The sequence below is a fragment of the Trifolium pratense genome, linkage group LG4, assembly GCF_020283565.1.
Source record: "Trifolium pratense cultivar HEN17-A07 linkage group LG4, ARS_RC_1.1, whole genome shotgun sequence".
Classification (NCBI taxonomy): domain Eukaryota; kingdom Viridiplantae; phylum Streptophyta; class Magnoliopsida; order Fabales; family Fabaceae; genus Trifolium; species Trifolium pratense.
The window spans coordinates 45,600,473-45,672,561 of NC_060062.1; the positions used below are offsets into that span (position 1 = coordinate 45,600,473).

Consider the following 72,089-nt stretch of genomic DNA (forward strand, 5'->3'; position numbering starts at 1 on the left):
GAAATAATAAGGCATTAAAATTCACACATGAGTACATGCATGGAGAGATTGAAGTTTGAATTTCAGTCATGACGATTGACCTGCAATTTCGATATTTCTACCCGATTGAGTTAATATATATATATATATATATATATATATATATATATATATATATATATATATTTTCTCAATCTCAACAACAAAAATACCAATATTTTTTCAAAACATTAGAAATTTACTTTGTTGACTTTTTGTCCTTAAGCCACAGACTGCAAACTCTCCTAGTTATACGCCATGTATGCATGGTTGAAAACAGTGATATGGTTTTGAAGGACGGTTTGTAATTGCAGAAGAAGCACAGTCCAATCCATCTTCTACACCGCTTTTCTCGCAAAAGCAATTAGTCCCCTTGTTCAACACATGGCACTAGTACTATTCTTACTAATTAATACATACAAGCAAACCCATCACCATAAGATAGGATTTCATCATATTCATATCTAATCTAATTAATCTAATTCACTTTCTAATTATTGAATCCATTGCCATGATAGTAGGAATTTTTCTTTGTTGTGAAGAGTTCGAATTACATATGACCTAAAATGATTATTAGTGTTATATTGTTACTATAATACTATTCTCATATTCATATTTTATTATTCACTTTAATTGTTTTAATAAAAAAATTATTAAACCATCAAGACACCAATAATCAAACTTCATATTGTTGATGTCGATAAGATTTTCATGGATGGGGAATCATCAAATAATAGTAACACAAGTATATATCATAAATAAATAAACTTTCTTTTATTAATCATTAATATATAAGGATATCATTTTCATGGTACAACAATAACTGTTTAAATCAAACTTATACAGACCAGACTAACTAAAAATATGCTCACACTTCACATCCATGTGGACAGAGTGCTTTCTCTCTCTTTCTACAATTTTATGAGGTAAAAAAAATATAGTAATTAAAATAAACATTTTTTGAACTACTCCACCATAAAATAATTGGGGAGACCAAAAAAAAAGAAAAAAAAAGTGTAATATTGTGCATGGCCAGCTTCTTCAACTTTCACACACATCATGATGAACCGAACCAAACCAAACCAAGTTACCGTTCCTCTTGATGATCACGATGATCACGAGACGATAACCGAAAAACCCACTTAGTGAGTACTGATTTTGTCTTTTGAAGTGTGCTCCGACTAGTTACACTATTAACATTGCCGGTGGACTCAACAACGAAAGCTTTTAGCCTTTTCATTGCTTGTTTGAGAGTCTCTTCCGACATGTTAGCGAAACATACACGAAACCAACCCGGTTCATTACAATGACAAGATGAACCGGGTGAAATGTTCAAACCAACTTGGTACACTATCTTCTTCCATAGATCCATTTCAGCTTCAAATGTGTTGGAAGGGAGAAGATGCCTCATATCAACCCAACAAAATAATGCAGCATTGCTTTCTAAGCAGTTAATACCGGCTTTTTGTAACCCGGAAACGAGCTTTCCATGTCGTTTTTTAAGTCTCTTTAAGTTTTCAGCTAAGTAGTTTTTGGTGAATTTTTTATCACCAAGCATGGAGGAAAGAAGATATTGTGTTTGTGATGAGATCAAGCCGAAGCTAGACATCTTTGTTGCAGCCGCGACAACTTCATCATTTTCGGAGTAAAGTGCACCAACACGGAAACCTGGCAAACCCAAGTCTTTGGAAAGACTATAGACAACATGAACTCTCTCGCAAATATTATCAGTTTGTTTGAAATCCTGAAGGTCATTTCTTTCCTTTAGGATTTCCATAACGCTGATAAAATTTGGAGAGGAAAAAACAGTCCCGGAGTAAATTTCGTCACTTATCAAATGCATGTCTTTGTTTTCTTCAATAAAGTCAACGAGAAGATTTAATTCACTCCTTGACATTGTGGTGCCTAATGGGTTTGACGGGTTTGTAACCATTACTCCTTTGACTTTAAGGTTGCGTTCTTGTGCATCTTTGTATGCTTGTTGCAATGCTTGTTCAGTTATTTGAAAGTTGTTGGAGCTATTGCATTGTATTGGAACAATCTCAACACCAGTTCTCCATTTAAGATCTCTATCAAATCTGAAAAATTCCAAACAGAAAGAAAATATCATCAGCTATGAACTTTTATATTGCGGTAAAAAGTTAAAATTTAAAACTTTGACAAAAATTATACGTACCCTGGATAGTAAGGTGTAGGAAGGAGAAATGCTTCTCCTTTCTCAGCGAGACAAAACATAAGAGTCTCGTTTGCGGAAGTAGACCCCGCGGTGAGAACTATGTGGTTGGGATCAAAGGAAACTCTGTTTCCTCTGATTTCAGCCATGAAATCTACCAATGCTTGTTTGAATGAAGGGAGACCATGGTAGTCTTGGAAGAGAGCAAGTTCTCTGAAGATGGATTTCCCACCTTGTTTGAATCCAGATGCGTCTGGATTCTTAGCCAACCATGATTCCAAGAGATCAAAAGAGAGCTGCAAAACACAAATTTCATAAGCTATAAGTACAAAATGTAAAGTTTTAAGGTTGTTGCTTTTATTAAAGAGAGTTTAAGAGTGAATTAATTACTTGATTCTCAGCTAGACCCATTTGAATAATTCCTTTGGGATTATGAACATCATCATATGGATTTTTCTCATATTCTTCCCATCCTAAGAAGTATGAAGAATCTTGGCCATGACTATTACAAGTTGCTTTTGTAGACAAGAGCTTCATTTTTGTGTATTTTTTTGAGGTTGTTGTGACGGAATATAGGAACAAGTGTGTAAGGAGAATTAGAAGAAAGAATGTTTGAGAGAGAAAGATGGTTATAGTTTTTTAGATGAAATGTTTTGAAGATGAATTGGTGTGAAGAAGTAGTGAGGTGGGTGTGATATATTTATAGAGGAAAAGTAAATGCTAATGTGAGAGGGCCACGTGGTTTTGCAGAAACTATTTTGACTAAAGTATGTAACATTTTTCTTCTAGAGATGAAGAGTGAGAGAGAGAAAAAAAGAAAGAGAAAGATACATAACCAACCATATAATAGAATCAATATTTTGAATTAAAAAAATGTGATAATAGTGATAATGTTGCTTATGAAAAAAAGTTATATGTCCACCGTCCCAACCATATCACGAGAAGTCCACGCTCCCTAGTATTACTCAATAATGAGAGTATACTTATTTATTTAATTTTACCATATAGTTTTTTAAATTTGAGGACAAATTTGTGGAAAGTGTCTCCCACAGGGTTTAATCTCGCGTGGGAATTCAGGTGGATTCTTGGGCAACAAGGAAACAAAGCATATTCTTCAATTTCATCCCGTGTTATTGAATTTGACCGCAAGGAGTTTTTGGTGTATGTTTCTTTGGATTTACTACCTACTAGTATCAAATTAACATGGATTTTAGATTAAATAAATTCTATGTTTTTAATTACGTTTCAGCAAGGTTGTTATCGGAAACCGGACCTGTATCCGATCTGGTCAGGGCTAGGCAAAAAACTCACCAAAAAAGAGCTGAGAAAGGCCTAGGTCTGCCGTCTGAGTTCTCTTCTTTAAATCGGCATTTTTTTATACGTAAAAGTCAAAGATAGAATCTCTAATCATTTCTTTAAAAGGTTCAAATCACTTATCATCTGAATTAATTTATTGTAAGAGCAACAATTTTGTACAACATAAGGATTTAGTCTAATGGTAAAAGGTTAGCCTTAGATTCAAGAAGTCCTTGATTCGAACCTGCTAGCTCTAAGGTTTTAAGAATTTTAAGGTCTTCTCTGTCTTTATACTATCTTCTTATTCTAAATTTTCATTATAAAAAACAAAAAAAAAAGACAATTTTGTACACAGTTTATCTCTAGTTATATATATTATTTATATAATTAAAACATTTGAAGTTATATCCACATTGAATATTGTTCTGGATATATCAAAATAGTTTCATATCGCTTGGTAATCGAGGCTAAGGAGTGTTTATATACAATACCGACACCTTTCAAACTATCGAGACACCTTTTTTACAAAGGACAAAACTGTGACGGATTAACCCCAAAACGGACAATCTCTCAAAGATGTGGACTTGATGTCGAATCGGGACACATACATTAATTCTGATAGAAGCACATAATGTAGTGAAAAAACAGGAAGAAACATAAGGGATATAACTTAGGAGGAAGGTCATATGGCATGCGTACTAAGTGTAGAGGGCGCCGAGAACGCCATACCGACAGCAAATCTCATTAGAATGTGACCCACAAGCTCCATAAGGATTAAGGACTTACTAATATATTTTGGACCTTTATAGCTTAAGACCATATGGCATATATGGTCCATATGCTCCCTTGTTTTATTAACCTCTTCTAATTTGTGTCTGCCACTTTCTCCAATCAACTTTTAACCTCCCCAAACATGTCCCATATAATGTTTCTCTATTTTATTTTCTTTCTTGAAAACTAAATTTGTTTGTTTGGAGTCAAAACTTTAGGATCCCTTTATTGGGTATCATGACAAATTGACAATATTATCGATATAATTTTTGTTACATATGTATATGCTTTTTGATCGTATAATCTTGAAGCTAGAGATTGCATGACGTGAGCATATCGATTAATATGGAATATCATCGAATTGATTGGACAACTACTTAGCAATTCCCTTGATTTAATATTGTTATTGTGATAATGGTTACGATGTTTTGAACCATATAACAAGCTTGAAAATAAAATTATGAAAGTGAGATATTGCCATGTGTTAATGTCCGGCTTATGTGTCTTTCTATCAATTCTTTATTTTATTTTACTTTTTTAATAAAAATTCCTATCTTTTTCCTTGCCCTTTATTACGTATTACGTAGTCATGAAAACATGTTTTGACTGAAATATACTCTGTCACCTTCACCAAAAAAAGAAGATGAGATAATTTGGATTTGCTGCCGTCAATTGTTTGGTGATTGTTTTGTTGGATAGAGCATAATTTCAAATAAAACTTATTTAGGTATACATATATAAATGAATAAAGATATTATTTAACATTGTTTAATCAATTTTTATTTTTAATTTATAATTTGTATTTGTATTTGTATTTGGGATTTGTTAAAATAAACAAATATTTCGAATGATTTCAATTTAAAATAAAATAAAAAATAAGAATATTGAACTTGAAATAAGAATAGTGAATGCATGAATTGTCAACGAGAAAATCTAAATTCATAATTAATGATGATTAAAAGTCATATTGCTCACTTGAAGGGCTATGCTCGAAAAATTGATAGTTGTAATGCTCTTCACGCAGATATCTAGAAAATGTACGTTGGTATTGATTTTTTTTTTTTTTTGGTAGAGTACGTTGGTATTGATTTAACTTGGAAATATCGAATTACTCAATTTATGATGACCGGGAGTGATTAATAAAAGTGTTGATGGAAATGGTAACATGAAGCCCAACATCAACAAAACTACTCCTATTTAGGTTAAGCGCATTCTAGACTTCATGAACTTGAATTGCAAATTCAAATAAAAGTTCTTGATTGAAAGACATTTAGTTAGAATGTATGAATAATTAGCTCTCATTTTTTATTTAATTTTTGTTATAAAAAAAAACAAAATAGATGTACGATATGTCAATCGTTAGTTAGTTCAGTTGTGATTGACGCTGAACGTGGAAGGGAGGACCACAGTTCGATCTCCCGTAATTACAATCGGAGGCATAAAACACTTGATGCCAGAACTGTTTCCCGAACCAGATTAAACTGGTGGTGAAAGCCAAAACATATATACATGATATGTATATTCTTATAATAAACACACTCTTTTAATTATGAATATATGTCTCATAAAAAAAAAAAAAAGACTTAGTATACAAATCATGTACCGTAGAAATTGGGACTTGAATCCTTTGATGTACCTACATCATGCGGTTACACGCATTAAACGAATACGATCACAAATTTTTAATAGGACGATTTTTATATAAGCATTCAGATTTTATATTTTTTAATTTCAACTATTCATTTTAATCGGACAATTAGAAACAGTTACTATGTCCATAGTGTAAATTCCAAACCCTAGAAATTGCCATTAATTCTAAATGTGGTTTAGTTTAGACGCAAGGTTTTTGTTGGCTCAATGGACATATATAGTTTCATACTAAAAGAGAATATTAACAGTATCTTTTAAAATATTGATGCTTTTTGTCATTAACCAAAAATCTTATAGATACTATTGTGTAATTATCTCTCTGGAATCAGAGGTGATAAAGTTGTCTATTCTAGGGACATATTTCACTTTCATTCTAACCAACAATATTTGAGTATTTAAAATATATAATCAAAAAATAAGAAAGATGCATATAGTTTAATAAAAAATGTATCGCAATTATTTTTTAATGAAATAGAAATATCTCCAATTAATTGTTTTTGTTTTTTGACGCAACCAATTAAATTTTTTTAAAATATTGTTAATTAGTGAAATCCTGTAATAATAAAAGAAATAGTAATAGAGCAATTGCTGCAAATTCTTGTTTTTTACGGCATGAGAGAATCTAAATCCAACAGATGGAGTAACTAGTTAGAACATTTGGATAAGATTGCTCGGGATCTTTTTCGACTTAAAGTGAGATTCTGCTTTTAAACTCAAGAAAAAAATATACCATTTATTTGTAATCCAGCACCATTTAAAAGATTAAATCTAGCTACAATTGTGCACAGAATATATCGACTTAAAACTAAAACAAGATTCTAAGTCATTAGGTTTGGTCTAGTAATTAGGGGTTTGAGTAGTACGTTATAAGTCCTGGGTTCGATCTCAGCTCATCGTAAATAAATAAAAAAAAAACTAAAACAAGATTCTTGCAAACTGTCACCCGCCCTTAGTTTTTAGCTACCTGATTTGTTTAGTATATTCTACTTTGATAGGGTCACACATAACATATAAGCCAAAAAATATAAAATAATCTCATTTTAGTAGTAACATCCCTATTATGACTGTTAAACATAGAGACAATGATAAAAACCTTTGATCAGTTTTAAGGTATAGTTGACTGTGACTATGACTTTGATTCATGAGCTAATTATTCCACCACGCTCACTGATTTGCATTACCTTTTTGCTTTTGTTTTGTCTTGTTTTCTTGTTTTGATGGTTTTTCTTTCCCTCTTAATTTGTTGCCAAGAACTATGAACGACAGCTAAGGACGTATTTAGCTACCTGCCGTTTGGAGGTTGAGGTGGGTCGTCTGTGGTGTACGTGGGAGAAAACAACCGTGAAAGTAGTCCTATATGTTGTCTTCCAGCCAAAAGCATATATAATATAGATCTATGATATAAGATTTACGTCGGCGAGACCTACTTACCCTTTCATAATTTAAGGGTTTTTACCGATCAACCAATGAGAACAAACAATATAAGTAGATTTGCATGTGGTACCGACAACTAATTTGTAACAAACTTTTAAATTGCATATGTGAATTTGCATATGACTTATTCCTATGAGTTGATGGGTAAATATCCTCAAAATATGAATGGGTAAATTAGAAAAAACGATTCATTCATGTCGCATGTGTTAAGAAAGCAGTTAATTCATCTTGAAGTTTGTTTTGTTTGATCCTAGGTAGTTAGTTGGTTAGTCTAACTACCAAAAGTTGTTAGGAATTAGTTAGGCCAAGGTAGTTACTTGTAGCTTAAGTAACAAGTATAAATACACCTTAGTGTATCAATTGTAATATAACTTTTGGCCCATTAAGGATGAATAAAATTTCTATTTTTCTCTAAGCTTTCATAATCAGTTTTCACCAAAATCATCAAGAAACTTGTTCATCTTGTATATAGCAGTTTCTGCAAAACTGCTAGTTTGCCCACAGTCAAGCCTGCGTGCCTGCTGAGCTTGCCTGCAACCATCCTCTGAAGCGCAACAGAGTCAGAGGCAACACAACCTCTGAACCTTGCATCCTCTGAACCAGCCAAACTCTTGCTTCTGCTGCGCCAACAATTGGCATCAAGAGCCTGGTTCAATCACAGGTAACAAGAGTGAATTGTGAAGGAATCAAGTGGAGAAACACAAAGTGAGCTGTGTAGATTGATTTCTTGAAAATTCAAGATGAACACCCAAGGTTTTGGTACAAACATTCTGATTCTTGATGGAAAGAATTGGGATAGATGGAGTGCAGTGATGAAGTCCTTATTTGGAGCACAAGAGTGTCTTGAGGTAGTGGTGAATGGATACGATGAGTTGGGAGCAAATCCAACCAATGATCAGAGAAATACCTACAAAGAAAACAAGAAAAAAGACTGCAAGGCTTTGTTCTATATCCAGCAGAATTGTGATGCACAGCATTTTGAAAAGATTTCAAAATCAACTAAGTCCAAAGAAGCTTGGGATATACTCGAGGGTTACCACGATGGTGGAACCAAGGTCAAGAAGGTGAAATTGCAGGCCTTTAGGAGGCAATACGAGTCTATGGTGATGGAAGAGGATCAAAAAGTAAGTGATTTCTTCTCAAAACTTCTTGCACTTGTTCATCAAATGCAAAATTGTGGAGAGACTGTCACTGATGAAATGGTAGTAGAGAAAGTGCTTAGATCCTTAACTCCAAACTTTGATAATGTGGTAATAGCTATAGAGTATGTGAAAGATACAGCTACTATGAAAATTGAAGAATTACAAAGTGCTTTGGAAGCACATGAGATTAAAGTTCTCAGTAGAGGTTCAGAAAAGAAAGAACAACAAGCCTTGCAAGCTCAAACCAACAAGAAAGAAGATAATGGCAAGAACTACAAAAAGAAAGGCAAAGATAAACCAAAGTGGCTTAAAGATCAGAGTTCAAAAACTGATGACAAAGCTGAATCCTCTAAAGGAGGAGGTTTTGCCAAAGGTAAAAACAAAAAGAAGAACTTTGATAAAAGCAAGGTGAAATGCTACAATTGTGAGAAGCTTGGCCATTTTGCAGATGAGTGTTGGTACAAGAAAGATCAACAAGAGGCTAATGTTGCAGAAGAAAGTGATGTAAAGTCAGTCTTGATGATGGCTACTATAGGGGATGAGTGTGAGAAGAATGAAGAATGGTTTCTTGATTCAGGTGTTCAAATCATATGACACCACATAGAGAATGGTTAACCAATTTTGATGCAAGCAAAAAGTCTAGTATAAAACTAGCAGATGGGAGAAAACTTGCTGCTGAAGGTATTGGTAACATAGTGATCAAAAGTAAGAAGGGAGGTAAAGTGATCATCTCTGAAGTGTTATTTGTCCCTAGTATGAATTGCAATTTGCTCAGTTTAGGTCAATTGGTGCAAAGATGGTTCTCTGTAAGTATGGAGGATAATGCACTGAAGCTGTTTGACAAAATGAAGAACTTGATCTTGATGTGCAGCTTGTCAAACAACAGAACCTACAAGTGTAGAATCTCAAGTGTAGATATGATGTGCATGTCTACCACAGTGATTGATGAGGTTGAAGCACTTTGGCACAAAAGGTATGGACACTTGAACTATAGAAGCCTCAGTGATTTAAATTCTAAGGAATTGGTGTATGGCCTGCCTAAGTTTAAGACTAAGAAGTCCATATGTGAGATATGTGTGAAGAGTAAGCACAGTAGAAAACCTTTTGTAGCTGAAATGCCTAAGAGAGCTAGTGGTGTATTGCAAGTTATTCATAGTGACATCTGTGGTCCATTTGAAGCTGCATCATTAGGGGGAAGCAAGTATTTCATCACATTTGTTGATGAATACAGCAGAATGATCTGGTTATACACTTTGAAGCTGAAGAGTGAAGCTTTAGAAGTGTTCAAGAAGTTTAAAATCTTAATTGAAAAAGAAAGTGAGAAATCAATTAAGATTCTGAGAACAGATGGTGGTGGAGAGTATACCTCAAGAGAGTTTGAGAACTTCTGTACTAATCAAGGCATTACACATGAAGTTACTGCTCCATACACACCACAGCACAATGGACTAGCTGAAAGAAGAAACAGAACATTGTTAGATATGGCAAGAAGCATGATTAAACAGAAGAATTTGCCACACATGTTCTGGGGTGAAGCAGTACTTACTGCAGCCTACATTCTGAACAAATGTCCAACTAAGAAACTGAAAGTTGTGCCAGAGGAAGCTTGGTGTGGGAGGAAGCCAAGTGTGAAACACCTCAAGGTTTTTGGCTCATTATGCTATAAACATGTACCAGATGCTAGAAGAACCAAACTTGAGGATAAAAGTGAAATAATGATACTCATAGGATATCATCCAACTGGTGCCTACAAGCTATACAATCCAGTTACTCAGAAGGTTCACATTAGCAGAGATGTAATTGTGAATGAAGAAGAGAAATGGAAATGGGAGAAGGAACCAGTGTACAATAGTGAAGTGCAGTCAACTTTCATCTATCCAAGTTCAAGTGATGAATCTGATGGAGGTGATGAAGGTGAACCTGCTGCTGAAACTATTCAGAATCAAGGTACTGATAGTGATGGTAATATTAATTTATCAAGTGATGATGATGATAGAATTCATATGATTGCAAGGACACAAAGAACCAAACGTGTACCAGCTAGATTGAATGATTGTGAAGTTACTCAAGATAATGCAGTGAATGATGAGGGTGATCTCATTCACTTTGCATTACTAGCTGATTCTGAACCATTGAACTACAGAGATGCTTTGAAAAGTAATGTGTGGAAGAGGGCAATGGAAGAAGAGCTGAAGTCAATTGAGAAAAATCAGACTTGGAAGCTAGTTGACTTGCCAGACAAGAAAAAGAAAATTGATGTGAAATGGGTGTTCAAAGTGAAATTGAACCCTGATGGCACAATTTCAAAGCATAAAGCAAGGTTAGTTGCTAGAGGATTCTTACAGAAACATGGAATTGACTACAATGAAGTGTTTGCACCAGTTGCTAGAATAGAGACTGTGAGGTTGGTTGTAGCATTGGCCTGTAAGAACAAATGGAGCCTGTACCATCTGGATGTGAAATCAGCATTTCTGAATGGTCCACTTGATGAGGAAGTGTATGTGTCACAGCCTCCAGGTTTTGAAATAAAAGGAAAAGAATCAATGGTGTATAAGCTGTATAAGGCACTATATGGCTTGAAACAGGCTCCTAGAGCATGGAACAAAAGGATTGATGACTTTCTGATTCAGATAGGGTTTAAAAAGTGTGCTGCTGAGTTTGGTGTATATGTACATTGCCCTAAAGATGAAGATATAGTCATAATCTGCTTGTATGTTGATGACTTGCTCATAACTGGAAGTAGAATTGCAGAAATTGCAAAAGTGAAAGATAAGCTCAAAAGTGAATTTGAAATGTCTGATCTTGGTGAACTTTCATTCTTTCTAGGAATGGAATTTATGAGAAGAGGAGATGGTATAGTAATGCACCAGCAGAAGTATATTGGTGAATTGCTTGAAAAATTTGAAATGGAAAGCTGCAATCCATTATCAAATCCATCAGAAACAAATACAAAAATTGATGAGTGCTCAGATGAAGAGAAGGTTGATCCAACTGTGTTCAGACAAATAGTTGGCTCATTGAGGTATGTGTGCAACAGTAGGCCTGATATATGCTATGCTGTGAGTGTTATCAGCAGATTTATGCATGATCCAAGGAAGTCACACATGATAGCTGCTAAGAGAATCCTCAGATATCTCAAAGGTACTTTGGAAATTGGCTTGCTATTCCCTATTGGTACAAACAGTGCAGGGAGTACTTTGATAGGGTATTCTGATAGTGATTGGTGTGGAGACATAACTGATAGGAGGAGCACATCAGGGTATGTTTTCAAGTTCAACAATGCTGCAATCTCTTGGTGTACAAAGAAACAAGCTGTGACTGCTCTCTCATCTTGTGAAGCTGAGTATATAGCAGGCACCTTTGCAGCATGTCAAGCAATTTGGTTGAATTCAGTGATGATAGAAATCAAGTGTGAACCAGTGAAGCCTCTAATCCTAAGGATTGATAACAAGTCTGCTATAAGTCTTGCTAAAAATCCAATTTCACATGGCAGGAGCAAGCACATTGCTACCAGATTTCATTTCATTAGGGAACAAGTGACAAATGGAATGATTGAAGTGCAGTATTGTCCAACTGAAGTACAGCTTGCAGATGGTTTTACAAAGGCTGTGAAGCTTGACAGGTTTGAGTTTTTGAGGAGGAGCTTAGGACTGGTTGTTTGCAATTCAAGCATGAATTAAGGAGGAGTGTTAAGAAAGCAGTTAATTCATCTTGAAGTTTGTTTTGTTTGATCCTAGGTAGTTAGTTGGTTAGTCTAACTACCAAAAGTTGTTAGGAATTAGTTAGGCCAAGGTAGTTACTTGTAGCTTAAGTAACAAGTATAAATACACCTTAGTGTATCAATTGTAATATAACTTTTGGCCCATTAAGGATGAATAAAATTTCTATTTTTCTCTAAGCTTTCATAATCAGTTTTCACCAAAATCATCAAGAAACTTGTTCATCTTGTATATAGCAGTTTCTGCAAAACTGCTAGTTTGCCCACAGTCAAGCCTGCGTGCCTGCTGAGCTTGCCTGCAACCATCCTCTGAAGCGCAACAGAGTCAGAGGCAACACAACCTCTGAACCTTGCATCCTCTGAACCAGCCAAACTCTTGCTTCTGCTGCGCCAACAGCATGTCTCAACTAATTTTTTTTTTTTTATAACATGTCATTGAGAATACTAAATATTATGAGTTTAATAATTTAACTATTTAATTTTTATGGAAAACAAAGATAAAAAAAAAGGACGGTGATTTAACGAAGTTTTTTTTTTTTCTCCACAAATCCTAGCTCAACTGGACAGTGATTTAACAAAGTTTTTCTTTTAATTGGGATTGTGGGTGCCAAAAAAAACTAAAAGAAAAAATTGAAAAAAAAAACTGAAAAAAAAAATTGATGGGTGATGTGGCAAGCAAAAAAATTAATAAATACATGTGGCAGTGCCACGTCGCTGCCATGTCATTCTCCATTAAACTCATGTGGACGTCAGCGACTAAAATCATTGACGGATGAAACTTCTGGGACTAAAAATTGTGAAAACAAACTTCAGGGATTAAAACAAAAATTCTGTGAAACTATAAGGACCAAAAATATATTTACCTCTTTAAAAAAATACATTTTTATTTATAAAGTATTAAGGAGTTAATATTAATGCCGGAGTAAAATGTAAAACAAATCATCAATGTCAAATTAAAAAATATGTTTTGAACTAAGCTAGAGAAGAGCGACTCAATTAAAATGTATACTCCTCTAGAATTGTAAACGTTAAATATGTTTTTAATTAGTCCCTATATTTTTTCTTATAGTTAAGAATAATTCCTACTTTTTTTTCTTTTGTGGTGAAAAAGTATCCTATATTTTTTTTCATTATCAAAATTAGTCCATACCGTTAGTTTCATTAACGGAATGCTGACATGGCATGATGTGATCCCATTATTTTAATGAGCTGACAAATAACAATGCGACACGTGTTGGCCAAATATAATCCTTTGGATATTATATATTATTTTATTAATCATATGATTTTTATATATTACATATATTCGTCCTTGATTTTAATGATTTGAGATTTAATTTCAAAAGTATTATATGTTAAAGGGTTATGTTAAGGGCACATATTAAAAATTTTAAAAATAGTAATTTTATATTGTAAAAGTCAATATTTAAACTTAATTTAGAAAAACTTGCATAATTTTTAAGATAAAATGTTAATATTTATTTTTTTAATATGTATATTTATGATTTGTCAAAAAAATATCTATATTTATGACACAATTTATCATTTTCCTTATCTTAAAGAAACCTGGATTTATCTAAAATGTTACTAGTTTTTTTTTTTTTTGATAGAAAAATGTTACTAGTTTTTTTTTTTTTTGACAAACATAAACTTATATCATTTCAATATTCAAAATAGAAGAAATACAAACAGGTAATGTCTCAAGAGTACAGCGACGAGGCCAGGCAATGGCCGCCCTAGCAAGGGTATGGGCAACCATGTTTGCTTGTCGCTTAATAAACTTAACCTTAAAGTTTGGATTACATAGCAAAATACTATTAATATGGCTAATTATAAAACTAAACTCAGAACTACCACCGCTCAAATGACTGATTGCATCCACAACACTTTTAGAGTCTGTTTCAAAAATAACATGGGATAGGCCTCTTTGTTCTAATGCTTGCAATGCTTTGAGTAAAGCTATGGATTCACCTTCCACAATTGAGCAATTCCCTTCCATCCACGTAGTTTCTGCCATCACAAACCGACCCAAATCATCGCGTAAACACCAGCCCGCGCTGGTTTTATGCATGTCAACATGAAATCCTGCGTCAATATTGCATTTAAGCCACCCATTGCTTGGTTTCTGCCACTTAGGAATCTGCTGTTGTTGTTGTGTAGCATGCGGCCTGCTATGCTTCAATTGTTGAGCTGAAAGCCATTCCTCCCACAAATGCTTTGCTTTAAGACCCAGCCTTCCACCTGGTTCGCTTGTATCATTCCAGACAATGTTGTTTCTATTATTCCAAATCACCCAAACAAGCATCGCGAAACGCCCTGCTGTGCTACTGTCTTCATTTTTGCAGATTTTGAGGATAACGTCACGAGCATTACTTGAATGTTGCAGCCGTGATTCAACCGTGGCTGCCAAGCCTGCTGTTTGACAAGCCTGAACGCTAGTTCCACACTCAAATAGCACGTGCCAATCATCTTCTCGATCATGATTACAAACTGGACATAATACCGGACAAGGAACATGCTTCTCTTGAAGCCGCACACGAGAAGGCAAGCACTCTTTACTAATTCGCCAAAGAAGGTGTTTTGCCTTTGATGGAGCACAAATAGACCAGAGGCTTTGCCAATCCTGCTGCTGAACTGTACCATTCGCCTTTCCTGTCAAATTCATCATTAATTTATATCCACTCTTGACACTATAAAGGCCATTTGAATTGTCGATCCATGTTAGCTTATCTTCCTCAAGCATATCAAATAAAGGAATCGCAAGAATACGGTTAGTAATATGCAAGGGAAAGATAGACTCAATTTTCTCCTTATCCCACATTTTCCTATTAGGAATCATAAGATCTTTAACATTAAAATTATGCACACTTTGATCATGCGGCGATGGAAGCCATGCGCCAGCTGCATCCCTTAACCACGGCTCCTGCATGACTTTTATAGTAGCCCCGTTTCCAACACTCCACCTACAACCATTCATAAGAATTCTCCTAGCTTCCCAAATGCCTCGCCAAGCATAGCTCGGATTATGACCCAATTTTGCTGCAAAAAAAGATGTTTTCGGAAAATACCTTGCTTTATAGAGCTTAGCCAAAAGTGAATGTGCTTGTGTCATAATTTTCCACCCCTGCTTAGCTATCATTGCCAAATTGAAACTATGAAGGTCTCGAAATCCCATGCCACCTTGAGTTTTCGGGTATGTCATACGGTCCCATGCTAACCATCGAATCCCTTTATTATGTGCACCTCCACCCCACCAAAAGGAATTCATCATTCTTTCAATATCCTTGATTGTAGAGTCCGGAAGGAGATAAACGCTCATCACGTATGAAGGAATTGCCTGCAGAACTGATTTGATCATAACCTCCTTTCCTGCTCTAGATAAAGCTCTACCTCTCCAAGAATTAATCCGTTTCCACACTCTGTCCTTTATGTAAGCAAATACTTGTTTCTTTTTCCTGCCTATCATGGAAGGAAGACCAAGATAGTTACCGGTTCCAAGAACGTGTCTGACACCCATGATTTTTGAGAGATCTTCCTGATCTGCTGTGCTCAAATTCCTGCTGAAATAAACCTCGGACTTTGTCAAGTGAATCTCTTGCCCAGCCGCTGCTTCGTAAGTCTTAAGAATGCTCATCAAATGATTAACCTCATCAAGTGTGGACCTGCAAAATAGGAAGCAATCGTCAGCGAAAAGGAGATGGGACACCGACGGTGCCCCGCGACAGATTTTGACTCCATGTAACTCTCCACTAGCCAGAGACCTTTTGATTAAAGTTGTAAGCCCCTCAGTGACCAAGATAAAGAGGTAAGGTGAGAGAGGGTCCCCCTGCCTTAACCCCCTTCCTGGAAAAATAGGACCTATTTTCTCAAAATTCATCAGGACTGAATAGTTAACAGAACTAACGCATAGCATCATCCAATGAATCCACCGGTTAGAAAATCCCATTCTTTCAAGCACACCGCGCAAAAATCCCCAATCAACCTTATCATATGCCTTACTGATATCAATTTTCAAGGCTAGTTCCCCTTTCATACCTCGTGTTCGCCGCTTAAGCGCATGTAAGACCTCAATGGCAATAAGAGCATTATCAAGAATTGATCTGCCCTCAACAAACGCTGATTGTTCCTCCGACACACATTTACCAAGACAGCCCTTCAATCTATTCGCCAGTAGTTTAGATATCATTTTGTAGAGAACATTACATAATGATATTGGCCTCAAATCCTTCATGGAAATCGGATTATCACACTTAGGTATCAGAACAATGTTGGTTTCATTCAATGAAGATGGGAAGTAACCTCTTTCTAACCACTCTTGCGCTGCCTCAAAAATATCATTACCGCACAGATTCCAGAAGTGTTGATAAAAGGCTGGATTGAAGCCATCCGGGCCAGGCGCTTTATCCGGGTGCATTTCGAATAAAGCTTCTTTCAACTCTTCTTTAGTGATAGGCAACACCAATTTATCGTTATCCTCCTGGGTAATTTTGGGTGTAATAAGGGAGAGTACTGGATCATGGTTTGTTGGATTCGGTTTAAAGAGCTGATTAAAGTAATCTAAGGCTACCTCACGAAGTTCTGGTTGGGTGGTTACTGCAGTGTTGTCGTTATTCAAAAGTTTGTCAATCTTTTTTGCTCGTTGACGTGAAGAAGCCGACATGTGAAAAAATTTTGTATTCAAGTCCCCCTCTTTAAGCCAGTGCATTTTAGCCCGTTGTCTCCAGTAAGCTTCTTCTTGGACTAACAATCTTGCATGCTTCTCTTGGACTTCTCGGAACCGCCGCGAATTTGACAAATCAAGGCAGCCCCTTAATCTTTCCATCTCCTCGCCACACTCCTTGATATCTTGCTTAAATCTCATTCTCTTCCTTCTACCCCACCCTTTTAGCTTCTCCGCACATCGAGAAGTTTTACTAATGATGTCAACGCCTCTTTCCTTCCCCCATCCTTCCTCCACCACCTCCCCAATGTCATCCTCCTGTAGCCAGCTATTTTCAAACCGAAAGGTGTGAGTTCTCCCATTACAAATCATGGGTGAGTTTTGAAGCAAAATGGGACTATGATCAGAGTGGGAAGTAAGAAGGTTCACAAGCTTAACATTAGGAAAAACCAGGAGCCATTTAGAATTTGCCATTGCTCTGTCAAGTCGTTCTTCAATAACATTCGGCGAGCCTCTACTTTTAACCCAGGTGTACGGGTACCCCTCCAGATGAATATCTGTGAGGTCACAATCACAAACAGCATGTCGGAAACCATTGCACAACCAATTAGGGTGAGGATGCATCCCTTTTTTATCATCTTGTGCCAATAAATCGTTAAAGTCTCCTATAATACACCAAGGTAAGTCAGACATATCTCGCATTTGTCTAAGCAAGTCCCAAGCTTGCCTTCTCCTGCCCCTCTCCGGATAACCATAATAACAAGTCAGCCTCCATTCTTCTTCCTCCTTCTCCTGCACTATCAAATTGATGAAATTTCTAGAATAGTTCATCACTCTGCATTTTATAGTATCTCTCCACATAACAGCAAGGCCCCCACTTCGCCCCTCCACATCAATAGATAAGCAAGACTGATACTTCAACCTTACACGGAGGCGCTCCATAGTTTGAGATTTCGATAAAGTTTCTGACAAAAATAAAATATCAGGTTGGTAACCATGAGCAACATTCTGAAGGTTTGGAATTGCACTCGGGGTGCTCAATCCCCGGCAATTCCAACTAAGGATTTTCATTGGTCCCGGCAGGCCTGGCTGCCAGGACCTGCCGTTAAAAAATGCTCGAGCACCTCCACGTTATTGTTGCTGTCAACGTTTTCATCTTCTCTTCTTCTCTTCTTTTCACATTGATTATCAGTACCTTCCACAGTTTCCTGGGTTGATTTGTGTTCAGAAGGGTGTTGGGCCGGGTTGGTTAATATTTTCGGTTTTTTAACTGGGCCGGGTCGGATGGAATTCGGGTCTGGATTGGGTGAGGGTCCGGGTCGGTTTGGATTTCTGGTGATGGTTGCACGTGGTGATTTTTTCGTTAACTGTTTTACTAAGGGTGGGCCATGGATATCTGGTTGGCTAGTGAAGGTCAAAGGTTGATGGACTAATGATTGAGCTTTATTAATTTCCGTTTCTGGTCGATTGAGAATTATTGGCTTGAATTGATTGCTGATTAGGGAATTAATGGTGGGGAATAATAATTTGGGCAAGTTGTCAGGGTGAGAAGCTGGTGGAACGGATTGAGTGAGGGATATTGTAACTGCAGCATTAATATTGGGATCAGTTATGTTTTTTAGGGATGGTGGAGAGTTGTTACTAATTGAGGAAATATTAGCTATGTGGGCCTGGTTATTATTGGTGGGTTGTGAATATGATTGTCGGGTAATCAATGTTGATTGATTGGGAATTTGACAGTTTTGATGACCTTGGAATGCACCAGGATCCACCTCAGCATGCGTGGGGTCCGCTGGATTAGTGCTAGCCGAGAAGCTTGAGTTTCCAACCCCATCGCCTCCTGCTTGCTTCCCCGGACCGCCGCGATCCTCCCTCAGCCACCTTGAAGCCAGTCTCCCTCCCCGTGATTTGGGCTCCGCTCTAATTTCTGCTGACCACTCTCTTGTTCCATCATCTTGCTCCATAGAGAAACGAACTTCACACTTATTCTCCGCATGTCCCATAACTCCACAAACAAAACAAAAGGTTCCCAATCTTTCATACTTGAAATTCACCAAACACCACTTGCCTTCTTTGTTCATCACTTTAGTATTCCGTTTCAATGGTAATCGGACATCAATTTTCACCCGAATTCGCATATACTCTCTCCAAAAAGAGGAATTATTATTCTTATCGTACTCCACAAAGGAACCTATATAGTTAGCCAATGGAATACCAACCTTCTCCTTCATTAGTCCCATTGGTAGATTGTGGACTTGAACCCACATGTTGACATGGAAAAGTGGTATGTGTTCAATTTGCATCCCTAATTGAACTTGCTCCAAAATTAGCATATTGTTATCGAAAACCCACGGGCCTCCAATAAGAACTTCCTCCATGTCCATTGGATGAGCGAATTGAAACAAGATCTTTCCTGCCCTTGTCTCCTTGATCGTGACTCCTCGCACTGGTTTCCACAGCTCCGCCATTCTCACTTTCATGGAATTCAAGTGAATAGCCCTCTCACTTACAAATCTTCCGACAAGGCACCACCGAAGGTCCCCTTGAACATCTTCTTCCTCTTCAAATTCAAAACGGAATCCCTCCTCCTCATCATGCAGCGATAAACCTTCAAGATTAGGATGTTCCATAGTAGCACACTGGATGGTAGCTATGCAAAAGTGTTGAGTAATGATATAATAGACCTGATGAATTGAGTAAAGTTTAGAATAAAACTGATGAATTTATTTTAAAACAAGCTCCTCACAAAAAGGAGTAATACCAAACCCTAGCAGAGCACTAGGAAAGCTTTTTTTTTTTTTAATCGAATTCTCCTCACAAAAATGTTACTAGTTTTTGTTATCAGTATATTTGTTGATTTGAAATTTCGAATTAATGCTTATGTGCAGTTTAGATCAATCATCAATATTTCAAGTGTAAGTGTGTTTTAAAGGTTGGTACCATTGTTTTGTTTTGTTTCTCATACCCCGACCTTCTCTATTTTTCATCTCCAACATTTTCAAAACGTGATTTGATTGACACTAAAATATAATCGTTTCCAGCAACACTTCTCATCATCTTGTTTATAAAAAAAAAAAAAAAAAATCTCATTATCCTGGTTGGAGCTTCCATTCTAGCTAAATTTTCTCGATTTTACAAAGAGTTGTAATTGTATCAACAAATTAGACGTTGTCTAACGTGCGCGTAAAGTAGTTTTGCATCCTTAAAAATAACTTTAACATTTTTCAATAAGTATAGAATAATTATGTATAAATGAAAGATAAACAGACAATAAGCATAAGACTCGCAGCCTCTTGTGCTAGGAAGTAAAAGTGTCAAACACAAATGGTACGAAATTATGTTAATTGTCAGAACATATTTTTTCATGTTTAGCCATTTTACTTTAAGCAGCTTTGAGGGTTGTCTGTCCCACAGTAAAAGTCTCAGCCTCAATCCAACAAGTGGTGAAACTCAAGTCAAATCCACACATGCATATCCACCTATACACCATAACATCCGCCGGTCTGAAGTCTGGAAACTCTCTACAATGTAATGCATACTCCCCAAAATTATCCAGACACGCCTTACGACAAACAAGACAAATCTCATTAATAAGAAAACTAACTAACGTGCGCATCATACTTGTATTTTTCCTGTATTGAATCATTAAATAAATTATAAATCATATCTAATATTGATCTAATAGTAAAAAACTATCTTATGTATGATCAATGCAATTAGGGGTGGACAGTGGCGGATACAGACGGGTTCGGGTCCAAAGTTGTCATCCGGTCTAAACCGCAGAGTCGAAAAATAAGGCCCAATGCAACCGAAAAATAAAGAACGGTTTTCACGGGTTCGGGGTTGCGGTTTAAGCGGATTGTCGGGCGGTTTGAAGCGGTTAGACATAAAAAAATAAAAATAAAAACAATAGCAAACCCAAAATTTGGAGTTTATACCCAGAAAATATGCAACCAGATATAAGAGAATTATGAAACAAACACAAAAAGAAAGTTTTAAAAACCCTAAATCAACATAAAAAGTAAGAAAAAAAATTAAAATCTCAAATAAAATTAAAATATAAACTTTGATTTCAACGAAGTTAAACAAAAAAGATGAAAATGATCAAGTTTTGGGTTTCAAAATGTTTTAGTCTCTGTGGGTTTGAGGTGAAGTGAGAAAGTGTGAAGAGGAGACGTGAGAAGAGCTTACATTCAGCATTTTGATTTACTCATGCAGGCGGGTTTCGGGCACCGTCGGTCCAGTTTTCTCTACCCAAACTCATCTGTAACAACCTAATCTAAACCGAATTTTTCAACCCACTAACCCGCGACCCATTATAAACCGCTCAAATCTCTAATTTTTGGGCGGATTTTGTTATGTTCGGACGAGCCTCGATTTTTTACCCAGCCCTAGATGCAATACATTCATCAACAAATTATTGTTATCATCATAAAAACTTTATATAGAATATATAATATTGTTAACCAAATTAAATGAGTACAATATCGATCTTTAGTGTAATTTGAATCACCCAATAAGTTAAATTTAGAAGTGTTTTGAAGAAAGGGGGGCAAATAAAACAAAAAAGCATGTGGATTGTAGTAATATAGTGTTATTAGAGCATGTGAAACCCTCATTTAAATGCCCCCATTACACCCCCCTAAAGCATACATATACATATAGGTCACCTGGACCATGACAACAACCAACATGAAGCTCACGTTAGTTAGTTTTTAGTTCACACTCACAATGAAGAAACAATGCATTAATGGCCCATTGGATCATATTTGTCCCCTTCCTTCATCAATATTGTATGTCCCACAATGGTCCCACTACGTTTTTTCCCCATCTTTTCCCAAAGGTTATAAAATCAACTTTTCAATGTGCTATAAGGTAGTCATGGTCAATGGAAAATTACATGTACTATGTCAAATTAATACTAGCTCTCATAATATTTTAGGTTTATTAGATAATTAATATATTTGATTTAAATATACACCGGATACATCAAATATGTAATGACGTAATAAATGAGTTGTTTCATATAAAAAGTATCAATGTAAATAATTCCTTATCATACTTTACTTAATTATGTCGAATTCTGATAAGCTAATAAAATAGATTTGAGAGTTAATTTGGAATGATAAAGATGTAGAGTTTGGTGTCCTAATAAGCTTAACTCGATTGGTTAAAACATCACATTATATATGTATGAATCAGAGTTTAAACCCGAACATTATTTATTCACCTTTAAAGTGGAATTTCTTTTTATTAAGCTACAAAAAATAATATAGAGCTTGGTTCTCAAACCCGTGGATAGTGACTTGAATGAAAATTGGATCTTTTAATGAAAGCGTTGATAGTCTTTGAATTGAACATATTTTATAAGTAAATCAATTTATTAAAATTCATCTAGTACTAGCTCAACATGTAATCACTATCCCCACCTTCTATGAGTGGTTGAAGAGGACACTTTGAATTTTATTGTGTTCCATAAATAAAACACACCTCATTTCACTTGTTTATGTTGTCTCATTCTTGTTTATATATGTTGTCCAACAACATGGATCATGGTAACTATCGTATCAACACGACAATTACATGTAGAGTTGGCCTATCAAAGGGTTTCACTTGCAAGTTGCAAACCAGCTTCTTTAGGAGGATTGTTTTGCGGGCACTAGTCCAAATCACATTTTGACTTGTTCTTTTCTGACTTTACTCTTGAGTACTGATTAATTACAATGAATTGATAATATGCAGACTTTAATTTAGGACGACCATAAAAAATTATTATGGAGTAGTATACTTATGTCACTATAGTTCTCACTTCACACATGTATCAAAATTACATACACGTTTTTATGTATTTTTTTGTTAGTAATATTTTTTGGGTACGTTTTTTGTAGTAATTTTATGGACTAAAAAATTTGTTAAAAAGTCTCACATCAGTTGCAAGATGATCTGAATATGTGTTTATAAAGTAGAGACAATCTTCACTTTATAAGTCGGTTTTGTAAAGATGAGTTAGGTCCAATATAAAAATCTAAGTTGGTATCAGAGCCTCTCCATGATCCGTTGGGGTGCCTGCTATCAATTTCTGATTAAGTCATCCATCATTTATATTCGCGCCCTGAGCCCAATGGACACGACGGGGTGTGTTAAGAGCATTTGAGTACTAAACTATTTAATAAATGACATATTTTAGAAGTATAGTTACTAACAATAGATACATTTAGATATGTTTTTGGAATTAGATAATATTAAAAGACTATTGTGACATCGTCTATCTGTTTTTGTTCGACACAAATGTCTCACACACTTAAAAATTAAAATAACTGTTTATTCTCAAAGCCTTGCTAAAATAAATTTTAGTCGGTGGTTGAACAAGTCGGAATTAAATAGAGATATAGGTTGAAGGTAAGTGAGAGTCTCAGGATTCGAACCTCGGTCGTTGTATATTAGATGTAATGTCCCTACCAATTAAACTATATGCTCACTGAGACGTTGAATGTTGAAATTTTAATCGTTATAGTGATATTATAGTTTTAGAAAACTATTTCTATGAAATTATTATAGTGCTGCTCTAACAAGCTATTAAGAAATTCATACTTGCATCAATATGGCTCATATAATTCATCTACTATATTGTTTTTAAAAATTTGTATAGCAAAAATAGAACAGACATTTCTATAACTAAAAATAAAAACAGAAACGAATTTTCAAGCCAAACAAACATCCCCGTTGGATTATTAGTTCTATAATTTGTAGATGTAGATTGGATATACAGATAAAATTGTTAACCATGTTTGCATGTGAATAAATGACTTATGACTCATTAGATTTCAGGTTGAGCCAGAAATTGTGGGGAATTTACTTTTGTTGTCCTACCAGTTACTCAAATATTGTCCGCTATTTAAGTAGCGGATGTGTAAAAATAGAGCGCGCGAATAATCAATAGGGTGACAAAAATAACTCCCAGATTGTTGGACCAAATGGACAGCCTTATGTATATGGACAGTGGTTGCAAAAAAAATTGTGAGAATATTTTGTGCGCTACCAATTACTTCTCACGCGCATGTGAATTTCCCAAAATATTATGCTCGGTAAGGTGCGAATGAACCGTATACAAATGTGATTGTTTTGTCCCTTCAACCCCCCTCCCACAATGACCAATATTTTGAATGAAACACAAATCGTACTACCTAAATGGCCGACCAAAACGAATTTGGGTTTTATTGGGCTCAAGCCCTACAATTATTCGAGTTTGGCGGGCCGGTTCATACGGGCTACCCATTTTGATAGCTCTAATCTCACCCTCATAAAAATATTTTAAATGAAATACCGTATGAGTGACTTGGTGATTGAAAAATAATAAAGAGTTTTCAATTTAAAGAAGACTTAAATGCAGTTTTACCCCCTTGTTTTGATTAAATCGGAATTTTACCCCCCTATTTTAAAATGCGGACTTTTACCTCCCTGTTTTATAATTTTTTGGATTTTGCCCCCCCTAAAATTCTGCTTTCGAGTCTCAACTTCAAAGCTTCGCACACAACTCAATTTGGATCAATAATTCACCAAACGGATACCGAAATTACCGTAATCGAGTTAGATTTCCACAGAATCAAACCCCACTAAATTTGGAGTTACAAAGAGAGATTAATTATCGTTTTAGTGAAGGTATGTCCCCCAAAATTCTACAAAACATCTGCTTTCGAGTCACAACTTCAAAGGTTCGCACACAACTCAATTTGGATCAATAATTCACAAAATGGATACTGAAATGATCGTAATCGAGTTATGTTTGCACATAATTAAACCCCACTAAATTTGGAGTTACAAAGATAGATTAATTACCGTTTTAGTGAAGGTTTGTCCAATTACTAATTTTGCAGAAATCTACTTCTGACCTTCAAATTCAACATCGTCTACCAAACACATCGTAACTCCAAATTCGACGAAATTGAAATGAAAACAAGGGTAATTTTATTAGCTTTCAAGACATGTAAATACTATTGAAAAATGAGCTACAAGGTGAGAGACATGGCAAAAATACCATTAGTAGTTCCATACAATAATTAATTTGGACAAACCTTCACTAAAATGATAATTAATCTCTCTGTGTAACTCCAAATTTAGTGGAGTTTGATTCTGTGGAAAAAATAACTCGATTGTTGTCATTTAGGTACCAGTTTGGTAAATTATGGGTCCAAATTGAATTCTGTGCGAAACATTGAAGTTGAGACTCGAAAGCAGATTTTGTGCAGAATTTTAGCGGGGGGGCAAAATCCAAAAAATTATAAAACAGGGGGGGTAAAAGTCCGCATTTTAAAACAGTGGGGGGGTAAAATTCCGATTTAATCAAAACAGGGGGGCAAAATTGCATTTAAGCCTTTAAAGAATTATAGTGTGTGTGTGTGTGTGATTGATCGATACTATGTCACAACCGCACTAGAGGCCAGTGAAAATATAGTCTTGGACAGTGGCCAATTCAAGTAGCTGTGACATAGCCTCAACCTATCACACGTACACTAGAATTCTATAAATTGAAAACCCTTTTTTCACTATTTAATCACAGAGTTTCATTCATTATATTTTCATGAGGATGAGGGAAGGGTTCGCATTTTAACTTGCGAATAGTGTTTCATTAAAAATATTTTCAATGGGGGGAAGGAAGGGTGAGGGGGAAAAAGGAATTAAACTTCTATAAGCTCCGTTGTGTTTTTTCAGATTTTATAACCTTACACACTCACTATTTAACTTGTAAGGGAGTAAAAATAGATGCACATGAGGCGCGCAAAAAGGATGAGGGTGCAAAAAGAAATTCCAAAAAATAGAAGGTTATTCAAGTCCGATATAAGGACACTTCTTAAAACAATACTTTATGTTGATAAAATCATTCATATTATCTATGCTTCATATTAGAGTTTTTATTTTTACCATAAAATTAAAATCTGTCATTTTTTTTTTTGTAGTTTTTAGCAACCATCTCTGGTACCTGTCATACGAGATATTCTTGTGTGGTCACGTGACTAAATAATTTGGATTTGGTCACACTCACAAAAGTGAAATAATTATTTAAAAAATAATTAAATAATATTTTCTTTTTAAATTATTAAATGATTTTATATTATTTTGTGAGTGTGACAAAATCCAAATTATTTGGTCACATGACCACGTAAGAGTATCTCTTGTTCCGCTTAGATCTAACAAAACTCTCTCTGTTCCATTTCAGATGCATACAGTTATGAATGTGATCTAAGGTACTTCACTTTCCATTCTCTCTTTCTTCAATTTGCATTCACTATGTTTACTCATTTATTCAATCTTAATATCATATGTTAAGATTCTAATCATTATATATTTTTTGTTATAGGAATCACATTTTGATAAGAAGTAATGTCAAGGAGACAAGCAAGTTCCACAAGACGCAGTGGTGGAACCTTTCCCTTTTCAGGACTCTTGAATTCCAAACCAAATTCTTCTCCTGTATTGTCCATAGTGCTTGTGCTTTTGGTAATTTCATACATGCATTTTTTTATTTTTAAGGCTGGTTCTGTTTTTCTTAATAATACAATTTATGATAATAATAATTATTCTTTTTAATCTCAGGGAGCTTTCTTTCTCATCTTTTATGCTTTTGGTAGATCAGGAGGTAACATCATTAAGGCCTTTCTCATTATACAATTTGTTTGTCTTCAATTGCCGCCAATGCAGCATATCCTAAAAATTCGGGTGAAAAACCGATGGATAAGGAGAATTATATGTAAATATTAAAATGAACATATATTCTTAAATGTTGAGTATGATTCATAGTTACTGATAAGTAGACAAGTTGCTTGAGCAAAGCGAGAGCGACTGCCCTTTGGGGTAGTGTATAACCTAGGCCGTAATATTTAAATACAAGTCAACATCAGACGCAACTTGCGTTCAAAGACTCGATGGTTCACGGGATTCTAAACCATTTTTCTATTTCCATGTATATTTATGGACAGACTAATCTTAAATTTTTAAGTGAACAGGTTTATTTGGAGGAAAGAATGGTTTTGTTAGCAGACTTGAAGGTAATGTGACCATGTTTCCAGAATGTTATATTGAGACTACTATACGTATAATTAGTATTTTATTGTTGTTTTTGAGAACTCATTTTCTTGAAAGTATTAGCATTTCCTTTCATCCAAAACATTGGTGGAAGAAAGCTAGTAAAATTTTGAACAAGTTGTGTACATTAAGAAAATTAGTATTTAGTACAATGATTGGTCACACTCTTCAGTCTTTAAATCTAGATGCACCAATGGAACATTCAGAATTCTTCACAAAAAATGAATCCAATGAGTTAAGGGCTTTGCTTGCTTGAGAAGTGTGTCATAGAAACTCATATGGTTTTTAGTACTTACATAATCTGTCACATATTATGAAGCACAGACATGACACGGACAATGACACGTCGGCACCAATAATAATTGAGAAAATGACACAATTCAATGTAATTATAAGTGTCAGTGTTGTGTCGGTGTCCAACACTATCTAAGGAGTGTTCGTGCTTCACAGGTCACAGTACAATATCTTGCATCTGGCGATGCAGTTGCATCCAAGTTTAACCAAAAGAGGTGTAAGCCGGTTCCTTGGTTTTCACCTTTTAGCAGTTGTGTGCATTTGTGTTGAAATTGTTGTACAAGTAGTATTTCTTTAAGTAACGTTGGTTGTAAAGTTTAAGATCAGAGAGATACAGTATGGTAATTTATGACTAAAAATTCGGGATATAGGGACTGATTTAGTGACTGGAATGTTTCGGTCTTTGTAGTGATCTATTTAACAACCGATTTGAAAAATCGGCCATTAAATCAGTTATGTGCCTCAACAAAATTGTTCTGTTACATACATTGTCTTAGAAAGGCACGCTTAAACATCTGTTATCAACAGATATAAATTTTGTTCTATCTTGTAGGTGGTGATTTTTCGTGCACATTTGAAGTTCAAAATGCAATTCCTATTTTGAAGAATGTATATGGCGACAACATGCAAAATGTCTTGCATGTCGGCCCCGAGAGTTGTTCAGTAGTATCCAAATTTTTAAAAGAAGGAGAAGTTGAAGCATGGGGTGTAGAGCCATATGACATAGAAGATGCTGATAGGAATTGCAAAGCTCTAGTGCGTAAAGGCATCGTACGTGTTTCGGATATAAAATTTCCTCTACCATACAGGCCAAAGTCTTTTTCACATGTTATAGTATCTGATGCTTTGGATTACATGTCTCCAAAATATTTAAACAAAACTCTTCCTGAGCTAATAAGGGTATCGGCTGATGGTGTTATTATTTTAACAGGTACTTCATTTTGAAAGTAAACTCGATCTCGATCTCTCACACACCGATATACACTAATGCAGCTTTCTGTTCACAATATTACATTGAAGAATAGCAGTTTTCTGTTCATGTAATTTCAATTTAACTTAGTCTTGTAATTTTGGTGCTTTCTTGTCTTTTAAGGTTACCCTGGACAACAGAGAGCTAAAGTAGCACAATTATCCAAGTTTGGACGCCCGGTGAGTGGTTTTCTCTTGTTGGTTAATGGTGCCACTTTAAAAATAAGATGTTAAAAATGATAGTAGAGCTTGACAAAGCATATGCATAATTCTTTTTTTAGAATAAACCAGGTATCCTCTGCCCGAAACTGTAGAGACTAATCCCTCGAGCCTTGTGAGAACCAGATGGGCGGCAAACTCTCCCTAAGAGTTTTAACGCTGCTGCATATGCATTATTCACTTATAAGTATTAACTATTAATGACAAATGCTACTTGAGCTAGTTGGAATACCTCTATAATCTTTGTTCATGGTGATTTTGTCTTTATAACAGAACAATGATAATAGAGTTTCTTACAAAAATATCAATTTTATTGAGTTGTTTTAGAAGGTTTTTTCTTATCATTGCTGCTGACACAAACAATTTTGCTCTGATTATGTAGGCGAAAATGCGGAGTTCATCATGGTGGAAAGAATTTTTTAGTGAAACAGCCTTAGAAGAAAATGAAGCTGCTGTCAAGAAGTTTGAACAAGCTGCATCTAAGATGTCTTACAATCCAACCTGTCAAATTTTCCACATCAAATCATACAACTGATATATATATATTGAAATTTGAGTAATTGATTATTCACCATTTGGTAACTTTTGTATTCCTATAAACATGTTAGTATAATGTCATCAATCACAAGTAATTTTGTTTTTACCACTTATGGACAAGCATTAAGATGCTTGCTTGCTAAAAGAATAGGAAAACTTAGAATTAGTTTATATGAACTTAACATTATTCTCAAGTGTCTTCAAGTTATACTGTATGAGTTCTTAAAGGTTTGTTTGATCAAACTATATCATTCAAAACAAAAAAGGTACACATTCCATATGAGAATCACATATGCCTCCTTTTGTGAGTTTGATTAGTTGAGATACAAAAGTGAAATAATTATTTAAAAAATAATTAAATAATATTTTCTTTTTAAATTATTAAATGATTTTATATAGTTTTGTGAGTGTGACCAAATCCAAATTATTTGGTCATGTGACCACATAAGAGTATCTCACATACAAGATACAACAATGTAAATAAGTTAAGTTTAGTTTAAAGACTACGCACCGTCAGTGTAAATTAATTGTACACTGACAACTAATAAGAATGAAGCATTCTTCCACATCATATTAAGAAAGTGGAGTTTAGTTTAGTGGGATGATGTGGCGGAAAACATGGTTGGTATTGGTTGACAGTGTAAAATAATTTTACACTGTCAGTGCATATTCTTTTTTCTCTTTTTCTTTTCAGGAAAAAATAATACGCACAAGACATGTTAATAAATTTTTATTGAATAATCGTATAAAATTATTTTATACAAAATAAATAAATTGATGTCACCAAAAAAATAAGTTGAATTTTTCTTTTTTGGTTTACAATGAGCTGAGGATCGAATCCAGGATCTATAATGTACTACCCAAACCCCTCTCCACTAGATCAATTGTAGTGGCTTAAAATAAGTTGAATTTTATCAAACAAACAAATGTTAATTATATTTTTTTTTTTTACAGTACAAATGTTAATTATATGACCGGTTGATTTTGTGTAAATTGTGTATCCTCGTGCAAATGACCGATTGATTTTGTGTAAATTGTGTATCATCGTGCAAATTTAAATGAAAGGAAAACTTTTCTTAAAATTAACATTGATGCGTGCCAAAAATAAATATCAATGGATAATCTCAAAAAGTAATTTTTCTTCATTGGATCCATTCCTATTAGATAAGAAGAACGGTTTTATAAAATCTACTTTCAAGTAATTGCTCTATAGATACTATATTTTTTTTTTGTTTTTGACAATATATATCCTATATCTATCCATATGAAAAATAAATAATGTATTGAGGATATTCTTATCCGTACAAATGTTACTTAGAATTTGAAAAACATCATCATGAAGATTTAAGAAGATGAAAATAGAGGTTGATGATTAGAGAAAACAGAACTACATAAAGGTTGAGTTTCAACTTTCAATAGAGGTTGGATGGAGTTACACTCCAAAAAATGAGAAAAGATGGATAGGAAGGGACAAATTTTCTATATTCTAATATTTGCCACGCTTTAACCGTGGCTAACTTTTTCCGGAAAACTTTGTAAAGTGATTAAAACTCATTTTTTTAAGTTTTTTGGAAGGAGTAAAATGAGAATATTGATTTGTTTGTAAGAGTAAAAGGATAAATGTAGAGGTAGAAAAAACTTTTTTTCCACCTCTACACATACAAAAAGTAAAAACACTTTTGAAACTGACGAGAAGCTTGTGAAATCATTAGAAAAAATATAATGTTTTTTTTAATCAAACTTCATTTTTTGGAATGTAACTGTAATGTTAGAATACACAAAATTTGTCCCTTCGGTTATTTTGGAACGTAGGTTTCAAATTTAAGCGATTCTGAAATGTAAACCTATATCTATTTCAAATCGTAGGATACAAACCAGAGTTTAAATTCAGATGTATTTTTGGGTTTAGAATTTAGGGTTTAGGAGCAATACCAGGAGGTCTAAAGAGAAAGTTTCATAAGATTATGGTTTCCATGGGCCTCTTTTGACAAGCAGTAGATCCTTTTACATGGATGAGCATTGAATTTTTTCTTCCCACTCCCCGTGTTTCTTTTCAACCCCATTTTTCAATGAGATTAAGAACATGTTAACATTTTTTTTTTTATGTTAACTAGTACTCGGGCCTTAACTAAATATATATATATATATATATAAAAAATTGATAGAATAGGTAGTAATTAATTAAATACGATGTTTTCTCTTTAGGCCCCCCATGGTTCTTTTCCCCCCGAATTTTATTTTTTTGCCCTTCAAAAAAACTTCGGTTGTTACGAACCGATTCGGTTTCTGTTAACCGAATTATCCCTAAATTTGAACTAGAAAAAACTTCGGTTTCTGCGAACCGAAGTTTTTAGCAAGGGCAAAATTGGAATATTTGGGGGTATAAAAGATACATGAGAGGCCTAGAGAGAAAACATCATTAAATACTTAGTTATATAATCTATGAATTAGGACTTCTATTATATTTGGTTGTTAGTTGGGCCTTATGATATTTAGGCCCTTTTATTCTCTTTTTCTTTTTGACAGTTTTTGGCCCTTTTATTCTCTTAATCTCATTGAAATTTAATAAATGAAAAATTAAAGAAAGTTTATGTTTATTTCTTAGATATATTTTATTGTCTTTAATTTTTCATTTGGGGTATATTTTAGTGTTAGCAACAATTTTTTATAGTTCTAATTTCCTAAAGATTAATTGCCAAAAGATAAAATTATCTATTTACTTTTTTTTGACGAATATTTATTTACTTTTTTGACGATAAAGATAAAATAAAAATTTAAATAACTAAAAATCTTTCAATTAAAAATATGTGTTAAATCTTAGATTCTTAGTCAAGTTAATTTGTCGCTTGTATGCGTGCTAGAAAAGTTTTTTTTTTTTACAGAATGCGTGCTAGAAAAGTTTGTTATGAACTTTCACCGATTTTTTTTTGTTTTTCATCACCAGCTGAATCTGGTTCACGTGTCAAGTGGTTTCAACCCCCTCCCGATCGCAGTTGCGGGTGATCGAACTGCGGTCCTTCCTACCAAGTTCAGCGCCAATCACCACTGAACCAACTAACGATTAGTGAACTTTCACCGATTTTAATGATGATTGCATAAATTTTTAAGTATCCAATTTACATTATTGAATACTATCCACTAGGTAAAATTTATTTAAAAATATGATTTTTTTTAATTATAAATTAATATGAAATTAAATATAACATGGCATTGAGTACTAGAGTTTTCGATAATATTTTGGCTTCAAATTTATCAAAGCTTGACGACAACCCCAAACAAAATATAAGCTTGTATTAAGATTTATTACTTCAATTTTATTTTCTTTACCAAATACTTTTTTGGTTTAGAAAAGTCACATTTGTTGTCTTATCCGACTCAAGATATCATGCTTTGCATTAAAAAAAACACAGTTTGAAACCACCGAAATTCTGCATAATATTTCTGATTTTTTGTGCATGAATTATTCAACTTTTTCCAAACCCCTTCCCCACGAAACAGAGGCTTGCAAATGTGAAATGCCTCAATATTCTTATGCATGCTGATATTTTTGACAACAATATTTCATTCTTTTGATTTTGTCACGTTAATCTTGCCGTTGGCATGTTACCTTTTACATGTAAGTTTAGTTGTTGCTTTTGCCTTATAAGGCTATTTTGCTACCATATGTTGTTACCCACTTTATCTTTTTAAATTTGGGAGGGCACGCCCACTTAATTAAAGGATAAAAAGAACAAAAATAAAGGGATCCTTGCTTAGGAGTGGATATACTATTTTTGCCACAAGGGAGGATGAGATAGTGTTGTAGTCTTCACATTTGGTACGCCTGAACTTAAGTTGGATTTCGATTGGCCGAAATCTGAGCGGTACCATCCACCCTACCCTACCACCTAGGCGGTAGTCAGCCACCCGAAAAGGAACTGCAGTGATCTTGAATACAGATCCTACAACGATAGATAGAATGCCCATAAAAATACCAATAGATTGAGCACCAGTGATTTCGTATCCGGTCAAAGACTATGGCTGAGTGGGTCCTCGATTTAGGCAGGCTATCAATCGACTATGAAAAATAAGATAAAGAAGAGATCTTAGTCGACTATTAGGGAAGTTCGCATGAAGTAGGAAAACTGTGGCTGAAACCTTCAGGCATCAGCTGCATATTCCACGGCTGAAAAATCGTTGCCTAAAGGTTTAAGGAACGATTTTTGTACTTTTGGCCATAATTTTCTGCGGTAACTTAAACTCATTTTTGTCAAGCTGAAAATAAGTGAGAAGATATGTAAGGTTTTGAGTGAAGATGTATTGTCAAAATTAACTTGTGCGGTTACTTTTAGTACAATGGAATAATCCACTCTAGTCTTTTAAGGCTCCCAACATATTTAAGTTCTCGAACACGTGTCTATAAAAATTGGACACAAACACGCGCATAATCTTTGAGGTGTCTGTCTTTCATAGAAGGAATAGATTCATATATTGAATTTCCTGTCTGTATACTTTGTAGGTGTTATATGTTCATCATCATGTGAATGTGAATTATTGCATTTGTCCATTAATTCCATTAATTTGCAGGATTCCCCAAGTACATTTTCTGTCATACAACTTCACTAACTATATATACATTATCCAATCTTTTGAATATATAGATTAGCATGCAAAATGCTTCTGAGGAGAATTTACATTTGAGTTTGGTCACTAATTAAGGTAGTTTTCCTACAATGAACACATACAAAGATTACATTTGAGAGTCAATATCATTAGAATGTTTATAATAATTGAAGAAAAGTTTAAAAAAGTTTTAACACCCTTAAGTTTTTCCTTAATGCAGCAAACAAATTTCAATATGATAATGGTATTAAGTCATCAATCAGATCACATAAAGTGATTCATTCTGAAGGAATCTAATTTTGCACCCCACTGCTTTTTTGTTTCAATTAGGTATAGTAAGAGAATATCTTCTACCTTTAGACAAAGTTAACAAGAAAAGGTATTAAGCAATGATGACCTTAGACTTGGAAAATCAGTATCAATGACATCAACAATATAATTATTATGGTCAAAAGGATAAACTTAAATAGATATTTCAGACCCAACTAAGCATAATTGAGACATGCAATGTTGAAAATAATGATGAATTGTGTCTCCTCCATTACCATATTGCCTTAATCATTTCATTCTCTCAATCATCACCTTTTCATAGCCTTCTAGTCTTTTTCTATCATGGATTACGACATCAATATAAAGGATTTCGAGTTTTTCGTAATGATATAAATGTTTGCGGCGTAATTGCAATCGCAATTTTAAAGCATGGTTTGTATCATTGAATCGAAAATATTAGGCCATAAGACATATCGTAATTACTTAAAGTTTAAATTGGAGTTTGAGTCTCGAAGCTTGCCTTAACATTAGTAGTCGTATGAGATTCAACTAACCTAAACTTTTTTGTATCAAAAAAGTTTAAACTTGAGGAATAAGTAATTAAACTCTCATTCTACTAGCTCCTATCACCCTTTTCTTTCATATTGTGTCCCTCCATGCAAAAAGCAAAAAAATAAAATTGAAAGTTTAAGACAAAGAAAGGGACTATGCATCAGTCCAAGCAGCAAAAACTGGCATCTGAGTCCTAAGATGAAGTGAAGGGTCCCATGAATTCACATTACTATTTGGAGCATTAGTAACCAATAGTTTAGAAGCTGTTGAAGGCATTATTCCAGAGAGATTTTGTAAGCTTGTTCTATCAGGACTACCTTCCCTTGAACTGCTTAAACTTGTAGCCAATGAAGAAGCATTTGATACATGTGTTCTCATCTTACTTGCTTCCTCAACTACTTCTTGATGAAACATGTTATCGAAAGATACCGATGAAAATGATTGATGAGTTCTTTCATTCTCAATTCTTGGTTGATTCTGTTGTTGAGAGGATTGATACAGAACCATATTCTTCTGCATTAAAATTGCTTCTTGAGTGTTGTTGTCATAAGCAGAAGAATTAGGCTTGTTTTGATCAATGTGTTGAGTTGTATCGACAACCTCTTTGTTCCTTCTAGCAAATTCAATGCTAAGAAGGTTACTACTTGCCATGATTTTTTCAACATCATATTTTACGATATCAAAGTTGGTTACTGCATTAGCTCCTCGGAATTTTATAGCTGCTATGTCGTAGGCTTCGGCCGCTTCCTCTTGTGTACCTAACAGTTTAAGTTTTTCGGATAAAATTAACATTGGATCATATTTAAGTGAACAACTAGTAGTGAGGAATCCGTGTAAATGACACATTTTTTAAACACTAACACAAATACATACACTAGATATATAGCATTGATACTGACACGTAGACACGATAATAGTTTATGAAAATAAACGTGATTAAATGTAACCACATGTCAGACCAACACGTATCAAACACCAGACACATCTTGATTCTGAAGTGTATATAGTAAAATTAAGCAAAGGGTATGAAAGAACTCACTGAAGGTTCCAAGATATAGATCTTTGTTACCAGCAACTCTACCAATTCTAGCTTGCCATCTTCCATGTTGGTGGTGTCTGCTACCAAGTGAACAAGAATTTGAAAAAAAAATAAATATTTTCTTTTATTCAAATATAAATATTATTAATTAAATTTTAATGGTATATACTAAGTAATTAATAGCCTATAAGACCTTGTTACTCCTCTATACATGGAAGCTCCTCTTGAGAATCCACTGCTTTTTCTGATAAAGCAAAAGTTAAACATGTTATGAACAAGTAACATGAGATTATAGAAAGAACTAGCAAAGTTTTTTTACCTTCTTAAATGAGCAACATATTCTTGTCTTGTCATATTTTTCATTTCCTCAAGTTGATTTTGATAATTTTCCAACTGTTATCAAAAAAATTAAATTAATAGAAATTATAAAGGGAATATGAAAAAGAAAAAAAAGCTATTAATCATTGTTAATACTAATACTAACAGGGAAGTTTATGTGAGTGGATGGTCCCCAATACTTAAGTGCTGCTTGATCATAAGCTCTAGCAGCTTTTTCTTCCATATCATAACCACCTAAAATCAAAATTTTGGAATGACTCTAATTAATATTAATTTTCCTTTTTTTTGTTAAAAACATAACAAAAATATTAAATTAAATGATATATAAGCTCAAGGAATTTCATTCAGCATGAAACCTTACCAAGATAAACTATGTTTCATCAAATATTTTGAGTAGAATAAGCATTCCCCACCAAGCAAAGAAAACAAAAACCAAAAACAAAAGTGAGAAATGAATAATGAGTAAATGAGATATGTTATATGTCTGACAAAAAAGATACACTAGAAAAAACAAAATAAAAAAAGTGCCAAGGAATATAGTGCATCTTAGATTCACATTCACGGCGAATTTAACAGAATCACGGTGTTACATTGTAATTCTGACAAAAGTTATATAATGAAATTTCAACAAAATCGTCCGGATTTTGTCAAATTCATCGTGAATTCAAACGTGCACATTGTCACATTCTTACCTTGTCTTCCTTTTCTGCTTTGGCCTTCTTTCTTGCAACTGTTGTCCCATAGATGAGCTTCATATCTCCCAGTCCACCTATGCCTAATAAAAAAAATTAAAATACCCTTTAAAAATAATTTTTTTTTAAAAAAAACACAAAAACACAAAATAAAAACATAATCTTTAAACATAAAAAACAAACCTTGTTACACCTCTATATTGAGAGGTTCTTTGACCAAAAGTATCAATAGATTTCCTATGAACAATTTGTTTCTGTTCAATCTTTTCATTTCCTCTTTTCTTAGTATCAATAGCAACAGAATTATTATCAATAACAGCAGATGACATATTCTGTGAAGTTGTAACACAGCTAGATTGTGAACTAGGACTCATTGATAAGCTCAAAGAATGCAAATCACCATAAGCCATTGAACCAATATTGGAACAAGATTCACCGACATTTTCATCGACAACAACCGGAACAATCATCTTTGAATTATCATGTCCATGACTAGCTGGAAAATTCCTTAAAACCCAATTCTTTAAACCACTAAGTCCATTATCTTCACCTATGTTTGAAACATGAAAATTTCCACTTGAATTTTGATTTTGCTTTGACCCTTCTAACATTAAATCATAATATGATAATTGTTGTTGATTGTTCATGTGTTGAACTTGATTTTGAAACATACTGTCTAAACTCAAAGGCATTGTTTCTGTGACAGTAGTACTAGTACATGCATAATGAGGAGTTTCCATAGCTTCATTACCTAAAAAATTCTCAAGTTTTGGTGTCATTGCTTCACAAAAATAGAAAATAAAAATTAGTCACCAAGAAAAAAAAAATTGTTGCAAAATTACAAAAATGCAACAAAATATTAATTTGAGCTAACCTTGTGTTTGTGGGGGCATTTCATAAAGAGATCCATCAGATTTGAGGGGCATAATGGGAAGTAAAGAATACAAACCAACATTATTTTCATGTTCAAGTCCATAAGAGAAACAATAGTTACTAAGAGGGGTAGAATTGTAAAAGCTTGATGAAAGTGGAACTATTTCAGAAGCAGAAGAAGATGAAGAATGTTGTGACTGATTATTCATTTGAGGAGATAGTGAAAAACCTAACCAATTATTCTCATTGTTAATGTCAACACTCTCATCATCATTTTCCATCATACTCTTCATTTTTTCTCTCACAAAAAAAAAAAAATGTAACAAAATATGTCTAGAAACAAAACAATGCAACTCAATCATATACTAATCATACCATATTTATAAGTAGTACATTTTTTGCATAATGTACTAAAGATTAACAATGTAAAGAAATGTAACTATAAATTAAACTCTCTTTGGTATAAGAGTGTATCTAAAGGGAACAAAGCAAGTTCCTTTAAACTAAACAAAAAGAATGTATTCCAGCAAGCAATGGTAAGACTTGATATTCTATGGGGATCCGTGTAAGAGAAAGACATTAACTTTTGCTTTATTCTACGCTCCTTTCATTCCCTTTTTTTATTTTGCTTTATTTCTTTTTCTCTTTTATGTAGGAGTGTGTTCTCACTTATTGGATGAAAAATAATAATAATATTAATTGAAAAAATGCTATTGAAAAATAGTTGTTGTCATCTAAAAAAAGACCTGTGTGTTTCACCCAAAAATGGAGAAGGCAGAGTCCTTATTCTTGTATAGTGTATGCAACTAGTCACTCTCATAATTTATTGGTCAAGCTAGGTGAACATTGCATAAAAATGTAACATGAAATTCATTTAATGTAGTTAAACTTGCTACTCTATTTTGCTTGCTTGGTTGCTTTTCTTAGAATTTAAGTTAACTCAATCCTATCAAATTGGTTTGTAAGGTAAAAAGTAAAAACTATCCACTACTTTTTTATTTTTTAAAACTCGATATTTGGCCCTAGAATTATCTGATGGGATCAATTTCACCGTCCACTTGTGGGACACCATTTAAAGTCGGAGTTTTTAAGAAGTGTATATCATCTAACGTGAAATTCTAAAAGACCGTAATATATAAGTGTATATTTAAAATAACAATGAATTTCGATAGAACTCCAACCAGTGGCGGAGACAGAGTATATATACACTTATATTTCTATATATTTTACATTTTGAACCTCCTAAAATTATTTTTTTTGCACCACTTACTCAAAAGATCCAAACCGATCTCACTTCACATATTTTTTACATCCTCTGCTTCAGAGTCCTGGCTACGAAAACGACTACGATATGTCAAGTTATTTTAACAGAAATTACAGTTATGTTTGAACAAAAATGACAGTGTATTCTAAAGATTCAAAGAATCACGGGTCGTAGACAAAGTGCTCCTCCATCCAGGTCCCTTGAGTCACTTCAAAACAGTTTCACGTATACTACTGCAATGGACCCCTACAATACTTCCTAACTAGAGGACATGTATCTGCCACACCACAGTTATAGGGGCTGGTTTTTACGACGTCGTTTCAATAACACCAATTTTGTACTCCTTCACTGCTGATGCAGTGTGGGCTAGTTTTTCCTTTTGGCCACTGATTTGGAAACACAAGAATTACCATTAGGTATAAACTACCAATAAAACATTATAACATTCATTCATATTTCATGGTTAAAACATTGCCTTTTCTTTTGTACTTTTGTCACTTTCTTTCATATGGGCTCATCACAATTCTGTTAAATAAATACAGAGTAACAAATTAAATAACAATATGTTTCGAGGCAAAACTGCGATATATTTTTTTAGTCGAGTAATTTATTGGCTAAAATTTCATCTTTTGAGGTGAATAAGTGGGAGTATCAAAGTTTGAACTTCGATCCTACAATGACATATAATTTCCTTACCAACTGAGTTATGGTCACGAAGACGCTAAAGTGCAATATTATTCTTACCATTGATTTAAAAATATACTAGTAATTGTTAAGAGTGAAATTAAATATAATAATCGTTAGTTGGTTCAGTGTTGATTGATGCTCAACTTGATAGGGATGATCACATATCGATCCCTCACAACTGCGATCAGAAGGGGGCTGAAACCACTTGATGTCATAACTGGCCTCAAACCAGATTAAACTTGTGGTGAAAAGGCAAAAAGATATATATATATATATATATATATATATATATATATATATATATATATATATATATATATATATATATATATAAAGAGTGAAATTAAATATATATTAATATTAATTAATATATGTATATAAAATGTGAATGTGTTAAAATCTCTATAGTCATTCACTTATTTCGATCAAAGTCATTAAAAGACAATTGAAGAGTGAGGTTTTTATTTGACACCCTACATTGAAAATGTCACGGAAGAGGATTTGTTCCCATGGTCATAACGGTTGCTAAGGTTTCAAATTATGGACTTACTCAAGTCTTCATCAACCATAATTTTTTTTAAAAAAAATTAATTAAAAAGTAAAGCAAGGTTATGATCATGCTAGAGTAAGTTCATGGAATGAACCCTAATGTTTTTAGGGTAAATTGTGCTTTTTGTAGTCAAAGTATGGTGTAGGGACAACAGAACAATAAACTGTAAAATAAAATTGGTGATATATGTTATATGATCTGTCCTGCCCCAATCTTAATGGGTGAACATGAAGCTTTTGGATAAAAGAAGAAGAATTCAATTTTTTATTTTTTTTTTTTGACTAAAGAAGAATTCAAATTATTGAGTGCAAGATACATTACATGATTTTTATATTTCTCAAAAAGAATTTGGTGCATGTGTAAAAAAAAAAAAGAATTTGGTGCGGCAAGCAATCCACAGGAACGCCGATGGTAGATGGATCAAAATCAAACCGTCCAAATTGTAAGTTTGAAATTTATTTTTTAATCAAAATATATATTAAAAAGTATGAATAGTCTAATTATAATCAAACGATCACTAAGATCTCTAACTATGTGAGCAAATCCAAATAAGATATGAGAGATTTTGTGATGGTCCTGATTAAAGTCAATATTTGCTCAAAGACAAAAAGTGTAATAGGTGAAGTCATCAACATTCTTCAACAGGGAAACTAGTAAGTGGATAATCACACTCTCTTTGTATCAATTTAATTATATTATAACAACCATGTAATCTTTCATTTTTTTTTTATAATTATTCATTTCTCCTTCACTTTAAATTTAAGTTCATACTAAACGGTTTCTTTAAACACTTGTTAAACATATAAAAAAAAAATGAATGTATAACATTTCTCTTAAAATTAATAAGTAACGACCAACCACTTTTTTGATTGATATATAGAAGAAAAAATGAAATACGACTAAACTTACCATAAAGTATACACTATTGAACAAGTATATATCTTATGCTCCCTCAATAAAGATAGGTGGATTTTAATTTATTCTATGTAGTGGGAATGTGGGACAACCAAGTATACACTATTTAACTTAAGCCTTACAATGAATTTTTGGTACAGTCCTTACTGCATGTTCAGCAAACCATATTAACTCCCTATGATATGAACTACATTAGAATAGTCATTACAATCATCAACATATATATATATACAATTTTTAAAATTTTGAATATTTAATTAGTTTGATCAAATATGCTATTGGACCTTTCTTTTTAAAACAAATGTTACTTGATAGTAATATTATGTTAGTAGTCAGAGTTTAAATCTTAGAGATTTCTTTTACAAACTACTTTGAATGTCCGCTAACTTTGAGAACGGTTGAGATATGCGACTGATATGGAGGCCTCTTTTTAATAAACACATAAAAATGTGTTGGGTTAGTTTGTCACGTTACGAGATACTTACCATTTTAGTTAGACTCAATCCGATTAATAATATCGTGCAAAACTTTAAATATAGATAGATTCCATTTGATCATCGTAATCATTAGTTTGCATCATTGCATGCAAATTTGCATGACCAATTTCATGGAGACAGGAATTCTAGAGTGTATGATTTTGTTTGAAAAAAGAGATCATAAATGGAGTTTTAAGCAGTGAAAGAAAAGATGCAGGGCAGGACCAGACCAGGAGGAATGTTGAGAAATAGAGAAAAAAAAATAGCCTCTTTTTGATTGTGGTAATCATGATGACTATATCCACCAAACAAGGCACAAGCACTAGAGACAATTAACATTTTGCCCCAAAATTGAAGTATTTTGTGAAAGTTAAATAAAGGAGCTCTTATTCACTGCCTTGGTCAAATTTGCTTTCTTTCCGTTCACAATGCTTTTTTCCTTCTTGTGATCTTTAAACAATATTGGACTAGATACTAATCCTTGTTAGCAACCTATTAGCTAGGTTTTCTATAGTTCTTAATTACTTTAACTAGAAACATGCATGGCCTATATACAGTTTATAAGTCTAAATAGTTCTTACTTTTTTTTAGGACCACACAAGAAGTCTTACCTTATAAAGTTGGTTTTATTATAAAAATAAAATCAAATCAAGTTTCACATTAGTTAAAGCTTAAAGATAACGACAAAACATCTGACATAAATAGTAGATATTTGAGTCTCTTAATCATTTAATCCTAAGATACTTTGGTTTACGGAAAAAGTTTAAAGATGAGGTATGAGTGAGTAGAAAAAAATAATAATGTTTAAATAAATCTTACATTTGAGACAATTGAACAATTAACACTTTCCTAATATTTGTAAGATCATTAGATGCATATAAATTTTTTTAGATGCATACTAATTGTTTAGTTAAAATTGTCACATGTAATCAACATTGGTAGGACTATAAAAATTGCTCTATAACTATTAGCATAGCATCATGCTGTTTACTATATTTCTTTTATAACTCAAATAAATAGCTATAGTAACATGAAGATATTGTCACATCACATTATAAAACAGTATATATATCATTGACCCAAATAGTGAAAAATGAAACAAGACTTTTTATCATAAAAAAAAAAAAAAAAAACTTAGGGTGCGGCTCATCCCTTGCGATACTCAAAATCTCCATCACTAACCGGAATCCAACTTTCGATAGACATTTTTTCCTTCGCAAATACCTTACCGGAATCTATCTTTCGATAAACCTTTTTGCTAATTTTAGGCAATGCAGAAGGAGAATAGAAGAAAATTATACATATGACAAACACCCAAATCAAACCTTTCTGTTAAGCCCAAAACGTGATGAGAAAAACATGTCTCTAACCCAAAGAGGAGACCAAGAAAGCAAAGCAAACAAACCAGTCATGTGACCAAAAATAATTTGCTTAGGTGGTTTAGTTGCTAAAACTTTATTAACAACATGTCTAGCAAAAACTCTACCATCCATTGCTTTTTCACCTTGAGAAGCTCTAGCTCTCTCAGCTATAACTTCCTTAAAATCCTTATAAAGTTTCCAATCATAATCACTTAATTTTTCCAAATTAGCTTTCCCCAAATTTGATCTAACAGAACCAGGCAAAACCAAAACAACATTGATCCCAAATGGTTTCAATTCTAACCTCAAACTATTTGTCATTGCATGAACTGCACTTTTACTAGCACAATATGACCCTGCCCATGGTGTTGAAATATTGCCAACTACACTTCCAACATTAACTATGGTTCCACTTTTTTTCATAGCCATGTGAGGGACCACTTGTTGCACCATTCTTAGTTGTCCTAAGGTGTTAATCTCCCATGTTTTTCTAATTGTATCGAGCGGTAATTCGGCTAATGGACCCGTGCTACCAATTCCAGCGTTATTAATTAGAATATCAATACGACCATGTTTTGATATAATAGCATCTACTACTGAAGTAGCGCTTTGATGAGATGACACGTCGAGTTCAAGTGTCTCTATGTTATCGTCTGACTCCAAATCTAACATGTCTTTCATCCGCGTTGAGATGTCAGAGGCTATGACACAGCAATTTTTCTCAGCAAATGCTTTGCAGTATTCATAGCCAATTCCGCCAATGGCACAACCGGTCACTAGTACAATTTGTTGGTCATTCATCGTTCTTCTTGTGTTTGATTTCTTCAATTGAATGGTTATAATTATATATATGGATGTGTACTAATTTAAAATTAACATCAAATTAACTATCCTATGTTAAAGTTGCTCATTATTAATTTGTATGTTTTTTGTCACATTATTAGGTAAACGAATATTCTTTGTAACATATGCTTCTTTGATCTTGGATTGGCCGGCTATAGGTTGGAATTGTTTTCTTTATGGTTGCAGTGTGATGGAGATGTTATATTCCTGTCACTATCTGCTGGACAATTTTGCAACAAAACATGGCACCATTGGTACAAGACATTTTCAGCTTTTAATGACAGCCACTTGGAAGAATTTGACAATGTGAGAAGCTCTAATTGTACAAATTTTATTCTCATTGTTTTACAAAATAAACATAATTCAAACTGCTTGGATTTTTATCCTACTGTTCTACTCATATTAGTGCATATTTTCTATCATGGTGAATTTGGCAAAATTTCAACAGTCATTCAAGATCAAACAGTATAAATTTCGATACAAATTTTGATTGTTAAATCTAAAATATGATTTTGAAATCTTTATTGAATGACCATTGATGTAGTTGACTGCGTGCAGACACGGAATTGGGACCGCTAACAACCTAAATCCTTAAAAACAATTACTTAATTTACCAAATAACCATTTCAGGTGTGAAATTGATTAGTACTTACATGACAACATAAACATGAATGATGTATGAAATGAACCTTAGTATTGGTAAGTCACAACTCACAAGTGTAAAAAATTCCACATTAATAATATGAACAAAGGAAATTGAATTTCATTTTGGCATCATCACAGCCTTTTCAAGTAAACTTGATATAGAAAACTAACTCTGTTAATATCCCATGGGAAAATGGAATGAAAACAAATGGAAATGAATAGATAGAATTTGCCTAAACAAGAATATGGAGTCAACAGAAAAAAGTGAAATTAGATAGCAACTAATCTGATTACTATCCAACCCTGTTAATAATACTACAGTGTTATGCATGAGAAGAAAAAAGGTGTTTTGTGCACTTTCTCTTTCTGAGTATTTAAGTAAACCTTTCATTGAACCCAATGGCATTTTCCTCTGTACTGTACCCTCCCTTAGCCCCATTACTTGTGACTTTACTTTACCCCACGCCCAGTCCATTTCCTCTGTCTCTATAGCATTAATGTTACATGTCGTACTCTTGGATGAGAATCTCTTTTATGACTACTTTGCTGACCACAACATTCAGCATTCCCTTTTCCTTTTTACCCTCATCTTACTTCCAAATATCCAACTAAATTTTGTACTACTGTCTAAATATCATAAGGGATACAACCTTGGTCCAAGTGATAACAGATTTTCGGTAAGTATAGCTCAGTTGATAAGAACATTGCATGTAATATATAGGGATTAGAGTTTTAACCCTGATATTCCTAATTATTCACCTTTAAAAATGAAATTCTAACTATTAGACAAAAAAAAGGTTATAAGACATTTTGACCCTTTAACCAAGTGATTATTGGTTCAATCCCCGACTATTGTGTATGGGAAAAAAATCGATTGGGAGAAGAGAACTCACATTGTGTATTCCACAAGATTTCTGATGGAAATTAATCACTATTAAATGGCAGTAAAAACTTCATATTTATATCATGATAACAAAAAAAAATATAGGTGACTCTAGGGTGGAAAATGGTCTCATAAAATATGGCATATTCATACTTAAAAATCTTTTGAAACATCAACAATGATCAAGGTCGCTTCTTGTATAAAGAAGTTCACGATATTACTTATCTTTATGATGGATTTAGTGATTCGTCAAAAATAAGAAAAATAAATATTAGTGTCTCAGAACTAAAATTACATATATTTTCTCTTGTTTTGGTTAAATTAACACCAATTAAATCAACATATTTAACTATTAAGGACATGATGATCATGAACAAGAACATCTCTACTTTAAAGCCAGCCATGTCATTAATAGTCATTAAAATTTTGGATGATTTTCAAATATTAATATCATTTGTGACACATATGGTATAAAATATCTATTAAACGATTTCAACACATTTCCACTTTAGTTTTAATACAGGCAAAACGACTACCTAGTCTAGATTAGTTTTAGGCCTGCAGCGAAGACCTACTAGATTTTCTTTAACAATGAAACAGAAGCCATAAGATACTAGTATGTGAAATTTGTGGAAAAAAAGATTAATATAGCTGAGCCATTTTCAGCCTAATTTGTTAAAGCCTATCCAAACCAAACTACTACTATTCACATTCCTAGGACTATGAAAGTGACCAAAGAAGTGCAAAACAGAGTGGATGGACTCACCTTGGATATTTGCTGGGATGGATGGTTGAGATGCTACAAATTTCTTTTCAATTAAAAACAGGAAAAAGCCAAAGCTTTTGTCCCACACATTGGACTCATTCATAGGTTGCTATCATATATCCGCTACAGGTCTACAACAAGAAACCAGCATGGCACCTCTTTTAGGAAATCACCAAATTGGTCATTAAAAATTGTAAGTTAGTAAATTAAAAACAAAATTCTGGAATTGCAAATAGCTGGTCATTTTTATTTCAGAGAATACCATACATTGTTACACTTTAGTTAGTGATTGAAAAATAAATGTTACATATTCAAAATATATGACTCTGTATGATAAAAAAAAATAAAAAATTGTAAGTCATGTACTCATGTTTGATACATGAGTTTCTTATCTTTTCATCTTGTCATCTCATATGACTATTTTGATAAAAAACTTGTTTCATTTACACCAGTTCAATCATTTACAAATAAAATTGTCCTATTCTATTTAATAAAGGGGGAAAAAGCATTGGATATTCTTTCTTTACTTATGCATTTTTACTTTTACTTTTTCCTCACAGCACTTCAAAGAAGGATGTGATAGGTTAAGGGCATGTGTATCGTTTCCGACCAATTAAACGTGCATTTAAACTGAAGCTCCAGTTAGTAGCTTCATTCCAAACGTGCGATTAGAGCATCCCAAACACGGTTCCAAACATACACTATGTCTGATTGGCACTTTGTAGTCGTAAATATTTATGAATATTTGCAAATTTTCAACAGCAAACCAAATAAGTTTAGTGAAGTGTGTTTAAAAGATGTTCCTAATATTTTTCCCAACAGAATGAACTTAACTTAAGTAAAAATGTCATAAAGAATGAATAATTCTTACCAAAGTCTTTAGTATAGTTGTTACTCCACTCCAACTGCTAGAGCTATTTCAAACTGGTTACTAAGAATTTTTAAACTAAAACAATTGAAAAACTCAAATTAGTATAGTACAACTTATACATATTTTTATCATTTCAAAGGACAATAAATAGCACATGTTTGTGATGGCCCAAAATAAAATAATTTGGACAGAGAAACATGAAGGAAAGAAGAAAAAAAACAAATTGTATGCCAACGGGGAGTATACTTCTGGACAAAAAAACACATTTTTGTATATTTTCGGAGTTGCGTGTAAGTTGAGCCCATATGGTCCAGCTTGGGTGAGGAGAATTTTTCTCCTCCCATCCCCACGTTTCTTTTCTACCCCAAAACACGCAGAAAATTTCGGAAAACATTTTCCGAAGTTTTTTTCAGTAAAATTTACACTAAAAAAAATTTCAGAAAATGTTTTCCGAATTTTTCTGCATGTTTTGGGGATAGAAAAGAAACGTGGGGTGGGGAGAGAAACTATCTGAGTGAGGATAAGGGCATAATATAGGGCCAACAAAAGTATGACCATGACAAGGCACCATATGCCTCAACAGAAAACAGAGTTTTATTGTTGTAGTTACAACATACAAATATACTACAGTTACTGTTATTTTGAGAATTTCAGCCTTTAGATAAATAAAACAATTTACAGCTTCCTTATAATCATTCATAATGATTAAAATAAGAAATATGCTTACATGTGTGAGGATTGCCATTTCTAACTCATGTTTTGTTACAATATAGTTAAATATGACATTTAACCATTTATCCAAAGCTTATTATATGTTGCCTCTTGTATGATTCACAGTGAATCCTATTCTAATAGCACAACTCTTCTTAAACTGGACATTCCTATTGCTATATGAATTTACAATTTATACAGTACAGTTAAGCAACAGGAGCTTTGCAGCAAACATCAAAAACATCATCTAAGGGAGCATGATCACCTGTCCCTTCGTCTTTCCTTGCATATAATAGCTCTTTCCCTCTAAACACAAACATCCCTCCCTGACAAAAAACAAGAATTGATCAATTTAGGTAGCCCAAGTTGTAAAGTAAAACATTAAGTTTGTTTTCATTCTTTTGCCACCAGATTAACATATCAAACCTGCTGCAACACACCCCTCCTATCATCTGGAGTGGCATCTATTGTATAGTTCTTGACCGCTTTTTGCAAAGCATCAAATCTCGATAACACCTTTGCCTGTTAATAACAATTTTGAAGTCAAAACTCAAAACATATTTATCAGCATGTGAAATGGAAAATGTCTAACAAAATATATACATAGTATTTCAGAGAAATCCAAGGTAAAAGCTTACACTGGCTGGGTTGAAGAAAGTGCGGCCAAACCCATAGTAGAGGTCTAGAAAATCATATGCCTGAATAACAGCAGAATTGGTTAAAATAGATATTATAATATGAGTTCTAGTGGGTGAATATTGAACATGCTATCCACGCATTACCTTGCGGTCAGGATCGGCATAAAGGCAATCCATTGGAAATGGTAACTGGACATGCAAAATATCAATTGGAAAAAAAGAAAAAAAGAATATCAGGTTTGAGTCTTGACATCAAGTACCTGTTCGTACCAATAGTATATAAATAGGTAAATTACAAGAAAACTCTTCAAATTTCATATATGTTAAAAGTATAGAGATCCTTGGCTAATTTGCAAACACAGATGGTACCTTCAACGAAATGGATTTAAAATTAAATCACAAACCATTGAGCCAAAATATACTCGAGACTAGCAACTCCATACTTTTCACAAGCATAACAATTGACCTAAAATCCTTTATATAAAACTAGTGGCCATGGATTCCTACTTTTCTCACCAAAACAGGGTAAGTTGTACATGGTATAAATATCTCTATCTATATAATTTATAATTAAAGCTCACACAAATGACAAAAGACAGTGTTAACTCATTGATACTCCGCATTATCTAATAAATCTTCAACAAATTAATCAAATAAGGAATAGTACAGCTAATGGTGAGTGAGATGAAGAGGAATAAAGCAAGGGAGAGGATGTTGGGTTACACACTTTGCAGACCCATCACAAACTACACCAGTAACAATAAGTTCTTCAACTTTTCACTTCCTTTATTTTTGGATCATACTCAAATTTTATCATGCAAAGGATCTATTAATGTTTTATTTATTTATGGAGTTTTCTATAATACTGAAGAGTTTCACAGCTACTAGCTGCTGAAGCTAACAAGGTGAACCTAAGTCAGAATCATTGCATCTTTTATTCTTTGCATCACTATTGGCATACTTATGACTTTTTATGTGGAAAAACTGTTTCTTACCAAAAGTTATTGACAATAATTTCATCCTTTATTATTTCTCTTTGAGCCTAATTTTTATATTGGCACGATATTGATCTCATTGATATAGCATGGATCTATTATATATACTCATGTTTGCTTTTTAAAGGTTATACTGATGTTGCTGTAAGGATTGTGAACCAAAAGAACAAACATATCTGAGAAAATAGGGTGTGGAATTTGTTATGATTACCCAAGTGCTTGATATGTGTATTGCATTGTTTGATATAGCTAACTCATTATCTTTTTCTATTAATACATTGTATAAAATCTGGTTTGGTTCCTACATTCAGTTATCCTGCTAAGAGCCTTTGAAAAACTTTGGCTCATCAGTTGAGGATTACTTGAAAAGCTTTTGCCATGGCTCATCAGTCACATTTTCTTCAACATTTTCTCCATTCTTTTTCTTACAATAACATTTTCTCTGATATGAGAAAATATAATTTTTGAGGTTAAGAAAATAAACTTATTCTAATTGAGATTCTGAATTTATTTTCTGCTGCAGCTTTCAATAGTTTCAATAGAAAGTGATAGCTGAAACTTTAATGGCCTCTTTCATTTTTTGCATTAGGTTAATGGTTCTGTTTTGGTCTAATCGAGTATAATTTAGTAACATACCAATTGGGAATCAAGCAAGTGTCATTATCTTTGTATATTCTTAGCAAGGTAAAAATCTAAAGCGTAGCTGAAATATTCTTAATTGATGCCAAGTTGTCTGTAATTCAACCATTAGCCTTCAAAAGAATATTTTTTTATGACACAATTGTGAAGATTCATTATCCTTTGATGTTTGTTAGATAAGTGTCAAATACTAAGTTGAACTTAATTTGATGGTTTCTTTTCTTTCTCTATAGCCTATCTCTTCCCTAACAATGCAAGTCCTCAACTTAAGTTCAACTTATGGAAGGTTTACCTTGATTGGATTTGCAATGATACAACTTCAAGATGGCACAATGGGATTTTTTTATGTTTGTATGTACTTGTGTGAAAATTACAAATAAAAATTAAACATTATAGATGTAGATACTAGCTATATGTGCATTGAAGAACCATGAACTTTTCAACGATAAAAGATAAAAAGTTCCCTTGATTGCCAATTATGTACGACTTTCTTGAAACCCTAATAATTCAGACTGAAGTTGTACACGAGAAGTACAGATTTGCTTCGGATTTCATGGGCTTCCTACATGATAGGTACAACTTCCCTGTAGTGAAGGAAATTCGTACTCCCCACGTTCGACTTCTTGAGTGAGTGAATTTTGCATAAAAATTCGTCATGGGAAGTATGGTTTCCTATTAAGTCAAACATACTAGGTAATTACCCTATTTTAGTAATATTTTTTAAGCTATACTAGATTGGTAATTTCCATCTGAAACTACTCTAGAGAGGTAAAAGAACCCTAAACTATTCAAAGACAAAGACTTTTAGATGTTGCTTCGATTTGATTTTACTCTTTTAAAGCCTCATAATTTGCTAAGAAAACAGTCAAAAACAGAAATGACAAAGGAGGACAAAGAAACATTACTCGTTCCGCTAGCATACGGGCTTTATTGGGTTCACCAACACCTACTGCAATTAGCTTGACACCAGCAGAATCAAATCTTGATTTGGTTTCTTTCAACGTCAAAGCCAATTCCCAACTAAGAACAAGAGAAGACAATCCACAGTAAGAATAATCACCATTCAAACAAGTCCTAGAAAATGATAACCAAAGCCCAAAAGTAAAGATCATTTCTTTACCAGCATGGGCATCCAAAGTGCCTCAAAAGTGCCACCACAGCTATTCCCTGCAAGAATTAACTCCAATCACCAACCACAAATCAACATCAACCTATTAATTTAACTAATCTTTTCTTTTTTTGAAGACTTGGTATCTGGTCCAAGGATCGACTAATCCAAGGGACACCAATCTCACCCTCCACAAGCGGGAGGGGCATTTAAAGTCAGTTTTTTTTTTTTTTTTGCTCTGTATGGACTGACCCAACACAAGATGTTGCACCCGGAAGATTCAAACCTAACCAAGAGGAGCACACTCCAAAGTCCAAAGTCTTAAGTCTTAACCACTAGGCCAACTCATTAATTCAACTAATTAATCTAAAACTACTTCAAATTAATTTCTACTAATACATCAACCTCAAATTAATTTCAACTAATAAATTGATACTACTTCAAATTAAACCCAGCATTAACAAACACAAGAGATAATTAATATAATATTCCACAAAGTAAAAACCACAATCTTAGGTAAAAAATTAAAATTGTGCAAGAAAGTCCAAAACATATAGTAAGAAGGTAAAGATCAAAGCTTTTGAATAACCATGCTAACCTGATTCTGGTCCCAAAGATCTTTGAACATGACAGGTTCACCGGCAGCGGTGAAAATACTAACATCACCGAGATTTTCCGCAACAGTGGGACTGTACTGAGAACTCGAAGCATTGGAAGAAAACCCTCGTTTGTTTCGGGTGACGAGAAATGAATCCTTGAAAGTAATCGATTTGGGGGAGTAATGAAGGGTAGTGGCGGGGAAAGTGTAAGAATTTGGGGGTGTGATAGATGGATGAAAAGGAAATCGTAGAGATTGTAGGGTTGTTGTAGCCATTGATTTTGTTGGAATTGGAAATGAAGATGAACCCTAGAATTGATGAATTTGCGATGATGTGATTGTAGATGGATATCAGAGTGTGAGTCCAAGCTAACTGGTCAGTCAGCCACAGAAATCTTCAGTGGCGGGAGAGGTTTTCTTTTCTCCACGCCATAATCAAATGTGATGATTTTAGTTTTTCAATTTTTTGCGGAGTAAAATGTCAAAATATCCCGAAATTTTGAAATTTGAAAATAGACAAATATTTTCTGAAATTCTAAAAAGTCAATTAAATTGCCCCTGACACTACTAGTCAGAGTCCACGTCAGGGTCAATTTGATTGACTTTTTAAAATTTCAGGGGAAAATTTGCCTATTTTCAAATTTCATGGAGTATTTAACAAATTTTAAAATTTCAAGGGGGTATTTGACAATTTACTCATTTTTTGTAGTACATTATTATTATTTTTTACTATCCAATCAAACTTAACACATTCCATTTATAATAATAAGCTAAATATAGGGGATTAACTAGTTGTCGGAGCTGTTGGTAAAAAAAAAAAAATAGTTGTCGGAGCTAACTCATAAGAGCACCTCCAATGGGGTAATTCACTATTGGTATTTTAACTAGAGTTTATAATGTCACGTCATCTTGAAGTTTTCAACTTTACTTTCCTAGATTGCCAAATTAAACTCATACATCTGACGAAACCACATACCTCCATATTTTTTCCTCATAGTCAGTTTTTCCCATCATAACCAGCTTATACCTCTTCCCGTATTTTTATTTAAACCCACCAAAATGAATTTATCATTCTCTCTAGCTCGTCTCCTAGAGATTATGTTAAGAGGATGGTGCTCATACAATAGGCATGTATTGTGCAACAGATTTAATTAACACGTCTCTACCTGCTTTTGATAGATGTTTATCCGACCAGCTTTGAACCTTCTTCCACATTTTATCCTTGAGGTATCCAAAAATAGCTTTATATTTTCTTCCAATCATCGATGGCATACCAAGATATCGACCGGTTCCCATGACTTCGATAAATCCTAGAATGTCAGAGATGTTTTTCTTGATATTATTAAGAGTGTTTCAACTTACTAAAATAAAATTCGAACTTCACATAATTAATTGCTTGTCCAAAAGTTTTCTCATAAACATTGAGAATCTTCTTCGTACATTGAGTTTCTCGCACTTCTGCCCTAAAAAAACAAAAAGTAATCATCAACAATATTACTAGTAGTTTTTTTAATGGTCCACCCAAAAAAATTTCCCATGTTTTGCCACCTCTAGCAATTCTAGATATTGACGTATATATCTAGCCTTTCCTTACACTTGACTCTGAAATTAATTTAGTCTATAATTTCAATATATATATCATTTTCATTAATTAGGTGATAAGTTGTTCTCGTTCCCCTGCCCAAAACAATTCCTAACTCATACTTTAAATTTGGAAGATGTTTGAAAGTTTAGAACAATCCTTTTCATTGTTTACGCAATGTGTTCTTTTTGACAAAACCAACTGAGAATCAACTTTGCAATTAAACTCGTTGTGCATTATGTTGTTAATCATGTCAAATTTGATTTCAATGTTGCATGATTATGCAGCTGCCAGCCTGCCACCAATAGCGACAATGACTTCAAATGTCATCAAACAACTATTTGTGATAAAAACTAACACTACATATATAACTTATGTTTTGTTTAATTTTTAAAAATTAAATCTTGCAATGTGTATAATTTTGTTGTCAAGTGTATAATGTTTCTTTTTCTTTTTTTTGGTAGGAAAAAGAGGACTAACGTCCAATAAACGAAAAAAAAAACTATAAAGATACACGAATATTCTTAGGCATGTAAGTCCCGAAAATATCATCAAAGAGAGGACGTGAGACCTCCATATGAGGAGTCTCCATTAATAAGTGTTAAAAGAATCCAAAGAGAAGATAAAATTAACCAACCAATCAACACTTATATTTCCCTCCCGCCAGGTATGATTGAAAAACACTTGCCAAATCAACTTTAAAAGCTCTTGTATATGACTCACCAAAGTGGACGGCTTGCCATTTATTTTGACTTTCTGTGTGATCATGTCAACCAGAGTTTTTGAGTCACTTTTCACTTGAAGTTGGTGGAAACTTTGTCTCCAAGCAAGCTGCATTCCCCACATTTCAACGGAGAGAGCATCACAAGTTCCAATTTTCCGTGCATATCATTTGATCCATCTACCGTCCGAGTTTCGGAAAAGCCCACCACATCTAGCTAGCCCCAAAGAATCTTTGTAAGTTCCGCCACAATTAAGCTTAATCCACTCCTCCCGAGGTTTGCTCTAGCCAATGAAAACAGTGTATAATGTTTCTTTTACTATTGGATTACTGAGTCACATCATAACTCATTTAATTCAATGGTAGAATTTATTGATCTAATAATAAAAATCAACTTGGCATAATATAAGACTTAATTATCTCATTTATGCACTAGTATAAAACTAGCACTCGAAAGCCGGAAGCTAGAGAATATTTTCCTTATTAATTTGAGCTACGAAGATCCATTTATGATGATGATAACCCTTTTACACCAAATCTTAACTAGCCTAGCATTAGATTGGCATTCCTTTGTCGTTTGAGAGTTTTTAGTTTTTACATGTATCAAGACAAGATAATCAATAAATTTTTTGTCATTTCTTATCTCATTGCATCTACTTTTGTATTAATTAAATAATTAAAAACAAAATTGTAAAAATAATAATACTCGTTGCATTTCTAAGAAAAGGATCTAAGAGTAGAGGAGGTATGTATTTACTTTATCTTGCTCGAATTTAATGATATAGTACCATTTAACCTTTAAACTACACCTAAAATTCAAGGTGCAAATGGTAGAAACATCACTATTGACACATTAGTTACTAAATACACCACCCACTCCACCTACCAAGAAATCAACAATTGAAATGTCATAGCAACTTGCAATATATATTATGAAAAGTCAAGTTCTATCTCTCAATTTAATTCCTAATTCACCACAATTATAGAATATTGAAACTTTTTAGATTAAAATTTGATTCATATTTTCTTCTTCGGTTACATGTGCTTTATTTGATTCATTTATAAGCAATAATAATAAGCTTCCATTTTACGTTCTATTTGCTTGCCATTTAGTTATATCATTAACCGTTATAGAATACAAACAAAAATGAAAAATAGCTTTAAAAGCCAATGCTCTACACCTCCTCCTATAACCTATATGAACCATATTTCTTCTTATTTGATTTGATTATTATTTTGGTCATGCTAAAATGAGTCATAGAAAATCTCATTCACATGGAAGCATACCCTTTTCATGGGAGGACAAGCCAGGAATTTGTAAGACACCCAACAATGAGTGTCCTCTAAATTCCATCAACCAAAAATCATCTTCCAAATTACCACCTAGTCATCATTTTAACAATATTTCTAAGAAGAATAATACTCTAGAATTTCAAGACAAGAAAATTTATATACCTTTGCCTCCATATCAAACACAACCTACTCCTCCACAAAGAAGCACTTCTATGAAGGGAATCAAATTACAAGAAGACCCTTTTCTTGTGGCTTACAAGGAATGTACTAAAAGTGATCAAAGTTGCAAGATGCAAAGTAAGAACAAAAAAGGTGTTGGATTTAATTTTTTAAGTTTAAGGAGAAACTATTGTATTTTTTCATGTAGAAGTGCTATTGATGTTAAGGATGATAGTTACATTAAACTATCTAGGCTCCCTCGTCTTCCTAAACATAGAGATCGCTCGCGAATGTTAGAAGATGAGGATCACCGCGGCTTCAACTATCATGAATCATGGTTATAATTTATTTGATTTCTAATTTTCTAATTTTATGCTTCACAAATGGTATGTAAATTTATTTATTGTTGTTTTGAATTGAGCATATGAGTGAGATATCATATCCGGGATATGTTTTCTGTATAAAAAATAATATATTATCCATTAGCACAATGTTTTTATTAGTTTTTTTTTTCGTCAAATAATTTAGTGGTTTGAAATTTCATTCTTAAAATAAATAAAATCAATATTAGTTTATCGGTGTTTATTGATACAAAACTAATTTCAACTCTTAAGATGAACTATTATTCAAAAAACTAAATTCTTGTAAGATTCCTATTACTCTTTCTTTTGCTATAAATATTTTTGGAGAAGTTTATTTAACAAAGAAGATATTAACTTCGTCAAAAAATAAAATATATCAGCAATAAAAGAGGTATCAATTGAGTTAAAGTGAATGTTTTTGTGTTTTACTTTTTATCTATGAGGGAAGTGCTTAATCATAAAGGTATTTTATCCAATCCGCACAATCTTCCTTATGTCTTCTACTTTCTGACTATTGAAGACTGCTCCAATATTTTTTTTCCATTGTTCTTTTACAAGAGTTGTGTGGGAAGATATTTCTAAATGGCTAGGATTAAGGTTGACAACAAGTATGGAAAGATGGAATCATTTTTATTGTTCGGTAACATGATTAAATTTAAATCTAAAAAAGGTATTAAACCAAAAAAAAATCTAAAAAAGGTATGCACGTTAAACATTTGATTTTGGTTGGCTATTACTTGATGTGTTTGGAAACTTAGAAACGATATTATTTTCAATTCGCCTATGTCGGATGCTTCCTTATTGGTGGATGACATTTTCCATTGGCTATAAATATCGCCAAGATAGTGATTATAAAATAAAGCTAGTACAATTCTTACCATGCAAATCGATTTTATTAAGTTAAACTCAAAATCTATAATATGGTACCAAAGTGTGTCATATATCTCTTATTAGGCCACACGTACTGTTTATGAATTGTTGTTTCCGGAGCTAAAAATAATGTTCACGCACCGAAGAGATTGCTCGAATGAGTCGTGGACTAGGTTTGCTTTCTTTAAGACGTTTTGTGGTATTGCCAAAAATTGTGCAAACAGACTATCAACCACGAAGTCTTCGGGATAAAACAGCCTAGTTAAACTGATACCGATAAATACTGCACTGTAGATATCGGGCAAAAATTACACTATCAAATATGGTACAAAAATCATTGCGCTATGATTTAAAGTCTACTCTAATATGGTGCTATGACCACTCTAATAAGGTATTTTAACCAATCAAATGCGGTACTACGACCACTCTTAAAATAAAGGGAATATGGTATTATGACCATTCTTATAAATTTGAAGGAACTAGTGATTCTTTGATCACTCTTAAAACAAATTAATACTAATGCTAATATTAGTATCTCATAGAACATAGAATAAACAACAATATACTCTAAACAATTAAGAACAAAACCTAATATAAATCTTTATATATAGTGTGAATAACCAAGTAAAGAAATCATGTAATGAGTCTAGTTTATTCATTCTAACTTTAATTGGCACAATTCTAACAAATTTTATTCAGTGCGAGATACTTTCACTTTAAATATGTTTTGTGTTAATCAAAACAAAACTCACTGCAACTAGATTTCTATAACTACCACAATAGCAATAACAATAATATGTGTGTAGTATAACCTAGATCAGTTGAATCATTAAAACAATTGAGCATTGTAGTATACGAGAGAAAGTACCAAACATGTCATTCATGAAAGTACCAAATATGATAAGAGTTAAGAGTTGCAAAGAGGATCCTGATAGTTTCTATTGTACATGTTCTGAGGGAACGGTTGCAGATGGAAGCTGTGATGAATCTGATGATCAAAAGTTTCCAGCAAAATTGGTTGCTGCATTAGGTACTTTTGTATAAACCTACATAAAATTTGGCTAATGCTTACCTGACAACTGAGAAGATTTGGTTTTTGCTGTGTTGTCATAGCCAAGTCTGCAGACTCTAATATAATTTTTAATATTTGATATCAATTGTATTATAAATTTCTAAGTTTTTTGTCACAACTATATGACTAGCATTACGGTGGACCACCTTCACAAGTGAGTAGTCCACCGTGGACAAGTGATCTACCGAATATGAATTTTACAAAATTCACTATTGGATTGAAAATTTATATCGTATAGATCATCCATAAATTTTTTAAATTTTTTTGAAAATCATTTGATGTGTTATTGAGACCCATCAAGATTTACGTTATTTAATAAATCGTTAATCTTGATGTGTCTCAATAACATATCAAATGGTTTTCAATTTTTCTAAATTTTTCTATGGATGATCTATATGATCTAAACTTTCAATCCAACGGTAGATTTTGTAAAATTCGTATTCGTTATAATGTTATTCGTGAATGGTCCACCATGGACCACTTGATAAAGTGGTCTATATTAGAATTTACCTGGATTTCTAATGTAACAATAGTTTTGAAACAAAAATAAAAATCTAAAACATTAATAGATATGAAACAAAAGAAATAATGGACCTATTCAGACATTTTTTTCTTTAAGGGACATATTCGAACATTTTTTTTTAGGGACCAATGTGAAACTAAAAGTGTCTTTAAGAGACTATTTTACTAATTAAGTCAATTCTACAATTGTGTTAAAAAAGTATAACAATTAAATGATGGTACTTTTGGAAGAATAACATTAAATAAAGTTGATTTTGGCAACCTTTACTTATATTTAAGGCCAAAATTTTTTTGTTGACTTTTGCTTATAAATAAGGCCGGAGGGAGTATTAGAGAGCGTTATCTTTGTAATGACAATTTAACAATCTTCCACCCCACACTTTCTGCTTCATTTTCTCTTGTCTTGTGCGCGCGTTCCTTTATTTCGGCAAAAATTATCATGCATAAGTATTTTTCTTATGCATGTGTATAAGGTAGGGGCGCTAATCCCTTACGCGTGCGTGCATCATTACTTCCACGCACCATTCCATTTTAGTCTTTGATTCTTGATCAAGCAACCTTAGTGCTTCCACCCTCCTGATCAAGCATGAGTCGTCTGATTAATCAAACAGCCCAGAACATCCCCCTGTTTTTTTTGTTTGTTGCTGCGCTGGGCCTTCTTGTGGGTTGGGCCTGTATATTCTTTCATGCTACATGCACCTCTCCTGCTTACTTTATGCACCCTTGTGATGTTATTTGTTTATTTATTTATTTATTATCTAATTTATTTAATTTGTTTAATTTAAACCAAAAAATCAAAAAAATGATAAAAACCTACAAAACAAATTGTAATTAAATAATTTGGATTTAAAATGGGACCGGCGGGTTTATATCCGCTAAACCCTCGAATGACCGAACGTTGGCCGTGCGCTTTGCTTACCGGTTGTTTGTCTTCCGCAAATAAAATTAATAAATAAAATTGGATTAAAAAGGGGACTGACGGGTTTACATCCGCTCATCCCTCGAATAATCGAACGATAAAGATAGACAAACTAATATTAATCTTATTTTGTATTTTCGGAATCTCATCTTATTTGATATGTTAAATGGTTTCAAGATATTATACACTGAAATCATTAGTATTGTTAAATGGTTTTATATAAATACTAAGGTGAGAGAAATATATATATATATATATATATATATAGGAGGAATCAAATTACACCGGTGTAACATTTGAGTAATGTTACACCGCTCAATAAAGCTTCAACGAATACAAATTTTACAAAATCCACCGTTGGATTGAAAATTTATATCATTTAGATCATCCATGTTCAATTTTACAAAAATTTAAAATCGTTTGATATGTTATTGAGACAGATCAAGATTAACGTTTCATGTGTTTTTATTGAATACCGTTAAGCTTGATCAATCTCAATAACATATCAAATAATTTTAGATTTTTATAGAATTGAACATGAATGATCTATATGATATAAACTTTCAATCTAACGGTGGATTTTGTAAAATTTGTATTCGTGGAAGCGTTATTGAGCGGTGTAACATTACTTAAGCGTTATTGAGCGGTGTAACATTACTTTAATAGTTTTGATAGTTTTCTATGTGAAACCAAAATAATTGTCTAATTGTTTTGTAATAAAACAAAAAACCAATGGTTTCGTCTAATGATTTATGTTAATTGTAATAAATTAAACCATAATTACAGTACATGTTTTAGTATGTAATTTTAAATTAAAATATGACTATATAATCATCCAACACAATTAATTGAAAATAGATTCTTAAAATATGTATTTCAAAGGAACAAAAGTTATTATTTAATTGGAAATGAGGGCGCGTTAGAAATTTGGGAGACGCGCTAGAAATCTGGAGGAGGAAAAAAAATGGGGGACTCGTAAGAAATCTAGGGGAGAAAAAGAAAAAGATTGGGGGGTGCGCTAAGCAAATGGGGGCGCGCGAGTAATGAGGTAGCATATGGGGGCGCACAGAGTAAATGGGGGCGCACGAATAATGGGATAGCATATGAGAGTGCGTGGAGTAAATGAGGATGCGTTGAGTAATGTTCATTAGTTATGCATGGTTCATAAGTTTGTCTTATGCATCATAACCAAACCTCTTTATTTCAATTTCTGTGCGCACCGTTCTTCTTTTCCAACACCATCCTTATTACTTACAGTACTATTGTTATAAAATCATAGGTTTCATGGGTACTCATCATTTTTATATACCCAAACAAAGAGTTTTCAATTTTGGACCCAAATCGTAAATCTTTCATTGACTAATAAACCACGGCTTCCTATTAGTTTAACAACTACCTACAAAATTTGAAATTCAGGATCTTGTAGCTTCTATTTGGTTTCAACAGATACTAATACAATACTTCAGTGATCCATTATGTAATAATGCCAATTTTCACAATATCCAATTTAAAATAATAAAATATACACCATGCCTTTCATGCTGTCATAATTGTATTGTTTGATTTGAATAACGATTGTAGATACCAATTCTTAGAGGCTTAGCAATACTTTAGCATTGTATAATTTTTGAGATATGCAATCTTTGAATTTGGCTTGTCCATAATTTGGAACCAATAATATCCCCCCATAATAACGCACCATTGACAATGGTGGCAAGTGGTAACCAATGGAACAAAAAAATGGTTGGCAAATTGCCTTCTTAAGAGCTTTACATAAAAGTACGTACAAGGTTTGCACTCTTATAATCTTCTATATAGCTAGAGTTAAAAATATACCTAGTTAATTTAACAAGAATGTGAAACTTGTTGGGGATTAACCCAAAACAAAGAGCACTGAAGGATGAAAGATGAATGAAGAATGAATTTAGAATAAGCAGAAATTGAATAAAGGAAAAGTAAAAAAATCTTATTCTTCCACAAAGGGCCTTAATTGTTTATATACAATAGGTGGTTACTTCAAATGCAAGTAACTGCATAACTACCTAGGACAAACAAAAGTAACTGAATTACAGCTGTACAAAACTAACTAACTAACTGCCTCTAAAAAGCTAAGTAAAACAGAAACGCGTATCAGAACCAAAACAGAGCTTCAGAGCTTCAGAACTTATATCAGCTTCAGAGGTTGTGAGGTTCAGAGGTTACATTGCTTCAGAGGCTGAAGCGCTGGTTCAGAGGTTATAATGCTTCAGAGCTTGAATTACCAATCAAACCAATACTCCTCCTTAAGACAAGCTATCGAAGCATACAATCCCTATTTCCCTCCTGAGCTTGAGGAACTGATCTCTCTTCACAGCCTTAGTCATTATATCAGCTTGTTGATTGTCAGTGGAACAATACTCCAAGCTTAACTTTCCTTTGTTGACTTGGTCCCTAAGGAAGTGAAATCTTGTCTCAATGTGTTTACTTTTACCATGACTAACAGGATTTTTAGCCAAGTTAATTGCTGATTTGTTGTCAATCTTCAGCATTACCGTGATGTTGTCAATGATCTTCATTTCATTGAGAAGTGATTGTAGCCAATTAGCTTGACAAGCAGCCAAGGATCCTGCAACGTATTCTGCTTCACAGCTAGAGAGAGCAATCACTGACTGCTTCTTAGAACACCATGAGACTGGTGCATTTTGGAATTTAAACAGATAACCACTTGTACTCCTCCTGTCTACTTTGTCTCCACACCAATCAGCATCAGAGAATCCATTTAATTCAAGTTTCACACTATCTTTTGAATATGGAAATAACACACCATAGTGTATTGTGCCATTGATGTATCTGAGTATCCTCTTGGCAGCCAGTAGATGAGGCTTCAGTGGTTTGCTCATAAACCTGCTTACATAGCCAACTGCATAGCTAATATCAGGTCTAGTTTGACACAAGTACCTTAGTGAACCAATCAATTGTCTGAATATAGTAGAGTCCACAGTATCACTATTTTCATCTATTTCCAGCTTAAGTCTTGTGTCTGCAGGTGTGACTGATGAATTGCAATCAAGCATTTCAAACTTTCTCAAAATCTCAGTGGCATATTTTGCTTGATGCAGTATCACCCCCTTTGCAGTATATAACAGCTCCATTCCTAAGAAATAGGTGAGCTTTCCCAAATCGGTCATTTCAAATTCACTCTTCATCTGTGATTTGAAATCTTCAATCTCTGCTAGTGAACTACCAGTCACTAACAAGTCATCAACATACAAACATATGATTAACATATGCTTGTTATCACTGTGTTTAACATACACACCATATTCCACACTACATTTCACAAATCCTTGTACAACAAAGAATTGGTCAATTCTCTTGTTCCAAGCTCTTGGAGCTTGTTTCAAACCATACAAGGCTTTGTTCAGTTTCAGCACTTTATCTTCTTTACCTTTCAATTCAAAACCAGGTGGTTGCTTGACATATACATCTTCTTCCAATGGTCCATTTAAGAATGCTGACTTTACATCTAAATGGAATAAAGGCCATCTTCTGCTACAAGCTAGTGCAATAACCAGCCTTATAGTTTCATGCCTTGCCACAGGAGAGAATACTTCATCATAGTCTAGGCCTTGCTTTTGCAGAAAACCTTTGGCCACAAGTCTTGCTTTGTACTTGACTACTTGGCCCTCAGGATTTTGCTTCACTTTGTACACCCGCTTCACATCAATTGTTCTTTTCTCTGAAGGTAGCTTGCACAGGTCCCATGTCTTATTCTTTTCAATTGACTTCAGCTCATCAATCATTGCTTCTAACCACACTTTACTCTTTAGTGCACTCTTGACATCTAAAGGTTCAGTGTCTGCAAGCATAGCATAATGCACAATGTCACCCTCATTGTCTACAGCATTATCTGGAACCATTTCACAATCTGCTAACCTTCTTGGAATCTGAGTAACTCTGTGAGGTCTTGGTGTCGGATGAACTCTATCATCATCATCACTTGAGGTGTGCATATATTCTTCATGATTAGTACCTTGATTTGGATTAACAAAAGTAACTGGTTCATCTATGTTGCTTAATCCATCATCTAAGTCCACTTCACAAGTTTTCTTAGATACAGATTTCTGTTTCCAATCCCAGCTTTCATTCTCAAGTACTTTCACATCTCTGCTGATCTCTATCTTGTCTGATGTGGGATTATACAGTCTATATGCACCAGTTCTATGATATCCAACAAATATCACAGGTTCACTTTTGTCATCTAGCTTCTTTCTTTTTGCATCTGGCACATGCTTGTAACTCAAGGAACCAAACACCTTCAAGTGTTTCACAGATGGAATTGAACCACTCCATATAGCTTCTGGCACTTTGTCTAGGAATTTGGTAGGACATCTGTTTAGGATATATACTGCAGTAGAAACTGCCTCACCCCAAAATCTACGTGGCAAACCCTTCTGCTTTACCATGCTTCTAGCCATATCCAGGATAGTTCTATTCCTTCTCTCAGCAAGACCATTGTGTTGAGGAGTGTATGGTGCTGTAATTTCATGAATTATGCCTTGCTCTTTGCAATAATTCTCAAACTCCTTTGATGTATATTCTCCTCCACCATCAGTTCTCAACACTTTTATTGACTTGTCACTTTGTTTTTCAACCAGTTTTTAAATTTCTTAAACACTTCAAATGCATCACTTTTAGCCTTTATATGATATAGCCATATCATCCTTGAATACTCATCAACAAATGTGATAAAATATTTGTTTCCACCAGTTGATAACACATCAATTGGTCCACAAATATCAGAATGCACAACATTTAGCACTTCACTAGATCTCATAGGCAAGTTACTTTTAAAAGATGATCTAGGATGTTTTCCTAACAAACATACAGTGCATGTATCGACTGGAGGTATAACACTAGGCAGTCCTAACACCATGTTCTTTGAATTAAGCATAGACAAGCTTTTGAAATTCAAATGACCATACCTCTTGTGCCATAAGTCACTGTCTTTACTTTCAGCAGTTGCAACTAAGCATTCAGCTTCAATTGCTTTGATTTGACTCTTGAAGGTTCTATTCTTGCTTTGTGCTGTTTTCAGAATTAATCTGTTCTTTGAATCAAAGAGTTTCAGTGCTTCATCTTCTAGCACTACCCTGAACCCTTTCTCAAGTAACTGACCTACACTCATCAAGTTACATTTCATACCAGGCACATATAGAACTTTCTCAATCACTGCTTTCCTTCCATTATTTCTCTGTATCACTACATTTCCAATGCCTTCAGCTGCAATGGAATTGCTATCTGCTAGCCTGATCTTTGTGTTGAAACACTTGTCAAAATCAGTTAAGATGCTTCTATTCCCTGTCATATGATTTGAGCACCCTGTATCAAAGTACCAAACCATGGAATCTGCTGCTTCATCAGTAATTGTCACCATGAAATTCACATCATCTTCTGATGTTGAATCATCCTGTGCCACATTTGCTTCTTCTCCACTGTTTTGACTTTGGTTCTTCTTAGGAGCCTTACATTCTTTAGCATAGTGACCATATTTGTCACAATTGTAACACTGAATGGTGCTCTTATCCTTCTTTTGATAATTCTTCTTTTTCCCTCCTCCTTCTTTTGAGGATTCAGGCTTGTCTTCAACACTTTCTTTCCCTTTCTTGAACTCTTTCTTTTTCTGCCATTTCTTTTTGTCATCTTGGTACTTTTTGAACTTTACAAACAAAGCTTGCTCATCTTCTTTGCCATGGTTTCTTCCACCATGCTTCATCTCATGAGCCTCAAGTGTACTCTGCAAGTCTTCAATCTTGATTTCACTTAAGTCTTTTGTTTCTTCAATTGTCACCACAATGTGCTCAAATTTTGAAGTTAAAGTTCTAAGTACCTTTTCCACTGTTTCCTGTTCAGCAAGATTACTTCCACAATTCTTCATCTGATTGGTGAGAGTCACCATTCTTGTGAAGTAATCTGCAATTGTCTCATCATTCTTCATCTCCAGCAGCTCATATTGTCTCTTCAAGGCTTGCAATTTCACTTTCTTGACCTTTGCATCACCACCATAGCTCTTCTGCAAAGTGTCCCAAGCCTCTTTGGACGTTGTGAAATCTGCAATCTTCTCAAATACCTTGACATCAACACATTGATGAATGAGAAATAGAGCTTTGCTATCTTTCTTCAGTGCTTCTCTGAACGTTGTTCTCTGTTCTGCTGTTGCATTTGCTGGTAATGGATCGAGAACTGTCTTCACTTGTTCATCCACTTCTTGAACAATGAATATCACATTCATCTGTTTGACCCATGTATCCCAGTTCTTTCCATCAAGAATTGGCAAATTCGCATGGAAATTACTCTTCCCAGCCATGATTGAATCACTGCAACCTTTGATTCTCTTTCTTGGTGAAAGATCCGAATCAAGATCCCTTGGATCGTGAAAGCTCTAGATACCACTTTGTTGGGGATTAACCCAAAACAAAGAGCACTGAAGGATGAAAGATGAATGAAGAATGAATTTAGAATAAGCAGAAATTGAATAAAGGAAAAGTAAAAAAATCTTATTCTTCCACAAAGGGCCTTAATTGTTTATATACAATAGGTGGTTACTTCAAATGCAAGTAACTGCATAACTACCTAGGACAAACAAAAGTAACTGAATTACAGCTGTACAAAACTAACTAACTAACTGCCTCTAAAAAGCTAAGTAAAACAGAAACGCGTATCAGAACCAAAACAGAGCTTCAGAGCTTCAGAACTTATATCAGCTTCAGAGGTTGTGAGGTTCAGAGGTTACATTGCTTCAGAGGCTGAAGCGCTGGTTCAGAGGTTATAATGCTTCAGAGCTTGAATTATCAATCAAACCAATAAAACTAGCTATCACCAAAAGCAGATTCCTCAAATTAAGGAGATGAACTCAAAACTTTAGGGTAAGAAGAAAGTGATTAATTATGGCGGGTGGGTTATTTATTTGTGGCATATGAAAAAAAAAATTATACTAAATGCTACTATATTAACAAATTACAATTAATTATATATACTTCCTCTCTCACAAAAGATAAACAAAAGTTGTCATCAAAAGCGAATATATTTGGTTCAAATCTTTAACCAAATATATTAAATTTCTTTACCTCATCCATTTTTGCTTATATTTTTTAACGGAGGGAGTATGACTTTAAAGTAATATTTAGTCTCACAATTTTTTCGCGGGCCTCCAATTCAGTCATTGACAAAAAATAATATCAAATTAGTCTATATTATTTTCATATGAAAAATAAACTAATTCTTCTGTTAATATTAACTCATTACAACTGGGAGACTAATTTGTCACCTATTAAAAATGTCTTAGACTAACTAGTAATAGACCCGTGCTTTTCGCACGGGTCGTAACGTTACGTCGATATTTTTTACAGTTACACTTTGCTAATTAAAATTGAAAAAAAAAATGAATTTATTTAATCAGTATTATGAGTCAGTAGTATAATTTGTCTCATGTATGATAGTAATTTTGGATACCAAAAATGTTGAACTTTTTAATAGCAAGAATTTGTCTCATACATGATAATTATTCACGTATATGATAGTTAAAATTTAGAGTTTAATTGATATGCACCGACGGTGTAAAATAGTTTTACACGATCGTCCAATAAACAACCACTATTTTGCCATGTCATATCAAGAAAGTGGGGTGAAGTGGGGTGATGTGGCGGAAAACATGGTTGGTATTGATTGATGGTGTAAAATTATTTTACACCGTTGGTGTATTTAAATTAAATCCTAAAATTTATGTCGGTTAGAATTGCCCCATATATCATAGTTAGTTTGAAAATTAGTTAGAACTTATCCCGTATAAAATAGTTTTTTTATGAAATTTTTATTAGTTATAACTTGTGTCACATATATGATAATTATTTTGAATTTTTCATCGGTGATAATTTATCTCTATACGATAGTTCAAATTTATGTCAGTTATAACTTATCCCGTAAAAAATAGTTTTTTTTGTGAAAGTTTTATTAGTTAGAAATTGTCTCGCATATGATAATTTTTTGAAATTTTTATCAGTAATAGTTTATCTCGTATATATGTGATGGTTAAAATTTATGTCAGTTAGAATTGCCCCATATATCATAGTTAGTTTGAAATTTATATTAGTTAGAACTTATCACGTATAAAATAGTTTTTTTATGAAATTTTTATTAGTTATAACTTGTGTCACATATGATAATTATTTTGAATTTTTTATCAGTGATAATTTATCTCGTATACGATAATTAAAATTTATGTCGGTTATAACATACCCCGTAAAAAGTTTTTTTTTCTCCAGTTTTATTAGTTAGAACTTGTCTCACATATGATAATTTTTTGAAATTTTTATCAGTGATAGTTTATCTCGTATATGATAGTTAATTTATTTTTTTGTTGATTATGATAGTTAAAATTTATGTCAGTTATAACTTATCCCGTGTAAAATAGTCTTTTCAAAAATTTTATTAGTTAGAATTTTATTAAAAATTTTGAAATTTTTAATGGTTACATATTCTCATCATCCATAATTATTTTAATGGCTCAGATAAAAACTTCAAAATGAATATGCTTTTTTAAAAAAAGAAAACCTTTGAGTTCATGAAGGTGGTTCTACAAGTGCACAGAATCGCTACCAAGTAATAAAGTGATAAGTTTATCGTTCTCCACAGGGATTGTGCCAAAATTACTAGTTTCGCTTAAGAATATAGATAGTTGTCTTCGCTTTGTTTGTTTGAAAGGTATCTTTGCGGGTAATAGTAAATGACAGGAAAGTAAAGACTGGAATTAAATGACAGAAAAGTAAATATATTGTGTGTGTGACCACATAGGGTGGTTAAGTGTGGTCGGATCCCTCCCTTACTCCTGCTTGGTGGTTATTCCCTCGTTTCCCTCTATCAGGAATTAGACTATTGAAAATAGGTTAGAAGCAATATCAATTCGTATTTCTATTACAAGCTGTGCAAAGCCTAGTTAGTGGTTACCCTTACTCTATTTAAGTTTCATCGCACCAGGTTCCACTTTTTGTTAAAAACGTTGGTATCATTACCTTAGTAGCTCCATGTGTCATAAGCCGTCACGTGTGCCTCTAACTAGTTTTAACTCTGTTTCAGGTAAAATTATTGTTCTTGCTAATCCTATACTAAGACCTCAGATACTGAATTTAATGGTCTCATGTTGGCCCTAGCATATCGTCCTTCGATCGGGATTACTAGCTTCGTTTCGTATGCGATATCCATTAGGTCCTTAGATTTTATTCTAATGTGATCAGTATTAAAATAAATATAAAACCGGACAATAAAAGAGTTTGCAATCAGAAAGTAATTGAATATATACCCAAATTGTACAAAAATACAAAATCAAGCATTCGTAAGGGAGTTCCTTAACTCCACGTAACCTAGGAAAAATAAATTACAAAGATAGAAAGAAAAGAACCTTATTGGCCTTGGAGTTCCTTGGCCTCCTTGCATCCTCCTCCTCAGAGTTCTCCTAACTCTAGAGTGAATATTCAATGTCTCTGAATATTTTTAAATGAATAATAGTAAAGGAATAAGGCTCTATTCATAGCTAATCCCATGCCTTTGTCATAAACGCATGTGATTATAAGATTAGAATCCTCTCTTGTTCTTCGTCTTCATAGCAATTCTCAATTATTAAATTTGATCAAAAGGTTGGTTGACAAAAAAATAATTTAGTATACTTTTTAATATAAATTAATTGAAAGGTTGAGATTACAAAGAATAGAAAATAAAAAACAACAAATTGAAGATAATCCATATCCATAATTATATGCTTTCGTTTAATACATGCTTTCTTTTAAATAAAGCATGCTTTCATATATGCTGTGCTACTCCATGCTCGATTAATATATTATTTATTCGAAGTAATTTATGCCTCTAATGTAGCACACTCCATGCCACAATCAGTTTAGAAAGTGATGTTTATCGGTTTATTAATCAACACTCATTGCGATTGACTTGTAAGGACAAAGTGAACCACCAACTTTAAGATTAATTTAAAGCAAAATTCCATAATAGTGAGTGAGCCATCCAAAACCTACTTGACTAGTAGATAGAGATATGATCACTATGGTATTGAACTTCATAGTTGGTATCCAACCCGTGACGCACTGTCCCCGGGCCATATATTTACCTTAACTTAACTAAGCTAATTTTTATATATATTCTCTTCGGTTTTATATATAAAAAAAAAATAAAATTATTTTTTAGATTTATTGTAAAGTGAATATATCTAAACAATATTATAGTCTTGATACATTAATTTTACAATGAATGTAAAAAGTAAACTTTGAATATATCTAGACAATATTATAATCTGGATACATCAACTTTATAATAAATATAAAAAGTAAACTTTTTTATATATTGAACCGGAGGGAGTACATTATATAATTGTTCCTTTATCCACTTCTTAATTGAACTAGATACTTGTATCTGAATTATTAAGTTATTGATAATTCATAATAACTTGGTTGAACTAGTATCGGAGTACTATTCGTATAATAAAAGGTTGCATTGATATTTGATTTGTTGAAATGGGAATTTAAATAACGGAATGATAAATACTCCTTGAAATTGTAAAATTTGTTAAATACTCTTTTGAAATTTTCAAAATACCCTCCGAATTCGAATTTGTTAGACGCCTATCAAATATCGCATGTTCTGTTTACTCCAATTGTTGTAATGACATGGATGTTAACTGCATGTGTGGCATCTGTCAACATGACATCACACCACATAATACACGTCACAGGGGAGTAATTGACTAAAATTTGCAAAATCAAAAGAGGTTTACTTAAAAGGTTATTTATTAGATTTAAATATGATTTTAGTCTTTTCAAATATATTAGGTTTTTGATTTTAATTCTTTTTGTTAAGTGAAAAAGAAAAGCTCAAATGAGATAGATAAAGACATTATTTTTTTAACCCAACAAACAAGCTAAATTTCATATATATTAAAATAAAAAATAGATACAAAGAACTTGGGGGTTTAGACCAAAACCCAATTGAGGGTTTGACAGAACTATGTCTCATTAAAAAATTTACTTGTAAATTTTTTGTTTTAATTTTTGTAAGTTTTTGTTTTTTTTTTAGATTTATAGTCTTTGCAAATTAAAAAAATACTCTTTAGTCTCTAGCGTCATATGTGGCCCAATATAATCATATGTGATTCAAATGTGACTTTAAGAATTATAAAGTAGAAACAATATACTTTTAATTTGCATAAACTAAAACTAAAATAGACTATATAATAGCATGAACTAAAACTAAAATAGACTATAATTGCATGAACTAATATCGTGTACTTAAACCTATTTACTATTTACCTATAGATGTTCCTATTTGTAGAAACCAAACGTTTCTTTTATTTTTTGGTGAAAAACCAAACGTGTCTTTCTCAAAATATTGCTTTTTGAGTTTTGATAATTGCACCTAAAATAAAATATTGCTTTTGAGAGTGATGTATTGATGATTTGAAATGGGTGCGACCGATACCTAACCCAAGTGACGGTGACCGGCTAAAAATGTATATTCCTAATTGGAAGAAGTATATACGTGTTCTTAACATCAAGTTTTTAATTTAATTAAAATTAAATTAAAACTTTGATGGGTCTTTCGTGGATAACTTTGGTATTTCCGTTTGTGTGGAGGGCTCATTAGAGTAGTTTTTTGTGTGGTTTACTTGTAACTTGTAAGCACCATGAGTATTAATTATCAACTTGTGAAAGTGGATCCATTCTCTTATAGTGGTGAACATGATCAAATTAAAGCTCGGAGGTTTAATGGACATAACTTGTGCCTTGAAAAATACACATCCTCACCTAGTGAGACAAGTTGTGTCGCAAAGTGAAATTAGCCGGAACGGATCAAGTTAGGGAAGAGATTGTCTCCCGTGTAAATTTTATCCATTGTAGTTATCCTCTCATCATTCATTTATTTTTGTTTATTTGTTAGTCGTTCAATTAGATTGTGTCGGCTTGGGACCCGGGAGTGTGCTCCTCTTGAGGTCTGAGATTCGATTATCTATGGTGCCAATTTGGGTAGGTTAATTTAGTTTCTTCAAAAAAGAAAAGTGAATTTAGAAGGTTCATATCAACCACACTACATCCCTTCCAATGGAATTGTCCCTCAACTCCTCAAGACAATCCACTCCCATCAAGCTACACATTAATACAACTGTAACTTTTGTTGCAACGTTCCACTTCTCATACTCAACTTGCTTAGCTACTTTGGAAGTAAACTAAAGGATTACTATACCAATCAGAAAAGCTAAATTAACATTGCTCCTTAATCGACCTATAAACTAAAACCACGATATGTAAATGATTTGGTCCACTATTGAAGGTACATTAACACAAGTACCTCTAAACAATATGTTATTTCGCATGCGTAAAATGCTCCACGTCGTTGTCAACCAAATAATATGCCGAAATCACTTGCTCTTTTTGCCCTTTTGCTAATTCACCCAACAAAGAAAAATGCTGTTGAACATGGTGATGTGAAACTTGCATCCATCCAAAGAGTACATAATGTAAACATATACTCCCTTCGTCCCTTATCATAAGTCTTCATTGAAATTTTTCACGCATATTAAGAAAAGTTGATAATGTAATAAATGTGTAATTTTTGGATATTATAATTACTAAATTGTAATCTTTTATATTATAAGCTTGTATACACAAGCAAACTCTAATCCCTAATTTGTTTTCCCTATTTTCCCTCCATTTTATCTTGCAATTTTTATTAAAAAATAATACAATTTTGTCTTGACAAGGATTCGAACCCGCAAGCCTTCAGTGCAAGGCAATATTTCCAACCACTATGGCAAGTATACCAATTGTGATTAAAATTATGTGCAATAATTGATAAGCACCATCAATTTTAAAAGTATATCATATCAAAATTATTATTGACTATATTATTCATCACGAAATATTTTTATGTCTTTCCTGATCATTGATTTTTTTTCAACCGGATCATAGATTTAGAGAATAATTATCATGTGAGATTTGAAAAGTTATTATCAAACTAAATTATGCTAAATCAATTTTTTTTTGGCAATACAACCAAACACAACCATAGTCATGTCACTAATCACATTCATTATTTTAATTTTAACATTGCAGATTTAATATTAACCGATGATCAATTGATTCAATATGCACTAGCAGATATTGAGATGATGTTACGTAGTTGTGGGAAGAATTTAAAAGATTATCCTCCAATGCCTAGAGCAGCCACATCATTAGTTCCTGATATACAAAATAGTTTAATACACGACGAATTGAATTA

The 72,089-nt window shown here is 33.4% G+C and overlaps 5 protein-coding genes across 6 annotated transcripts; 1 reads left to right on the top strand and 4 right to left on the bottom strand.

Moving 5' to 3' along the window:
* Nucleotides 1-768: 768 nt before the first annotated feature.
* Nucleotides 769-2,862, bottom strand: LOC123921016 (1-aminocyclopropane-1-carboxylate synthase 3). The gene is made up of 3 exons (XM_045973388.1): nt 2,582-2,862; nt 2,195-2,487; nt 769-2,096 (listed from the first exon to the last, which is right to left on the bottom strand). The coding sequence occupies exons 1-3, from the start codon at nt 2,726-2,728 to the stop codon at nt 1,106-1,108; spliced, it is 1,431 nt and encodes a 476-aa protein (XP_045829344.1). The 5' UTR covers nt 2,729-2,862; the 3' UTR covers nt 769-1,105.
* Nucleotides 2,863-26,019: 23,157 nt separating this feature from the next.
* Nucleotides 26,020-29,056, top strand: LOC123921017 (probable pectin methylesterase CGR3). Its single transcript, XM_045973389.1, has 7 exons — nt 26,020-26,104; nt 26,218-26,357; nt 26,454-26,496; nt 26,864-26,905; nt 27,790-28,167; nt 28,330-28,385; nt 28,807-29,056. The coding sequence occupies exons 2-7, from the start codon at nt 26,241-26,243 to the stop codon at nt 28,957-28,959; spliced, it is 789 nt and encodes a 262-aa protein (XP_045829345.1). The 5' UTR covers nt 26,020-26,104; nt 26,218-26,240; the 3' UTR covers nt 28,960-29,056.
* Nucleotides 29,057-34,304: 5,248 nt separating this feature from the next.
* LOC123921018 (AP2-like ethylene-responsive transcription factor ANT) lies at nt 34,305-37,977 on the bottom strand. 2 transcript variants are annotated; one of them, XM_045973391.1, is made up of 9 exons: nt 37,330-37,977; nt 36,639-37,206; nt 36,456-36,538; nt 36,125-36,133; nt 35,909-35,997; nt 35,744-35,817; nt 35,618-35,668; nt 35,425-35,501; nt 34,305-35,143 (listed from the first exon to the last, which is right to left on the bottom strand). In XM_045973391.1, exons 1-9 carry the CDS (start codon nt 37,688-37,690, stop codon nt 34,539-34,541), a joined length of 1,917 nt encoding a protein of 638 aa, XP_045829347.1. In that variant the 5' UTR covers nt 37,691-37,977; the 3' UTR covers nt 34,305-34,538. The 2 variants fall into 2 exon arrangements, with proteins under 2 accessions (XP_045829347.1, XP_045829346.1); XM_045973390.1 differs by having other exon boundaries at nt 36,639-37,236; nt 37,330-37,976.
* Nucleotides 37,978-42,370: 4,393 nt separating this feature from the next.
* LOC123921019 (short-chain dehydrogenase PC-15-like) lies at nt 42,371-43,382 on the bottom strand. Its single transcript, XM_045973392.1, has one exon. The coding sequence runs from the start codon at nt 43,380-43,382 to the stop codon at nt 42,540-42,542; it is 843 nt and encodes a 280-aa protein (XP_045829348.1). The 3' UTR covers nt 42,371-42,539.
* Nucleotides 43,383-47,251: 3,869 nt separating this feature from the next.
* On the bottom strand, nt 47,252-51,748 carry LOC123921021 (thioredoxin-like protein AAED1, chloroplastic). The gene is made up of 7 exons (XM_045973393.1): nt 51,279-51,748; nt 50,693-50,739; nt 50,478-50,592; nt 48,083-48,127; nt 47,939-47,998; nt 47,727-47,822; nt 47,252-47,626 (listed from the first exon to the last, which is right to left on the bottom strand). Exons 1-7 carry the CDS (start codon nt 51,552-51,554, stop codon nt 47,507-47,509), a joined length of 759 nt encoding a protein of 252 aa, XP_045829349.1. The 5' UTR covers nt 51,555-51,748; the 3' UTR covers nt 47,252-47,506.
* Nucleotides 51,749-72,089: the final 20,341 nt, after the last annotated feature.

What these genes read in the sequence shown, in the direction of transcription:
- LOC123921016 (XM_045973388.1), bottom strand. Translation starts at nt 2,728, where the DNA reads ATGAAGCTCTTGTCTACAAAAGCAACTTGTAATAGTCATGGCCAAGAT. An exon ending in TGGGTCTAGCTGAGAATCAA is followed by an intron (nt 2,488 to 2,581) that starts GTAATTAATTCA and finishes TGTGTTTTGCAG; the next exon opens with CTCTCTTTTGATCTCTTGGA. An exon ending in CCTACACCTTACTATCCAGG is followed by an intron (nt 2,097 to 2,194) that starts GTACGTATAATT and finishes GGAATTTTTCAG; the next exon opens with ATTTGATAGAGATCTTAAAT.
- LOC123921017 (XM_045973389.1), top strand. Translation starts at nt 26,241, where the DNA reads ATGTCAAGGAGACAAGCAAGTTCCACAAGACGCAGTGGTGGAACCTTT. An exon ending in TGCTTTTGGTAGATCAGGAG is followed by an intron (nt 26,497 to 26,863) that starts GTAACATCATTA and finishes TTAAGTGAACAG; the next exon opens with GTTTATTTGGAGGAAAGAAT. An exon ending in TATCCAAGTTTGGACGCCCG is followed by an intron (nt 28,386 to 28,806) that starts GTGAGTGGTTTT and finishes CTGATTATGTAG; the next exon opens with GCGAAAATGCGGAGTTCATC.
- LOC123921018 (XM_045973390.1), bottom strand. Translation starts at nt 37,690, where the DNA reads ATGATTGAGTTGCATTGTTTTGTTTCTAGACATATTTTGTTACATTTT. An exon ending in AATGCCCCCACAAACACAAG is followed by an intron (nt 37,237 to 37,329) that starts GTTAGCTCAAAT and finishes ATTTTTGTGAAG; the next exon opens with CAATGACACCAAAACTTGAG. An exon ending in CAATATAGAGGTGTAACAAG is followed by an intron (nt 36,539 to 36,638) that starts GTTTGTTTTTTA and finishes TTTTTTTATTAG; the next exon opens with GCATAGGTGGACTGGGAGAT.
- LOC123921019 (XM_045973392.1), bottom strand. Translation starts at nt 43,382, where the DNA reads ATGAATGACCAACAAATTGTACTAGTGACCGGTTGTGCCATTGGCGGA.
- LOC123921021 (XM_045973393.1), bottom strand. Translation starts at nt 51,554, where the DNA reads ATGGCTACAACAACCCTACAATCTCTACGATTTCCTTTTCATCCATCT. An exon ending in CCCGTATGCTAGCGGAACGA is followed by an intron (nt 48,128 to 50,477) that starts GTAATGTTTCTT and finishes TTGCATGTCCAG; the next exon opens with TTACCATTTCCAATGGATTG. An exon ending in CTTTCTTCAACCCAGCCAGT is followed by an intron (nt 47,823 to 47,938) that starts GTAAGCTTTTAC and finishes TGTTATTAACAG; the next exon opens with GCAAAGGTGTTATCGAGATT.